Source organism: Cupressus sempervirens, chromosome 10 (genome assembly GCF_028749045.1).
Source record: "Cupressus sempervirens isolate cs-2001-9-10 chromosome 10, ASM2874904v1, whole genome shotgun sequence".
NCBI classification, from domain to species: domain Eukaryota; kingdom Viridiplantae; phylum Streptophyta; class Pinopsida; order Cupressales; family Cupressaceae; genus Cupressus; species Cupressus sempervirens.
The window spans coordinates 1,072,478-1,144,566 of record NC_143127.1 but is presented as its reverse complement, the minus strand read 5'-3'; the positions used below and the strand labels follow the sequence as shown (position 1 = coordinate 1,144,566).

Here is a 72,089-nt window from a genome sequence, read left to right as displayed (position 1 = left end):
TTTTTTAGTACGTAAATCAAATCATTTGCACATGAATCAAGATTTTTTATACACAAACCAACACAGTTTAGTATAGAACTGGTACACTTCTTGAGGTAATTTCTGGTGCTAGTGGCAATACTTTTTGATGCATTTGGCACAGATCCTGAGGTGGTAAAAAAATGTTTTACTCTTCCAATGCTTTTTTGACCTACATGTGGTTTTTTGGTTGTAACTTGCTCATCCAAACTTCATTTTTCAAAAATGATATATCATCAAAAAGTTGGTTCCAAGTCCATAGTGATGGTGCAGTTTATTTGGATTTTTTATATTGTTTGGTTGCCAATTTATGTATTCAAAGTCAGAGATTCTATTTTGCACTATTGGAGACATATCTTGAGGCATTCTATTTTTGAGATCCTGCTCCAGGCACATCCCATTCAATTTTTTTGCATTCTGGTGGATATCTTAGTTGTTTCAGGTCTGGAGGTTAATTTTGTTGCTTCAGATGATTTTTCATGGGTTGTACTATCTCTTGTATCATCCTTATGTCTCTTTTAATCTTTGTTGACATCCTTTTGTAGTATATTTGCAAATGCACTGAGATAAAGTGTCACTCTATTGCATTTTGGGATGTTGCACATCTGTGTGTTTTGTTGTACTTGCACTACATTATAAAGTGTCTTGGTGGGTTTCATGTTGGCCATATTCACCATCTTCCTTTGTGAAGTGAGTGTTCCTTCCACAACATTAGCCTCATGATGTGTCAATGACACTTGCCATTATAGGTGTTTGTACTTCTTTTTGCACTCTCGATGTTCCTCATTCTTGTTTTTGCAAATATTGCATTTAGTTTCAGTGTTCATGTCTTACCTCTCAACATTATGGGGGGTTATGTTGGTTCTATTGTTTTCTTGGTTCGATGGAGTGAGCTATGTATTAAGTATTTGATCCTGTATTCTAGGCGATTGTAGTGGATGGATACCTATGCATTTCGGTGAGATGGATCATTTACCATATAGACATTCTTTCATTCCTATTTTTGGAGGTCATGAAGATACCTTTCATTTTTAATTGATCATCTCTTTAGACTTAGTCTTCTCTACCTGGTCATGTTCTATACAGTGGAGGTTCTTCATATCAGCAGTTTGGTAGTGTTTGTAGCTTTATGCTTCAGTGGTGTTATTCATGATCATCTTTTATTCCTATCTTCTAGAAAATTCCCTAGTTTGGAGGCTTCTTTATTCCTTCACTAGTTCTTTCAGCATTATTTCCATATCTCTTTGGAGTAGGGTTTTTCCCATGTGGTTTTCTCTATTTCTCCTCTTTGTAGAGATTTGGTTGTGCTTGGGTACCTCATCAGGTCTTGTTGTCAGGACCTAATTCTTCTTTCAGTAGTAGTTTCTAGGTTTTTAGCTACTCCCTAAGTTTATCTTAAGGGGGAGTGTTAGAGTAATAAATTGTTTTTTTTATTAATTAAATCATATTGCTTTGATACTTAAGTCACTTATTATCTCTAGTTCACTTAAGCTAAACTTTGGGCATATAATAATTAATTATTGTCATGCAACCTAGGTTAGCTACTTGTTAGGGTTTTGATCTCCTTTTATAAGGATTGATCTCATTGTAATTTATTCATTCACTTTTGATAATATCAATTTCTCTTTTTGTTCATCAAGAATGTCTCATCTATGGATCTGAGAATTCCAGCCTCCATAGCTTTTGTTTCTCTCTTTTTGTGATAGGTGTTTGCATGTAGGTGATTCTTGGGAGCTGTGGAGTCAATTTTTCAACTTCAACTGGTCATACATAGTGTATTCGCAGTTGGTATGAAATAAGCTCCCCTTCAAAAGAGACTTTTTGTAGAAGTTGTTTCCTGAGTAGCACAAGTGGGTGCTTACTATATTCAGTTCAACATGTTTACATACATTTGGGTGGTCAGGACTCTACTATGTCTAAAGAAGCTTCCCTGTTATCTGTCTGACAGGTTGATACTACTAGACATAGCTAGGCAGTTGGCCTTGGCCTATGATAAAGAAGCATAATAAGACATGGGTATGGCCCATTATTATGAGAAATTTTGAGGTCAAACAAAAGTAGGATATTTCCACATATGAGTTGGAGAGGGATCAATATCCATTGGATGACTACCTAGTAGCTCACCCCTACTTTGATAACATCGGGATGGTGTGACACCTTGTGGTAAAGAAATCCATACCTGATTCCTTAATCAAAGATCACTAAATGAATTTCATAGATGACTATAATGTTCAGATTAGGAACTATTGTAGGATGAGTCTATAGCTGGTGGAGAAATCCCTCAGCTCAAACATCCCTTTGAAGATATCGAACAAGGATACTAAAGATGTATTGGACCCATTGTATAATAGGGATTGAATCTTTGAGAGGCTGATAATGAATTTCGAGATTAGCTGAGAAGAAAATGATGACATACAGCACAGGGCCAAGCATGTCATTCAGTTAACCTAAGATCGAGTGAAGAAGCCATTTCACTTGGAGCTAGTTCCAAATGTGCCAATGCTACAAGCAAAGGCTAGGCCCAAGAAAGGTAAAGGGACCAAAGTCACTATCCTGACATGCCAAGAAGAGTGATGCAAAGAATCATAGAAACCAACCAATAAATGGGATACGTGTTGATTAATACTTCACCCCTCAAAATATATTTTAACCCAAGTTCATCAATACTTCACCATTCACATGGTCTAACTTCTATTTGAGAGTATATTATACATAACTTGTATTCCTGACCATTTCTTGACAATAAATCAATTACAAGTTATGGTCTATGTACCGAGACCCAGTTTCACTTTTATAAACCAAAAACAAAATGTGTAACCTTGCCTAGGACATCCAAGAACTTTCTCAAGAGAAATCCAAATGATTCCAAACCAATTTCATAGTAACCTTCTATGAATCTAGTTTATGAATGTGTAATTCATTAATTCTTTCAATGCATAAATCATTATGTGAGCACAAAGCATTGCCTACAAATCCATTTAAAGTATTTAAAAACTAGTTTTAACTAAAAGATGTATAACTTCCACAAATTTGAACGAAAATGACTCAAAAAATGGGAATGAAAGGGGATTCACATATATTTCCAATGAATCTATTTAGAGTTCCTAATGATTCCAAATGAGTCCATAACAAATGCTTCAATCTGACTATAGGCAAAGGATTCTAAATCTGCAAATAACCACTTTCACCAAAATGCTCAAAACTTCATGGAATTACTCCAAACAAAAAAAAGAAGGAATATTATTCATCATACTATCCAAAAATATATATTATACATTGTTTCTATGTTTTACACGGCCATACAAGTCTTGGAAATTGTAATAATTTGCCTAAGGAAAAAATTCACCCAGGAACTAAGAACTCAAAAACAAGCATAATTGTAGACCAGAAAGAAAGAGTATGATCAGAATGATGATATATTCATTGAATATGCCATACTCACAGTACACTAGGAGTGCCTGTATATAAAGTCCTCTGAGATACATCTAGAATGCCTCGGAATCAACTACATGATAAGTCATACAACCAGGCACATGTCCAGCAAATATGGGTTATCCTTCATTAAGCACGGAAGTAAGTGTGGTGATGAGAGGATAAGCCTAGAAGGGTATGACATGCAAATCAATGTTGTAGACACCATGTGCTAAAATAGAGTTGCATACTTCTGTGTTGTCAACATGACAACTCAAAAAGGTGTGCAAACTCCTAAGTGTCTCACAAAATAAAATGATTAAATAATGCAAAATAATAAAATAATGCATTAACCTAAGTAAACTTAAGTAAGTGTAAATAGTAAATACGTATTTACACCAACAGAAACAACACAAAGACTAGAAAAACAATCATAGCAGCAATATATAAAATCTTCAAAATAGATCCAAAGTGTTTTCTTCTTCTTTGTCTTCTCATTAATGATTTGGAATGACCATTAAAATTATTTTATGGTGGTTTTGGTGGTTTATAACTTCCCAACCACCTATTGATTCAACTTGTTACATACTTTTAACTCTTTTTGCACTTTTTGCAAAGTTTTAAAATTGTAACTTTTAAGCAACTTTTACATTTTGATCTCACAATCTTTTGTTAACCTTACAAATATATCATAATGGAAGATTGACCTCCATTTACAATATTTTACCCTTCATTGAGTTTACAAACACATTTTGACCTTATTGACCACATTAAGAGCTCATTACACAATTTTAATAACTTATTACATATGGTTTGTCTAGCCTTTACATTTTTGACAAAATGGACTTGAATACATTAAAAATGAATCAAATTAATTTACATATCTCATATAAGATATATTATTTTCCTTGTTTTCTTATTGTTAAGGTGTTGCTGCACCATACTCCCAACCTTGAAAAGTTTCCAAGTCTCTTGGAACATGGAATCAATAACCTGCAAGAAAAGATTAGACCAAAAATCTTATCTTTACCTTCATTTGCCTTTGCCTCTTCATGACTTTATCACCATAATATTTTCCTTTAAGGACATAAGATTGTCCTCAAAATTATATTCTCAAATACTCCTTTCAATGGAGCATTAATGGTTGCAACTTAGTGGTGCCTTATCAGTCAAAGATCCACCTTTACCATGTTGCTTCAAACTCACCAAAAATGACTATCCATATGCCTCACCTAGGAGTCTCATCCTTCCTCTTTTCCCTAGTCTTTTGGCATCCATTTGGACCTTCCCATGGCCCTGATAGAACTTCCTCTATCAACAAAACAACACAACACCTTCCTTTTGCAACAAGATGGATGAGCACCTACAACCAAAACTCATCAACAAATCAAAGCCAAATCTTCAAAGTCTTGGTGTAGATTGCCTCCTTTGGTGCTCTACCCACACACTCAAAATCTTCAATCTCTTATACTAATCTGATGCAGAGCATCATAGAAATCAACCAATAAATTGGATACATGTTGATCCCTTCAACATCCATTAAATAATTCCATTAATTAGAGGCATCTCATGAGGTAAAACAAAATATATTTCTACCCAAGTTAATCAATACTTCACCATTCACATGGTTTGACTTCTATTTGAGAGTATATTATCCATAACATGTATTCATAACCGTTTCTTTCAAAACCCTTTCAAGGACTTGTTCAAAACTAATCTTACTAAAGCATATCCAAATATGATCCCAATAAAATAAAACAGTTACGAGTTATGGTCTCTGTACTAAGATCTATTTCCAAACTTGTAAACCTACCTAGGGTATCCAATAACTTTCTCAAGAGAAATTCAAATGATTCCAAACCAATTTCATAGTAACTCTCTATGAATATAGTTTCTGAATATGTAAGTCATTAATCATTTCAATTCATAAATCATTATGTGAGAACAAATCATTGTCTACAGCTCCATTTAAAGTATGTAAAAACTATTTTTCACTAAAATATGTATGACTTCCACAAATCTGAATGAAAATGACTCAAACCAAATGGAAATGAAATTGAATTCATATATATTTCCAATGTCTATTTAGAGGTCTTGATGATTCCAAATGAGTTTGTACCAAATGCTTCAATTTGACTGTAGGCATAGAATCCCAAATCTGCAAACAACCACTTTCACCAAAATGCTCATTAATTCTTCAAAACTTCATGGAATTACTCAAAAAAAAATGAGAAGGAATATTATTCATCCCACTATCCAAATATATGGATTATACATGGTTTATAGGTCGTACATGGTCGTACAAGTCCTGGAAACAAAACAAAGACTTAAAAACCAATCAAAACAACAATATAGAAAATCTCCAAAATAGATCCAGAGTGTTTTCATCTTCTCCTTCTTCTCATTAATGATTTGGAATGACCATTACAATGATTTTATTGTGGTTTTTTTATTTTATAACTTCCCAACCACCCATTGATCCAACCTATTACATACTTTTAAGCCTTTTTGCACTTTTTGCAAAGTTTTAAAATTGCAACTTTTACATTTTGAAAATTTTGATCTCACAATTTTGTGTTGACCTTACAAATATGTCATAATGGACTACTGACCACCATTTACAATATTTTACCCTTCCTTGGGTTTACAAACACATTTTGACCTTATTGACCACATTAAGACCTTGCACAATTTTGATAACTTATTACAAATGGCTTGTCTAGCCTTTACACCTTGACAAAATGGACTCAAATACATTAAAAATTACTCAAATAAATTTAAATATCTCATATAAGATATATTATCATCCTTTTGTTCTTGTTCTTAAGGTGCCCCTACACCAAGAAGTCCCCAGTATAACCAGAGATGGTCTACAAACATGAGCGGGAAGTGGCCTACTTTTGCAGTGACAAGGCTAAGGGGAAGAAAAGAAAGAAGGTGGTGCTAGAAGAAGAAGACCAGTAAGAGGAGGCTCTTAGTGAGGAAGCACTAGTTCAATAAGAAAATTCTTAGGCTCCACCAATGGAAACCCTAGCCCAAACAGAAGCCTCTCCCTTAGTGCCTAAAAGGGCTAGGATTGAGACAATTATAGTGGGGGAGAAAAGGGGGAAGCTAAAGAAGAAGAAGAGTACATCATCCCCTCAAATTTTGGAAACTATACAAGAGGTAGAAGAGGAAGAGCAAGGGGATGAGATTGAATATCTCCCACTCAATAAGAGGACTCAGTCGACTAGGGTGGCAAAAGAGGAAAGACGAAGGAGTGTAACTCAGACACCTCCTTCCATCCTAGAACAGCCAATCCGACTTGAGGAGTCCATAGATTAGGAAGGGTGGACAAAATCTATGAAAGGGGTGGCTTTGATGTCTTTAAAATCTCAAAGTTTGACTTTATTCCCACTAGGACGCCTCTGGAAGGTGAAGTAATAAGGGACACACCTGAGAGAGAATCCCTAGGTGCAGACTAGAATCAGTTGCTCCACTATAACCTCAAGGACTAGTAGGACTACCACCAGGGGAGCCACCTTCACCCCCTTCTCTACCAGAGAAAGAAGTCATCCCTATTCCCCCACCATTCAATCAGACAGTCAAGTGGTTAGTTGGGATGACTTTCAACAATTACATATTCATGGGGTTTCAAAGGAAGGACATAGTGTTGGAGAGCTGACACCACAAGTAGAAGGATCTGAAACCTCTCCTCTGAGGACTCTAATGACCACCCTGTTAGTTGATCTGTCTAGAACATAAAATATTAGAAAGGAGTGACATGGGTAAGAGGCAAGCTTCTGAGACAACCTCATCTTTAGGTCAATATATGTCTCCTATGACTAGTACATTTGGGGTCAAATTGCGATGGCAGTGTAATTTGTGGTGATTTTTTATGTTTTTTTTTCAATTATCCCCGATGCCATCATAATACCTACATCTGCGTCATAATTTCAATGCCCACGCGAGCATAAACAAAAATAAATAAATAAATGACATAAATCATTCCCCATTTGTTTTGATTGTGGATAGTTGTGCACGAAAGAGGGTGGAGAGATCTGAACATTATCGTGTCCTTATCATTGGTGCATTTCATTGTTGTAATCTCTGCAATTCATTGTTGTGCCCTTGCTCTATGTTTTCTTTGTTGTGTATCCCTACATTTTGTTGTCGTGCCCTTGCTCTATGATTTCTTTTTTGTTTATCCCTACATTTTGTTGTCGTGCCCTTGCTCTATGATTTGGTTGTCGTGCCCTTGTGATCTCTATATTTTGTTGTTGTGCCCTTGCTCTATGATTTCATTTTCATGCCCTTGCTCTACGATTTTGTTTCCATGTCATGCCCTTGTGATCTCCATGCCCTTGCTCTACAATTTTGGTGTCATGTCATTCCCTTGCTCTGCAATTTCATTGTCATGCTCTAGCTCTGTGATTTTCTTCAAGGGAGCTATGTAAATTTTGGTTTTTTTTCCTTCTAAACAAGTATCTCTTTGTATTTCCTTCTAAACATGTATATTTAGAGGTATTTTTTAAGGTGCTTATTACATCTTAGCACAACAGAAAAAATCATCTAGCTACATACATATTTCAGAATCCAAATAATAAAACAATAAAACTCACTCAACCCATGCTAAGTGACTTACCTCAAGATCCTCCGAAAAAATAATGGAGACCAAGAAAAATGGGAAGAGTTTGCAAGAAATTTTACAAAAATATATCATAGTAGATATTTTTAGAAAGAAACTAGCCATAACCCAGTTAAATGGGGTCTAGTTGTTGATAAGTTGGGTTGATTACAAATTCCTGTTGAACTGTCATCAGATTAGGTCAACACCCTCACTTGCAAACCTCTCGTGTCAAACACTTTATGTATTGTTTGAACACCATGTTCTTTCTTTTAGACTAATAGTTCTTCATGTACATTTTCTTGTAAAACATTAATTTTGTAGAACAATTGTAAACTCTTAGAAAGTGCATTGTTTTTTTCATGTATGTATATATAATAATGAATAATAATAATGTTTTCATGTATCTCAAAATAATAACTAACATTACCATTGGATCATATAGTAATGAAGTAATCAACCCAATTAATCAGCAACTAGACCAATTTGACTGGTGTTTGCAATGTCATATTACCTACTGTAACACTTTCCTGGATTCTATCCACTGGTTCCCATAATATTCTCTATATTGTCTAGCTATTGTTTATGTCGTGTAGTCTCTTTCTAAAGCCACTCCTTCTCCTTCTCTTTCTAAAGCCGCTCCTTCTCCTTTGCTCTCCTTCCTTAAATTTTGATTATCAAACTTTTGAATATCTACCTCTCGTTAAGTCAAGCACTTTCTGTACTATTTGAACACCATGTTCTTGTTTATGTGCTAACAGTTCTTAAGGTGCATTATCTTGTAAAACATTAATTTTGTTGAACAATTGTAAATTCTTAGAAAATGCATTGTTGTTTTCATGTATGTATGTATGTATATATGTATGTATGTATGTATATATATGAACAATCTCTTTCTAAAGCCACTCCTTCTCCTCCTCTTTCTAAAGTCGCTCCTTCTCCTTCGCTCTCCTTCCTTAAATTTTGATTATCAAACTTTTGAATATCTACCTCTTGTTAAGTCAAGCACTTTTTGTACTGTTTCAACACCATGTTCTTGCTTCTGAGCTAACAGTTCTTAAGGTGCATTATCTTTTAAAACATTAATTTTGTTGAGCAATTGTAAACTCTTAGAAAGTGCATTGTTGTTTTCATGTATGTATGTATATATGTATGTATGTGTATATATGTATGTATATATATGCATATATGCATGTATGTATATATACAAAGAAATCTTGTGGATTATGGATTATGGATTATAAATAAAAAAAGAAAAGAAAACATGACATTTATCATTCCTCATTTTTTTTGATTGATTGTGGAGATTTGCATGTGAAAGAGGGTGGAGAGCTCCGAACAAGGTTGGAGATTAGTGGAGATATAGGATTGTTGTCATTCCCTTCTGATCATTGCATTTTGGTGTCATGTTGTGCCCTTGTGATCTTCATGCCCTTGATCTACAATTTTCTTCAAGGGGGAAAGAGGTATCTATGTAAATTTTCTTATTTTTTTCTTCTAAACATGTATCTCTTGTTCATACATAATAGCTTTAGCTAGATTCAAGGATAATTGATTATGATGATTGTATGCATATGTGCATGTATGTACGTATATTAGTTCAATATGTGAACTACTTTACATGCATACATACACACTTGCATAGTACTTCTACTAATTAAATTAATCATTCATGTCTTGAATTCACACAAGCAATTATTCTTGCATTCAATCAAAATTATTCACACCAAACTAAGTATGCAGAAATCTGTACTTACAGATTATATTATCTCTTGGTGATTGAGTAAATATCAAATATATTTTTCCAAGGTGATAAAATTGCATATGCAAATGTATGCATGTATGTATGTATGTATCTCTGCATCTCGTTGTCATGCCCTAGTGATCTTTGTATATGTGTATATGTGTATATATACATACACACACATATGTGTGTGTCTATGTATATATGTATGTATATAAATAGAGAGATCTATGTATATATACATGCATACATTCTTACATAGACACACACATATGTGTATGTGTATGTATACACATACACATACATAAAGAGAAGCTTCTCTATATATACAAACATACATACATAGACACATTAATGAACTACTTGCAACTGACTCCTTGATTTTCTACAACTTGCCATATCATCCATTCACACAACTATCTTCCTCCTACCCCACCATAGCATGTAGCCCTTGTTTGAGGTTTATATCTTAGTCCCTCTTGGGTTTTGAATCTCATTGAACCTATTTCAAAATGGTTCCATTGGTTCAAGGAGGTTCATATGTTCAATAAGTTCAGTGTCCTAGGTAGTTTAATGGTTTCAATGTTCAAAAGGTTTTTGGCTTGGATCAAAGTACTGAGATTCAAAGACTCGGTAATTTAGATCGAATGGTTCATATCAATTTGTGCAATTGCTTTCAAATGTCTCCAAGAACATTTAGGTGTATTTTGGTTCATAATAGTTTATGGACCACAAATCAAAATCAAAGTTCACATTTCAAAGACCAAAAGTTCTTAACATGAAACTAGTGATTCAAAGTATCGGTTAATCAATTTGAATGTACAGTTCAATGGTTTTCAAGTTTGACAATTCCAAGTAGCCCATACCATTTCAGAAGACCAAGTCCAGTGATTTCTATCTAGCAATTTGATGATATATAAATTCAATACGAAGGAGGATATATTGGCATCAAAAGAGAATCATCTCATATCCATAAACAAAATCTAATCTTATGTAAGTCTCTCTCCTCTAAAGACCCAATACATGGGAGTCATTATCATCATGAGTAGACTCACTCTCCACAGATGAATTCAATCAAAATTATTCACACCAAACTAAGTATGCAGAAATATGTACTTACAGATTATATTATCTCTTGGTGATTGAGTAAAGTTCAAATATAGTTTTCCAAGGTGATAAAATTGCATATGCAGATGTATGTATGTATGTATATATGTATCTTTTCATCTCGTTGTCGTGCCCTAGTGATCTTTGTATATGTATTTATGTGTATATATACATACACACACATATGTGTGTGTCTATGTATGTATGTATGTATATAAATAGAGAGATCTATGTATATATACATGCATACATTCTTACATAGACACACACATATGTGTGTGTCTATGTATACACATACACATACATAAAGAGAAGCTTCTCTATATATACAGACATGCATACATAGACACACACATATGTGTGTGTGTGTATATATACACATACATATACATAAAGAGAAGCTTTTCAACTCACCTGCTGGGGGAAATATAAAGAGATACATGTTTAGAAGGAAAAGAAAAGAACATTTACATAGGTACCTCTTCTCCCCTTGAAGAAAATCGCTTGGGCCTAGATACACCATCGTCGCAAATTACCGTCACAATTTGACCCCAAATGTTGTAGTGAAAAAGGCACAAAGATCACAAGGGTACGGCACGAAAATGAAATTGCAGAGCAAGGGCACAGAGATCACAAGGGCATGACAATGAAATGCAGTGATTACAACAGCATGACAACAAAATCATAGATCTCCACTGATCTAAGGGCACGGCAACAAAATGCAGAGATCACGGCAATGAAATACACCATTGACAAGGGCACGAAAACATTCAGAGCTTTCCATCATCTTTCATGACGCAGCTCTCCACAATCAAAACAGATGGGGACTAATTTATGTCGTGTTTTCTTTTTCTTTTTTATATCTAAAATCAACTTCCAATTGTGTTGTAATTATGGCATAGGTGTTTGATCCTCGATAAATTTCATTTCATCATTTCAACATTCAAGTTTTCAAGTTTCCTCTTCATTATACAGTCCTTTCCACCCAAAAAACCACTTTGTTACTTCATTAAAATCAGGACTTGAACAAAGCCAATGATACATAACTATAAGAATTTTCCTTAGGGCAAGATTCACCCAAGATCGTAGAAATCGAACACAAGCACAACTATAGACCAAAAAAAGAGTGTGATCAATATGAAGAGGATATTCTCTGGAGCAAATAGAATATTCCATGTTGTAGAGCCAGGGTGTGACTGCCCGATTCTACAAAAAAAAATTCTCTGCTAGCTCGACTGGGCAAAAAAAAAATTTGAAAATACCCACAAATCAAAAAATAATGCAAAGAATTATAAAATTATAGATCTAAATTGAATGAAATTGCAAATCTAAAAAATCATACCCGAACTTGCAAATTGGGCCCTCTAGGTGCCAATTTGCAAAAAAAATTGCCTCACAATCGACTTTGGGCTAGGGTAGCCAAATTTATAGCCGATTTTCACTGAATTAGTGTTTCGGATGCAATGGCGAGGTCAGATCTAGCTCTAGATGCTCCCAATGACTGCGATACTCTGGATTCGAGCCAAGGTGCAGAAGCAACAAGATGGTCTCGAATGGCTTTGTGAAGAGAGATTCTCCAAGGGCTCTGATACCATGTAAGAATTTTCTTTAAGGAAAAATTCACCCAAGATCGAAGAACTCAAACACAAGCACAACTGTAGACCAAAAAGAGTATGATCAATAATCAAAGCATGTCCTCATACATCACTTTGTATTGTATATACAAACACACTAGGAGTGCCTATATATAAAGGCCTCTCAAGAAGTACTTAGAATGTCTCTAGAAAGAGCCAGGAGATAAGATAAGCATGACAACTAAGCACACGTCTTATCCATCATTCTAGATGAGTGGATAAGAATGACAAGGTGTATCTCAAGTAGAGATGTTGTAGACACCATGTGATTAATTAGTGTGCTAACTCTTGTGTTGTAGACACCATGTGCATAAAAGAGGCGCGAACTCCTGTGTTGTCAACATGACAACTCACAAGAGTACGCATACTCCTAGGTGACTAATTAATAAATAATAAAAATATGCATTAACCTAAGCAAAATTAAGTAAGTGTAAATAGTAAATACTTATTTACACCAACAATAACATGTTGCAACTTTGAAAAAATGTTGCCTCCAACATGGAAACCATATGATAAATGGGAATAGCACATGCCCAAGCCATAACCCAGTTAAATTGGTCAAGTTGTTGGTTAGCTAGGTTGATTACAAATTCCTATAGAATTGTCATCAAATTAGGTATGATAAAATGCACAATCAATTGTTCTCAGCTAGCAGGATCAAATACAATTTTCCAAAGTTATAAAATTGAATATGCAGATGCATCACTTGAATGCCATGCATGAAGCACATTCCCAACCTTGAAACACTCTTATAAGAAATGGAAAAGCAAATGAAAATGCAATACATGAAAAATTGCATAATTTTTAGTTTTTATATATACATAGAGATCTTTTTTAAGGTTCTTATTACATATTAGCCACAACAAAAAAATTGATCCAACTACATGCATATTCCAGAATCCAAATAATTAAACAATAAAACTCACTCAACTCGTGCTAAGTGACAACTCAAGATCTTGCACAAAAATAATGCACACCAAGAAAAATGGGTAGAGTTCGCAAGAAATTTTAGAAAAAAAATATCATAGTAGATATTTTTAGGAAGAAACAAGTAATAACCTAATTAAATTGGTCTAGTTTTTGATTGGCTAGGTTGATTACAAATTCTTGCAGAACTATCATCATATTAGGTACAATAAAATAAACAATCAGTTGTTCCCAACTAGCAGGATCAAATACAATTTTCCAAGGTGATAAAATTACATATGTAGATGTATGTATGTATATATGTATGTATGTATGTATATGTATGTATATGTATATGTATATGTATGTACATATATGTGTCTATGTATGTATGTATGTATGTATGTATGTATGTATGTATGTATATATATATATATATAGAGAGAGAGAGAGAGAGATCTTATGGATTGTGGAGATCAATGGAGATCTAGGATTTCGTTGTTGTGCCCTTATGATCTCTGCATCTCGTTGTTGTGCCCTTGTGATCTCTATATATGTATGTATGTATATACATATATACACATATGTATATATGTGTGTATATGTATGTATGTAGGTATATAAACAGAGAGACCTTGGCATAACAGAAAAAGAATAAAATTCACTCAATAGGTAGCATGGATATAGATGCAATGGTAACGCCTATTGGTAAGTAGATTCCTCTTTTTCTCTCTCATTTTTCAAATGTTTATTTCACTTGAATTATTATTTCTTAGGGGGGATTTTGTAATATTGCTCGCGAGCAATGAAGATGGACTTCCCCTGAGAGTGTGTGTGTGTGTGTGTGTGTGTGTGTGTGTGTGTGTGTGTGTGTGTGTGTGTGTGTACAGAGAGATCTTGGCACAACAGAAAAATTGATCCAGTTGCATACATATTCTAGAATCCAAATAATAAAACATTTTTAAGTAGACATTTGTGAGCACTAGGTGTGTGAAGGATCCATGCAAAAACATGTAGAAGCAAAAAAGGTCATGAACATTTTCGATGACATGTTTTCCAAGAGCATATACAAGTTTCTCAAGGTGAATTTTGTTTGTTATCATTCATTTCTTTAATAATTTTATTATAAGAATCCATCACATTTTGTATTAGGTGATGAAACTTATGGGTACAGTTATATGTTTATAAAATGGAAGTATGCTTACACTAAAACACATCCCACATTTAACTCAATTAGGGTTTTCTATAAGTTGCATGTGGACTCAAAAGGATTATCATTTGGTGTTGTGGGTTATAAACAGAAATCTCTTTATAACTGTGGAACTGATTTTGAGTTGGTGGGTACGTTGTATTTAATTTGTAGGTTCAAAAGAGCTTTTGGTAGTGTGGGTTGTAAAGGGATTTCATGTTTATGATCTGCTAATGGAGATGAGTTTCTTAATTGCAACTTTAATTGGTGCATATGTGTGTCGGTTATGAAAGGATTAGAAGTTCCTAATGATCTAACAATGGAGATGAGGTTCATACAAGTTGAAATGCTTCATATGTAAATTATAAATCTTTTGGTACAGTGAATTAGATAGAGATTTCATTTTATGATTTGATGGGTATGTTGTAAATTATCTTGTAGATTTTGTTTTTGTGGTCTCATTGTGGGTCTGACTTTCATATATGTTGGATTGCTCCTGGAAATCATCTGTAGACTTAAATATAGATATTTTGGTATTGTTTCTGCAGACTGCCTCTAGTAATAACTTTAATTATTACTAGTCATTGCCCACATTTTGCATCTTACAAGGGAATATTGCAAGTCATTGTAGTTAAATAGAGAGAAGATTATGTAAGACTTGCATCTAGTGTTGAGGAAGGTAAGTGGAGACCAAAATGCTTTTTCCTCCATCCTTTCCATGTGACAAAAACTTAAATCCAATTTCATTCATTGTTGTGATCTGCACATCCGATGGCTTTCCCCATCCAAAATCAACCTCGTACAATACAAATCTTGGAGAGCTTACTACATTAATTCTATATACGTACCCATCCATCATTGCAATCAACTTGTGTTCTACCATGAGATTCGCCCTTCTTCAACCGACCAGCAAGTGGATAGAAATGCACTAAAAGTAATGAGAAGCTTTTTTTCATGTGCTTTATAGTATTCAGTGAGAGGAATATATATGTCCACTAATGGCAGATGATTAAACTTTGTTATTTCAAGCACACTTTGTGTCCAACAATGAGACAAAGATGAGAAACAATATGTTATTCCTCTAAATGCAGATGTAATACATGACAAATTGCGCAATTTGTAGTCCTCCCGATATTTGGACTATAAATTCTCAAAGACACTTGCAAGTGACTCCAATGTCAGAGTACCTACCACAACACTTTCCTGGATATATTGCCACAGACTCTCTCTTGTGCCTTAAATTCTAATCAAAGTTTTGAATGCCTACCTCTACCATATCTAAAATCAACTTCACATTGTGTTGTAACTCTAGCATAGGTGTTTGATCCTCGATAACTTTCATCAGCATTCAAGTTTTCAAGTTTTCTCTTCATTATATGTTTGGTTTATCGTTGATTTCCTCCAGTTTGATCATAGTGCATCTCAACTAGCTGCTCCAATGATGCAATCACCCATCTATCTCCAGATTGTGCAAGCACTTGTTGTTTTACAGAATCTGCTGCCACTTTGGAAAAAAATTTGCCTCAAATACTGAAACCATATGATAAATGGGAATAACATATGCCCAAACCATAACCCAGTTAAATTGGTCTACTTGTTGATTAGCTGAGTTGATTACAAATTCTTGTAGAACTATCATCAAATTAGATACAATAAAATGAACAATCAGTTGTTCCCAACTAGCAGGATCAAATACAATTTTCCAAGGTGATAAAATTGCATATGCAGATGCATCACTTGAATGTCATGCATGAAGCGCATTTCCCAACTTATAATGAATTGTTGGATATAAAGGCTCCATACGTTGGCCCAACAATGGAAGCCAAGGATGTAACCATGCATGCATTGGCACGCTCTACCTACGAGGATCCCAAGTATCTATTATTGTTGTTAATTTGGGCATCACTATACGATCTAGAATGTTATGAAGTATTGAAGCCGGTAGTAACTTCTCCCATGTCTCCAGAAAATGTAGCATAGGTTCAGGGTCCCTTGGCTCCCTAGAATTGGTAGCAGCTATTCTCACTATTAGAAGAATAACTTCAATGAAGAGTTGAGTGTAAGGAGTGTAAGAAACAAGTTTTGCTTCTGCATAAATGCCATAATCATGAGGCTCATTCCCTTGCAGAAGTCATAACCTAGTTAAATATACGTATCTATACAAGTCATAACCCAATTAAATGGGTCTAATTGTTGATTAGCTGAGTTGATTACAAATTCCTGTAGAACTGTCATCAGATTAGGTACAATAAAACGAACAGTCAGTTGTTCCCAGCTAGCAAGATCAAATACAATTTTCGAAGGTGATAAAATTGCATATGCAGATGCATCACTTGAATGTCAGGCATGAAGCGCATTCCCCAATTTATAATGAATGGTTTCATATAACTAGCCCAACAATGGAAGCCAAGGATGTAACCATGCATGTATTGGCACACTCTCCCTGCAAGGGTCCCAAATATCTACTGTTGATGTTGCAATGGCAAAACAAATGCAGATGCAATACGTATATTACTATAGGCCATATAAAGGACTACGTAAAATAAAGAAAAAAGAAAAGAAGACACCACATTAATCATTCCCCATTTGTTTTCTGTAAATGACATAATCATGAGGCTCATTTCCTTGAAGAAGCCTCTACGACAATGACATTGCCTCTAAACCATGCAAAAGATGCAAATGTATGTACGTATGTATGTATGTATGTATGGACCCAAAAAAATGGGCAGAGTTTATATATATATATAGCCCATTAACTCTGCATTATTTTTGTGTAGGATTTTTGACCTAAGTCACTTAGCATGAGTTGAGTGAGTTTTATAGTTTAATTATTTGGATTCTAGAATATGTATACAGCTAGATCAATTTGTTTGTTGTGCTAAGCTATAATCACATTAAAAAATATATCTTTGTATACATACATACATGTGTATATATATGTATGTATGTATGTATGCATGTATGTATGTATGTTATATATGTATGTATGTATGTATCATGTGGAGATCTAGGATTTCGTTGTCATGCCCTTGTGATTGTTGCATTTTGTTGTAGTGCCCTTGTGATCCCTACATCTCGTTGTCGTGCCCTTATGATCTCTGCATCTCATTTATTTTATTGTACCTAATATGATGACAGTTCTACAGAAATTTGTAATCAACCCAGCTAATTAAAAACTAGACCCATTTAACTAAGTTGGGGTTTGTTTCTTTCTAAAAATATCTGCTATGATATGTTTTTGTAAAATTTCTTGCGAACTATGCCCATTTTTCTTGGTTTGCATTATATTTGTGGAGGATCTTGGAGTAAGTCACATAGCACCTTCAAAAAGATCTCTATGTATATACATACATACATACATGTATATGGGTAAAAGCACAAACATGTGTCACCCTTTCATAAAAGAAAAGGCTAAAAAAAAGTATAATTGTTCACCTTCAATGATATAAAATTGATATTATTATTTTGAATTTGAAAATGAAGTAAACTAACTAAATGTGTAGAAATGGATGAATTTTAAGATTATAATTTTTAATAATTATTTGGAATAAGAATTGATATATGTTCCTAATTTTTGTAGATAATTTTTTAGTTGTTGAAACACAGTAAAAATTAGGGCTCTAGTTCCCATCACAAAACTATATGGAAATGAATTTATTTCCCTTTCATCTCAGAATATGTTATAGATAACATATATAGCTAGAACAATCAAAAATAAAAATCAGCTTTAGACCTATATTTTCTCTTTTATAAGGATTCAAATTTCAACTCACCTCAAATCGATAGTTTTCATCTCCCACCACATTTTTGAAAACAAATTTATTCTAACTTAGGAGAAAAATTATACATTCTAGAAGAGGACTCTCTCCTCTAGAACTTCATGTAATTTTTAAATTTTTTTGATATGATTTAATATTTTTTTCTTTCTCAAACTCGACTTTTTTTTAGTATTAAAATACGTGCTTTTAAAAAAATTTAATTACAATATACTATATCTAATTAAAGCACTATAAACTATACATGAGATTATTCTTGACTCTTAGCTCTATAAAATGGTGTTTATATGTTATTAAAAAACCATCTTAAAAAATAGTAAGAGTTATTGAAATGCCACTTTTTTTAAATAATTTTATTTCTTTAGTAATTGGATATAAACTAGTATAAAACATGCATTTAATAAACATTTCCAATTGGAAAAGTGTAAGACCATATATAATTTATCTAAAATGAATTTATCTAGATCATAAGTTTGAACAAAATTGATTTTTAGATAGAAATACTCAAATTCAATTGTTTTGATATGTCAACATGAAAGGCAACACAGCTTTGTACTTTTACTCATATATGTATGTATATATTTATGTTGTGTTTGTGTGTGTGTGTGCCCTTGTGATCGCTACATTTTGTTGTCATGCCCTTGTGATCTCTGAATCTCGTTGTCGTGCCCTTGTGATCTATGTATGTATGTATGTATATATACATATGTATATATTCATACATGCACACACGTGTCTGTCTATGTATGTATGTATATAAACAAAGAGATGTTGGCACAACAACAAAAAATCAAACTCACTCAACACATAGCATGGCCACAGATGTGACGACAATGTCTTTTGGTAAGTATATTCCTCTTTTTCTCTCACATTTTTCATGTGTTTATTTCACTTGAACTATTATTTCTTAAGGGGCATTTTGTAATATTGGATTCATTTTATGCAAGAGGCAATGAAGACATTCATGAATGTACCTGATGTACATGAATCAATAAAGAATTGTGATAAATTGCTTGTGACCAATGAAGATGGACTTCCCCTGAGAGTAGCAGGAGGCGATGAGGACATTCCAAGTACTTTAAAGATTGATCCTTTTGTTAAAGATTTTAGATGGTCACGGGGAATTTAGATGTTGGGGCGGTGGGGCCAAATGAGCTTCCACATTCACATGGTTGGCCTTGCTTAGTAGAGAATATTAAACCATTCTCGAAACCAAGTGAAGCTCAACATTAACCTTATATGATTGCATGACAAATAATCTGTGCAAAGCTTTGCAAATAATTATTTTATTTTTTTATAATGCAGCAATCCGTCACAATTGTGATGACTTATCCAATGGGCAGTCGTCGCTCCAACAGAATTATTTTCCCCCCTACGACGGCAACCAACAATGGTTGGGCGTCACTCCAACAACGTTGTCATTGCACACTCGTCGCCGTTGTGATGCCCCTTAGGTCGGATGCCTGTCAAGCCTGCAGCAATGTCGTTGGACCTGCGATGGTCAGCTGAAACTGTAGGTCGTTGTAGTTGCGATAGTACATCGTCAAACCTCCGACGATGTGAAGAGGAACTCTTCACCTTACTTTTTTCAAAATTGGGATTGCTTTGTCACAATTGCAACGGGAGCCCACGCCATCACAATTTGCGACAGAAAAAGTCTGACGCTCCTCCGACGAGGGCCAATTTCGACATTGTCACAATTGGAGCCCAATTATAGTAGTGTATGGGCACTACTCTGACATGGCTAAAGTGAGAAGTGTTGACTCATCAGAGAAGATATGTGGAGTACACAAAGGCCGAGGGGTTGGAGGTATTAAAAAAGGCAATGCAAACACCAGCACCTATTCTAGATGATCCAAAGCATCTTGCCTTTGTCATGAGGAGTCAAAGAAATGATCTAATAACACATATAACTATTCCTCCTCCACGAGCACATTGAAGACATCTCCCCTAAGGACTACCAAATGCAAGAGATAGTACTCGAAAAGGCCACCCCTGACACATCCAAAGTTTTGACAATGACAGGCCTTAAACAGGTGTTTCAGCACATAGATAAAGATGAGGCCAAGATTTTGAAGTTGAGAAAGTAGAATGATTTGTTTCATGAATATGTAAAGGAGGTAGTCAGTTCATAGACCCTAACAATCCTGAGCTCACCCTAGCGCCTACCCTTGACAAACAAGCTTTGACCATAGGACAAGGGGATTCATTTTTGGAAGCATGCCAAAGGTGGCATCATAGTTTTGAGAATAGAGGTGTCAATATAATTGAATGTAATTTGAACCTTTTGCATAGCATTTAAAAGAACACTAACAAGTTGGTCACAATGGTAGACCAAGATTTTGGGTTGATGGATGAAGTAAGTACTTGGACCAATGACCTGGAAGCACAAAAACCATTAAGGGTCGAAGGTATTAGATCCTTGTAGGTGTATATATGGCAGATGAGAAAAATAAAATTGATGACTAGATCGAGAAGGTGTCGAAAGGAAAGGAAGTTATGATTGTATTAGATGAAGAGATCCAAGATATGAAGAATAAGGCTCAAGAGCAGTTTTTGGAGGCAGATAAGTACTATAGTGTCGCTAGCTTGGAGATTTTTTAAGACAACTCAAGAACACAGGTACACTTAGTTGAAGCAATGGTACAATAATTCAGAGCATTGTTCGAGACAGTGTCCTCTAAAGATGATTTTAGAAGAATATTCAAAACTAAGGAGCCATTAACTAAGTTGGACTCCAAGATGGAAGACTTTGCAGAAACCAAAATAAAGATTAGCAATTATCAAAAAATGGTGTGTGCTAAGTATGAGTCCTTAGACTTGCTAGGAACTAAAGAAATTACCACTATCATCCAAAAGTTCAAAGCGGCCCATTCATGAAGAATACCTCATCAATTATGACATTTACTTTGCATGCATGATCAACCATTACACCCATTACAATGTTCCCATTGTTGGGATATACAAAGGAGAAGGGTTCTTTGCTATAATGCATCTAAAGGGGTAAATGGCATCTATGTATTACACATCCTCTAATTGGATTATGAGATGGGGGTGATGGTCACCATGTAGACAAATGGTCTATCACTTGATGTGAAAGACCTAACTTCATGTTATGCTCATCAAAATATGGAGAAGGGGATTAACCACACTCAAAATTGATAAAATTTTAAGGGACAAATTGACCCTTGTGCCACCTCAAACTAGCACTTTGGTGAGCTAGTGTGATCAAGAAGACTAATTAAGTGAGAACTTAAAATTTAAATGGAATGCAAGAAAAAAAATCTAAAATAGCTTGATAAGAAAAAGAAAAAGGAAAAAATTGACTATACTAATAGATAACATATTTTAACTAATGAAAGCAAAAAAAGAAAATTGTCAAGACCTATGACCCTGTAAGAAAACTTGGCAATAAAGAATATAACCGTTTCCACATAACCCATAATAGATTTGAAATAAACACGGAATTAAAATCCACATGCAAGAGAATAGACAACATACCCACAAAATGTGACACAATATATACCCTGGGAAACCCTTATTGAGGGAAAAACCCAGCCTCCAAAAGCATCCATCACCATGTATTATTCAGCAAAAAATACCATTGCCATACAACCATGGAAGCTTTCATGGCCATAGCCACAACCGAGCAAACTATGTGAACAAGGATGAATCCACACATCCCATGCCATGCTTTCAACCTTCACAAATGCTTCCTTGGCTAACCTATCAAGCCTTGTCCCGCTTGACTCTTGCCTTTTGTCTTCTCCTTATCACTCTCTTTCCTACAACAACTACCTTTGTGGCTGTTTATATAGTAACAAGTCTTACAAAACCACTAAGTGGTATTACATAAACCATGTGCTAAAACCATGTGCTACCTAACCCACTGACCCCACATTTAATATTGGGCATTTAATTCTTTTCCCCAATATTAAATAATTACATAAAATATTTTCACAATGTTACAATACAACTCATCAAAAATATTCCATGGGAATCTTTACATGTTGCACGTCCATCTAGGTACAACATTACATAATAAAAATAATAATAAAATATAACAATATTATGCAATGTGTGCAACACCCATTATTTCAACAGACCCAACTTGAGTTCACTATCCTAGACACCAATGCAAGTCTAGGACCGCAACGTAGATACAAGATGACAACACAACATGAATACATCATGTATGTATAGGTTACCAAAAAATCAAGATATAAAAGTTTGAGACAAGAAAGTAATCTAACAAAAAGTAATGTGGATTAACAAGAAGAAACATGAAACATGACTAAGCTATGAGAATGACTATTATGAAGAAAATGAAAGAAGAAAGCTCACAAAAATAAGGTAAGAGAATCCAAATATTTCTCGCTCCTTCCTCCTTTAACTATGCATACAAATAAAAAGGGAAACTATTGGGACTATTTGGAGATCAACCAGTCAAGTCCATGTTTTGGTGCATCCACCTCCATAGCAACCGAATAGATAAACACATTTAGTGATAGATAATTGATAGATTATAAATGATAAATAAAAATAAATGAACTAACAAGGACACAATTAAGATACTAAGATAAACAATATGGAATGAGTTGTGTGAACTCATCTTCGAATCCATGAGGTTGAAGCTTGATGAGGTGAGGTCGAGATGGTAACAAAGGAGGTGGGGGCAATGACACACAAGTGTGCCAAATTGTTAAAAAAAAATGTTTGGATTCGAAAAGCCAAGAACATCAAGGAGAGAGACCAAAATATAAGAAGAGACTCCAATTGAAGGCCGAATAATTCTTGATGTTAGTGGGTAGTGGGACAAGGTGTTACACTTCAAGGATACAAGTAATAACCCAAAGACAACCTACACAACTATAGATTCACATGGAAAGTTTGCACCACAAGAACATATCCTTGGTGTGCACATGTCTTAAGCCAAACATGTCACCTAGTCAAGAACTCAAACAAGGAAGGTGAAAAAGTGGATGGAGAAATATTGATGCTTATGTGAACTTTTTTTACTAAGGTCAAGGCATTATGTAATGAGGAATCACACACTAATTAAGCCAACCAACAATAGTCATATTTAGACATTGAGACCAAGGAATAATTGGTGGGTGAAAAGAACCCAACATTGACATGTTTGAATCGAGGCTTAATTTGGTGGGTCAATGACATCATAATTCCATTTTCTAGTCAATACTTGAGCACCATTGATCTTCCAAAATTTAACATAAAGAAGGAATCACATACACTCAATTTGGATTATGTAATGAGGAATCACACACTAATTAAACCAACCAACCATAGTCATATTTAGACATTGAGACCAAGGAATAATTGGTGGGTGAAAAGAACCCAACATTGACATGTTTGAATCGAGGCTTAATTTGGTGGGTCAATGACATCATAATTCCATTTTCTAGTCAGTACTTGAGCACCACTGATCTTCCAAAATTTAACATAAAGAAGTTCATATTGCCTTACAACTATATGCCATCATATTTATCATATACTGGATAAGTATAGGCTAGGATAAGAGTTAGAACACAACACACCAAGGAAAGTGCAAAAAAGTGGTATAATTTAATAGGATTATAATTTACAACCTCAATCACTAAACCCCAAACCCTAAATCCCAAAAACCAAAGCCCTAACCCAAAACCTAAAACTCGAATCCCCAAACATTTAACTTAGACACGAAAACCCCAAACTCTAAACCACAAAACTCATAGCTTGAACCTGAAACCTAAACCCCATATCCTTAGCTTGAAACTGAAACCAAAACCCCAAATCCTTAATGCCAAAACATGATACATACCCCCAAGACCCTACACCTAAGAACCAAGGCCCAAACCATGAACCCAAAACCGTAAATCCCATATCCTAAACCTTAGATCCCAAAACCCAAAATTATAAAATCCTAAATACTAAAATCCCAAAACCCAAAGGTCAAATCAATAGCAGAAACAAGGTATGAATAGGGGATGAAAGGTCTTTCTGGCCTTATAACTAGATAGGAAATGTACTGAATGGATGGTGCAAACCTCCGAAAGGTCAAATCAATAGCATAAAGAAGTTTTTGTAAGGTTTTTGAAAGGCTCCCTTCGTACTAGATTGGTTTGAAAATAATCTGATACCTCCTTTGCGGCATCTTCATGTGCGAAAATGGTGTTCAATAATGTTGGGAACTTGGACGATAGTTTTGTGACTATATCTACAACTGGGGAGAAACATGAAGATTTCTTACTGATTTCAGCAATGTCCAATGTCCAACTATTGCTATATTTAAAATGCAATCAATTGATCAACAACTAAACCCTTTGTACAAGTACAGATTTGATCTGGTACAGGTCCAGTGGCATCCTTTATTTTAAAGAAAACACCATAAAATGGCTGCAGAATTAGAGAGAATATATAACTTGTGTTAAGAAAAAGTGGACTGTTGCAAATGTTCAAAGCTTTGGATATGCCTCACTAGAGAACCTTTGACTTGCTTGCCTCAGTCAATAGAGACTGTACAAGTATATTTTCCACAGGTTCATAATCACTGTAAAATAAATGTCCCGTATATAATTATGATTATCTAGAGTCAAATACACAAAATTTTAATTAAATCTGTTCAAAAACTATTTCTGCTATCGAGTAGATTTTCTTAATTATTATTGTACAATTTGTATATAGGATGTGTAATTTGTCAAACATTTAGTTATTTGCCTCATTTGAGTGTCAGAATATATTGTTAGTGTATAGGTCCTAATATCAGTCACACCAAGATAAATCAACTATCACATATTTTTCCATCACAAAGTGGATATATAAATTGCTCGTTGGTATAGGTTCTAATATCTGTGCCTAAATATTCAAGAACGCCAAGATTTCTGCCGATAGCCACAGATGATTTCATCTCTCTATCAGGTTATATGTCAGTGAAATAGAGATCCTTAACTAAGCAACCATTTGTCCACTAAGTGCCACATCATTTCATTTAGTCCCCATTTGTGTTATAATCTTCTCAGCTTCTACAGATTCATTCCAAGCACATGGCATCAACTTAAACAAGCATGATTTATGGACATAATAAATCAAAAGCAAAGTAGATTACTTAATCAGATTTGAACTTCAAAACAATATTTTCAAAATCTAGATTGTCTGCGATCCACCTTGTAACTAAAAACTTTAGTTCAAAAATGAAAATGAGATAAGCCACTAAAACCTGCCCGATCTTGTTAAGCTAACCATCCGAGCTGCTCCATCAGACTGAGTACCTCTGACACCAGCAGAGGATGCTGAGCCTGTTTGGTAAGGAGTTCTCCCAACACTACTATATGCATCTTGGTAGCGTGTGCTTTGATAACCCGAAGAATATGCAGCTCCACCCCTGCCTCCTTGACCAAATCGATCTTTTGAAAACATGCCTCCTGAAGCACCAGTACGTGCCTGGCCACCAGCATTACGTGCACCCGTATAGGTTGACCGAGCAGAATAACCACCCTGTCTGCCTTGTCCATTAGAAAAATCATTTTGCCACCGACCAGAAGCAGCACCAGCATAGTCTTGTGTGTCTCTCCTCCTCGTTCCCAGAGGTCCCTCTAATCCACCTCCTGTTCGAGCATCAAAAGCTCTCTCATTACTGTCAATGAGAACCGACAATTTCTCAGAAAACTGTATTGCCAAAGCTTGTAATCTGGTAGGCTCCACATTATGAGTAACAATGCACCTTGTCGGCTGGTCCCAGCTCGCATGAAGTTCTTCTGCAATCATCATCTTACTCACCATGCTATGTACTTGTGCTTCAGAAAGCTCAAACATGGTTGTAAGCTGATCTAAGCTGAGGGAACCATAGCATGAGGAATATGTGAATAGGTAGGTTCTCAGAGCTTCTTCACGAATTTTTAACTTCAACATATCTAGCACACTATCCCTTTCTCGAATAAGCTTCCAAGCATCAAGACTTACAATGACTTTGTATGCTTTTTCCCAATCACCCTTACTCAATGCTCGGGTTGCAGCCATAACATGATCACGGACATTCTCAGGAGGACCAGTGAATGTTTGCTTCTCATTTATTTCCAATATACGCCGGAATGGCTTACTTATCACCTTTCTTCTAACATCATGTGCATTTGCAGCCATATTTGGCACCTCCAGAAGCATCGCACAAATCAGATGAACAGCTTCAAGTAATTCAAGATTGATATGCATGTGGTAAGGCATTTGCCTCCGCCGCTCAAGTTTTTCCTAATAGATTTCAGGGGCAATAGATTAGAAAAACTCCATCCTGATGTCACAGTAGGAAAAAATTTACAACATTCAAAAATGCATTACAAAGATATTATTAGAAAATATTATTACATGCCGCATTATATGGTAATGGGTCAAAAAAAGGAAAGATTGACAAGAAAGAATTTTTAACAGAATTTAAGCATATCCATGTGCTGGAACATAAATTTTTAACAGAATTTAAGCATATCCATGTGCTGGAACATAAGGCACAATTATCTTCCAAAGGGTGTAATCAAAAAAAAACTGCATTTATCGTAAGCAAACTCATAATTCAGGAGCCCAGAAAAGAGTCATGATGTCAAATCATTATTATGGTTGACTGACAAGACATATTTTCCAATCATCTTTCTCCAGAGCAAAATCAGATGCACATTATTTTTCTTCATAATCTCAAGATAAAAGAGATGCAGATTTCTTTTAAAAAACCAATGACTTTCTCTAAAGCAAACTCATATGCATGTATACAAACACTGTAAGCACAATGATTATTCCAACCACTTGAGTTTGCAAGCAAAGTTTGTAGGAGTATGGCCTAAAGAACAATGAAAGTTTTTAAAGAATATCCAGCCCATTGTACTTTCTACTTCAATATTTAACATACTGTTGGAGATATCGCTGAAGTGTGTCATCCTTGTCACATACAAGATGCAATAGAAGTATATTGACAAGATAAATAGCAAATGTCTTATACAGGATCTGTTCTGGTTAACCTGGTCTTTCCTAATAGTGAGCCAATTACATATTGTTGAGTTTAGAGTACTAGTTAACCAATCACTAATTACGTGCAAGTAACTAGGTGTTTCAAAGGTAAGACAAGGCCGGCCAAAATTCTACTAATATGATCATTTCTAAGTTCAGTTTAACAAAATAGTGTTTAAATCATCAGATGGTTAATTACAGCTGCATATAGATTAGAGAATCTTGAATCAGCGAGTCAAGGACCGAGGACAAGTTGGTAAATAAGTCACACAGTGCAACAGTTCCTCAAGGATAGATGCAAAAGATAAGCAAGCACATCCTAACATACCTCACCAGTCAGAATCCTTTAGTGATCCATTTTACATCTTCTATCAGCCAAGATTTCCAATATTCTTCTAAAGCTTGTTCCTGTGTTTGATACTATCCATTAATGTAGAAATTGGAAAAGTATGCTAAACAACTTAGGATACCTAGACATTACTATAACCTAACCTCTTTTTCATTACATTATAAATATGTAAACTTATTGTGAAGGCACTGCTACCTGTGTGGTTAGTGCAGGGTGAAACTAGATGGAAAGAAATGAAGCCTGTTCAAGTGTACTCACAAACTACGCTCAACTCAATTGAGGGGTTTCATTTTACTTTCAAATAAATGCCACTTCATTGACTAGTATGGCAAAAAAGGTGTAAATTTGCCTTTACTAATATTGCAGACACAAGCTTTTAAAAGCTCGAGGAGGTACGGATTTATAGTTTTATGGTAATGTCACAGCTCACATCATACCTAGTGAATTGCCAGTTCCTCTTACACCTTCATGCTTTGTCAATCAACTTCTGAAATCCATACATTAACTTTCACATTCATAGCACAAAATCCAGATGATACCAACCAATTTGGCCTTTCACATGGTTACAATTGAGAAATCAACATTTAACTGTTGAAGTTTGTAGCTGCGATAGAGATCTTTATCTCTAGAAATATGGACGTTATTATCGGTATGGTGACTTTCAGCTGAAAAGGACAGTTATGATTAAATTGTAATATTAAATATAAAGACTTGACATTAGACATGCATTAAGGCATGGAAATACAAAGAGTTGTATTTGTAATAAAGAGTTATATTTAGGAAATTGAAGAGACTTTCGGTTAGTATGTGAAGAGTCTCTATTTAAGTTATATATATCACTTCAAGCAAAAGGCATTGTACACTTGAATTTTATTATCAATAAAATGATCTTTTGTTGTGTGTGGCTGGGTTTTCCCCTCCATTCTTGAAGGGTTTTCCCAGGATATTTCTTTGTGTCTCTTGCATCTTTTCTGGTCATTCATTATTGCTGTTTATCTGGTTTCTGGGTTAAAATCCAACAGTAACTACATAACCTATGCAATTTTCATCTTATAGATCAGTCCTGTTTTTAAAGAGAATAAGCATACAAATGTTACAGAGGAGAATCAGCTCCTTGGTGAGGACATGTACAGTATTTGAAGACTTGAACAGAACAAAGATCTGCCTGTAAACACCGCATACAAACTAGATATATCCAGGATACATCCAGCATTTTCATACCCCATCCCTGTTTCAGGGACGGGAACATTTATCAATATTATATATATACATGTTAACAATGAACATAATGAAATTTTGATAATTTGTGTAAAATTGCCAGCTCTAAACTTCTGCACTAAAGTTTTATAATGTATGTGAGGAACACGCCTTATCAATGTCATCATATAAATATTTCAATGTCCAAAATCAATCCTGTAAAAACAATCCCCTTCCTTAAAACTTGGTGTAATATAGGTTTAATCACCTTGAGCAATAATCAGACAAAACAATGATTTTCATTGAACATAATTTTTTTTGGTTGATATACATTTAATTGTAAATGAAATTAATTAATCAATCTTGTTCAAAAAAAAAACAAATGTTATGGGCACAGGTAAAATAGCCAAACATTATGTGGGAAGATTGCATCCCTGCAAACATTCAACACCAACAGTCATATAATTATAAAGAAGTTTCATTTTCAGAGAAGGCTACTTCCTACATTGGAGAAGATTCAGCAGAGAATTACTATAGGTCATTCTTAATTTGTGAGGCACATAGGACTCTTCAACTATTAGAAGAGAATAGGGAAGAATGCTGTTCAATATTCTGAGCTGAACCAACAACTGCCAACAAACTTAACAGGGATTCTTTCAGAATCCAAATTAAATCAAGCACAATTTACAACATCAAAGAAAGATGCTCTAAGCAATTTTGCAAGAGAATCTAATAAACAACTTTCACTTGAGACACTTTTTAAACTAGGAATGAATTAAATTATGCAAGGGCTCAAAATAGTCAACCTGCACAAAAAACCTTAAATTTAACTGTTGTTCCAGTTATCATTACACTAACCATACCACTCTAAATAGATTATAATTATGTGGCCATTCAGCTTGTAAGGGTAGTTTTAAACAGGTTCCCATTTTAAATGATGGCTTCTTGAAAGATTACCAAGTGTCAAAGAAGTGCTGATCTCAACGCATTAACTTCAAATGCTGGAGATTGTTGCATCTGCAATTGTCCACCAACCCTAAGCATTATTTTGGCAATAACCTTGCTCAGGCTATATTTTGGCTTCATATGCTTTAAGTCCCTTCCTTAAAATATAAAATATGCATCTGCAATTAAGCCACTCTGTAATTTCTGGCAATGACCTGGATCTTATTTGGAGCTGAAATCTCTATTAACTCCACATCCTCATTTTTACAAACACTTGTAACTTTTTATAGTCTTAAATTTTTCTACAGATCGTTGAATCTTAACCAACTTATACTGTATAGAAATCAAGTTTCAATCCATATAGTTGTGTTGTAGAATGCTACCAAGAAGTAAGATACACAATCATTCCACTCTGGTGGGATTAAAACTGTCCCCACAATAAAATTTTGGTTTTGCAATGCAATGGAAGATTGCATATTGTTGCAGCACTTTCTTGAGAATATAGAACTCAAATTCCCCTCAACATGAGCATCACCAATCGACCACATGATTCAATAAACCACATCAAGGACGCCAAGTTTGTTTCTCACCATGATCCCACTGTAGAACTTGGTATCACAGGAACATGGTTGTAATGGACCTTTATATTTTGCCTCATATTGATCTCAATATTCTTCTTTTATACATGAAATTATGTTCTTATACAGCATTTTTAAATCTGAGTGTTGTCTTCAAAACTCCTAATTTATTTCAGACAACCATCAATTCCACCTTATATATCTCAAATTTCTGATAGCAATCAATTGTAGATTGAAAGCTAAACTTACATGATTAGTAATGACAACTTTCCATTAAACATTTTTACTTGATCATCTCAATGAGCTTAGGTTTGCACACTTGCGTATCTTCGACTACAATTTCTTGATTGCCACTCCAACAAACAAGTATCTAAGACCATATAACACAAATATAAGAGACAATCAACTCCTTATGTCACGCCCCCACAGAAAATGTTAGATCACAGCATTTACAAATTAATATCTTGAAGATTGAAATTATAGTACTCATGCAATCAAATAATAAAATGCAGTGCTAGCAATTTTCATAACGTAGCAAAAAAAAAAATCAAACCCGAATCATTTTTTCCCCAATAGGAAGGGTTGTGACTCCTTCGATAAAAGAGAAAGTTGTCACTACCCCAATAATAAGATGAAAGAGGGAGATTATTTCCTTGGAATATAAATCATTATTCTCAGAAGGCAGTGATGAAGGTGGTGAGTCATTTCTTGTTAAGGGTTGTGACTCCAAGAAACGGATAGATAGGGCAAATCAGTTCATTGACAGTCAAATCATTTCATCGATCATCATATTCATCTTGGAATCAAGCAAACAAACAATTCACCAATCAAGCAATAAATCAATCAATCATTCAATCAGGGAATCAGTCTAGAATTTTTGGAATATCAAACCCCTCACAAGTTCATAAAGAGAGTTGGGGACATAACCCTTATTTCTCCTTATCAAGCTCAGATGAATACCTAAACCATGGTAAGCCTTGAAGGACTAAAACCTTCCAAGGGCAAACTAAGAGATTTATTGACAAAAACCTCTGATACAGCAGATTTGAAAGCACTTCCAAAGAATTTCAGGATATGATTTATTTTTAAAATTATGGCATGAATTATTAATCAAGGAAATCATAACAGCTTGGAGGAGAATTATACTGGAACATCAAGTAAAGTTCTATTTTTGAAATTATACATAGAAATATTCCATGATATCTTCCCTGCAATAATATTATATATATATTATTCCATTGCATCTCCCAGCGACTCATTCAAGAAAATTATTTCTTAATATATAAGTTTTATTACATTATCACAACAATTTGATATTAATACATAAGCTTAAATGAAATATTGGTATTGATTGATGCATTATTTCCAAGTTGCCAGCCATACACTTTTACAAGGGAATGACCATGTTTAGAGGGGGTGATTTCTGACACGGGAACCAGTTTTGTTTGGTTTTACTATATTTTATCAGCTCATATGGTTTCTTGTACCTGCCATTCATGTTCTAAAGAGAAAATATATAATATTCAAAAGCAAAAGATTTAAATTCCTCAAATACAAATTCTTAATATTGCACTAATAAGAGGGCCCGGATACATTCATTGGAGATCCCATGCCATAGTAGCCCATCTCCACGCTGCATAAGCAAAATTGATAAGCCCAAATATATAGAGGTAGGAGACTAGAAATAATTAATGCTTTTGAGGTACCATCGCCTTACCAAATACTTCATCTGTTGTACAGTTTCTATTTTGGAAAGCAATAATATGAAGTGGGTCCCAGCCACAGGATGTTAAAGGTTTAACAATGCAATAGAGCTTTGGGGCACCCTTTTTCACTTTAACTGTTGATGTAAATAAGTATTCACTATTTACACTTTACTTAAGTTTACTTAAGTATTTTATTATTTATTAGTTAGTCAACTAGGAGTATGCGTACTCTTGTGAGTTGTCATGTTGACAACACAGGAGTTAGCACTCTAATTAAGTACATGGTGTCTACAACATATCTGTATGAGATACACCTTGTCATACTTATCCTCTCATCTATAATGAAGGATAAGACGTGTGCTTAGTTGTCATGCTTATCTTATCTCCTAGCTCTTTCTAGAACCATTCTAGAGGCATCTTAGAGGCTTTTATATACAAGCACTCCTAGAGTGCATGCAATGACAATACATCAATTTTGGATATTGTTATTCTGATCATACCTTATTGGTTTATTCTTGTGCTTGTGCTTGAAATCCTTGATCCTAGGCGATTTTGCCCTAAGGCAAATTCTTACATGGTATCAGAGCTATACCAAATTCTTACACTTTTGAGGTACCATGGCCTTACCAAATACTTCATCTGTTGTACCGTTTCTATTTTGGAAAGCAATAATATGAAGTGGGTCCCAGCCATAGGATATTAAAGGTTTAACGATGCAATAGAGCTTTGGGGCACCCTTTTTCACTTTAACTTGATAAAGATTGCCTTATTAAGCTGCTTTTTATATTATATATAACAGAGTATATGATATGAGGGTCTTGTATGAAGGGAATAACTGGCATACAAATTAATTTGGTTTGTTGTGATTGGTATGATAAGTCGATGTGTTAAACAAAGGAGATGAAGGCTCCTTAAATAGATTTACAAAGACACTGTTTCAAACTAAAACAATCATGAAAAAAGACATAAAAGGAAACTTCCTAAAGCAACTAAGATGACCATTAAAGAAACATTACAATATTTTAATACCCTCCTTTAATGGTCATTGTTCCACCAATCCTACAGAAGACAAATCATAGGTTTTTGGTAACACATAGAACCCTGCTGCCTTCTTGTCAAAACACTCCGATGTGGAGACACTGATTCTACAGAATTTCCAGAAATATCCAGGATAATCAAAATCCATCCAACCTGATGTTTAGAAACAAAATCGTCCCTCCTTGTAGCCAGACATACAAAAAATAGCTTCCTAAATTGAAACAACAATTTGAGGAGAAAACCGTCAAACCCTCCACTGCTTCTGAAAAAACAGCAAGAGCCTTGCAAATGAGTACTACGACCCAAAAACTGACCTGCAAGAAACAACAATTTATGCAGGGAAAATGCCAAACACACAAGATTTTTTTGGGAAAAATAAAAAAAATACTGAGACTAGCAACACCAATCATGAACTTTTTTGGAAGATACCAAAAAACCCTAAAATGATTTTAAAAAGAATTTTTTTTTTAAATGACACGATTCGTAAGGAGAAAATTTGTTCAAAGACACAAAAAGAAACTGCCTAAAGAAACTAAGATGACCATTAAAGAAGCATTACAATATAGTGTCATTCTAGGCTCCTGTTAAAATTCTCTGACTTCCATACTACTTCTCATTACCAGCATATAATCATTGAATACAGTTTCAGATTCAAATCATTCAATAGAGTTTCCGATTCTAATTCATTCAATACAAAATCTTTTCAGAAATACTTAAAGTATTCATTAAAATCAGATATTGATACAGGGATATTCCAGTGCATTGCCCCTGTCAGACCATTACTGTTTATAAGTAGTTAAGGATTTATAAACAGTGTTCCACTAGATCTGCGTTTATGTTTGTAGCTGCAGGAGACATTTTCCGTACCTGTGATGCACATTTTCGACTTTGAGTTTATATCTCAACTGTGGCTGTTTTATTGTAGCTAGCATATTCGCTACCATGGGTGTTTCTTCTGTTGATGGTCATTGATTTAGATTCGTAAGGTAAATCAGCTTCTTCATATAGCTGACGCCACCCAGATTTATGGTAACCGTGTGCAAGGGTCTTCAAACTGTAATGAGATTACCATTTAAGTGATATTGACATTTCTATTGGCATCGGTTACTATTGTTCAATATGTATTTTGTCTTCAAACTGAGTTTCAAACGATATTGCTTCAGGCTTCACCTTAATGTCAATGGCTCTCATTTATGTTTTGTCTGACTTGTGTGTCACTATGGACTGGAATCATCTTATGTCTTTATTGCCGTCAGTTCACTGCTGTGAAACAGTAGAGACTCCTGGTGTTGCCTTATGAAAGCCTATTCAATCGGTGTTTTTTGCTGCAGCAAATATACTCCATGCGTTGAAGGGAATTATAATGAGAACACTAACAGTGATTAATTTAGCATTATCGTGTGAGACATCAGATATATGGAAGTTTGCAATCTCTATGACTGTAGAATGTTATATATCTTTTAGGGAGAGCATTGTGTATGGGATGGAATTATTATTACTCTGTATATGACCTCTTGTGTAAGCACGTCAATGTCTGTAGTATCTGTGAGATAATTTTTGTACATCTGATACTACTTCTTTCAGTGTCATGATACTCATACAAATCTGGAATATTGAATATAGGTGAAATATCCATAACCTCAGGTAACTCAACTTCATAAGCATTCCTACAATCAAACCTCTTCAGAATCTTACAAGGTCCAAACTTCATCTTCTTCGATTTGTTATAAGTTCCTACTGAAAATCTCCCCCTCTTCAAATGAACCATATCTTCTCCTACTGAAAAATCCATCTCCTAATTCTGCTAGCCTTATCCTTATACTTCTGATTCATGCTTTCAAGTGAAGTTGACTTCCTCATGTAATTTCTTCACGTAAGTCACAAACTTCTCTGTTTCAGCACTCCTCTTGTTTTCCAGCTTAAGATCTCTCAGCTCTGGAACAACTTTACGACTCGTACAAGTAACTGCTTCAAAAGGTGTTTTCCCTATACTACTATTCACCAAACTGTTATATGCAAATTCTGCTTGTGTGAAAACTAAATCCCAACTACAAGACTTCTCCAATCGAACTTCTCAGCAAATTACCCAAACTCCTGTTCACCACCTCTGTCTGTCCATCAGTTTACAGATGTTGCATACAAAGGATATACACAGTCCTCAACCACCACAAACATCTTGCATTTATCTACAATGAATAACTCTTTCTTAAAAGCCTGATAGAATATCTCGACATCTAACCAATGCAATTCCTTATAAACATATCCTCTGTAGTTTCTATGTAGGCTGAAACTTGATCAAATAGTACTGATTAGACAATGTGTGATGATATAATCTTACAAATACTGCAATAGAGGTTTCAATGACAACCAGTAACAAGTTTATATAATTCCAAAAAAAACAACAATACACCATCACTCATCAATACATCAAGAAATCAAGCAATCTATCAATCAGCAAAGATTAAGTCAACAAAGTAAACAAAATAGAAATCAAATTGTCACCAATTATCAATTCATCTTCAAAGCAGAAAATCGATCCAAACATCAATCATCCAAGAAAATCACCTCAGAAATTCATTTAGCACTTGTGCTTGCCTGATTAACATCCTCCTCTGAATTATATTCAGAAGTACTTTCTTGCACCTGAAGTCTTTCATCAATTCTTACATTTGCACTTTCAACAATCTTCTTTACTCTTAGTAGATCATCAAATCATTAGAGCATCAAATCAGCAATAGTCTAGCAAATACATCAAGTTATCAGTTTTAAATTCAAGATAGTATCTTGCAAATCATAACGGCTATGTAACTTAAATTGAGCCAATCCGTAAATTTTTAGCAACTTTCTATTATTAAAGTTGTTTAGTTGGCTTAGCAACTTTCTATTCAATTTTTAGCTTTCAATCTTTTCTGTTATGGAAAAGTGTTATCCTTTCGTATTCTAATCCATGTCTCAAATTTTTAGCTTTAGAGTTTCACTCTTTCCTGTTATGGAAAAAAGCCACCCTTTTGTATTCTAATCCATGTCTCAAATTTTTTGCTTTCAATCCTTTCTGTTATGAAAAAAAATTGTTGGCAATGTTTCAAGGGTTTTCTGTCTACAAAAATTCAATCGATGGTTTGTTAATTCCTTCCCATGACCTCCAAGCTTGTGTTTTTGTTTTTCGACCCATGTTGGTTCTATATTAGAATTTTTTGAAGCCACATATTTACATTTTTTGTCTTCTTTCTCTAAGCGCACAATTTCTTTGGTGTTTTACAGCCTTCTTCTGCCTGCATGGAGGGTTTTCACTACGGAAACTTTTTGTCTTAAAAACTCACGTCTCTATGCCCGTGTTTAGGTGGACTGTTTTCATCTCATAATGACATGTTTTACATCCTTTCTGTGTTATTTTTTATAATCGGACCCCCTCTCTTTTGCATTTGTTCTCAACTGCCTGGGTTTTCTGGTATGCATCCATCTTTATTTCTGCAACCTGCAATGGCTAGGGTTGACAACAATTTTTCACACCCTTATTCTGTGTTCATTTCGATTTGATCTCAGGCCAAAAGGGAAGTGAATTTTTCCCCATAAAAATTCTTTGGTGAATTTTTGTTTTTTTCCCTTGAAAAAAACTAGGTGGATTTCAATAATTTTGTCCCTTGAAAATAAAATTGGGTCTAGATTTTTTTCCTCAAAAATTAAGGATGTGCTCTTTTATGTCCCAGTCAAGGTTTCCACAGTTAGGGAGGGCTCTCTAGTTTTTAGAAAGCTTTTACCATTTTCCTTTAAAATGGTATTTTATTTTCTAATCCATGTCTCAGATTTTATGCCAACTATCTTTTTTGGTTTTATACTCGAAAATTGTTTCCAGATTATGTCATTCTCTAAGACGCGTGGGATTCCTTTGTCCTCAAAAATCATTTCTGGATTCTGTCATTCACAAAGATGCATCAGGTTCCTTTGTGGTTCTTTGTCATGTTTTCCCAAAAAACAATTATTTGTAATCTTGAGTTTCAAAATGCTAAGAATATGAGAATTGCTGCAAATGTAATAGCACTGCCTATCCGGTATGTGTGTTCCAAAGGCAGCAACCTCATGTATTTGTAATGAGCATAAGCGAGGAAGAAACATGTCCATTCATTAAACATGTCTATTCGTTTTTAGATAATTAATATAATAATTAATTTAAATTATATATATATATATATATATAAATAATTTCCATGAATTATTATTATATTAATTTCTCACATAATATATGTGTGTGTGTGTGTGTACTGTGTACGTATGTATCACATATAATAAATATATATACAAATGTATATATTTACAACAACATTGTCTCAATGTTTATTCGACTGAAGCTACCAAACATTAACACTCCCTCTTAGCTAGAGAGGATAAACACGGAGATATTATATCATTAGTAATATTCAAAGTAGAAAAACTGAAGGATATCTTTGATCAGAAGATCTCTGCCATTTTTATATCACATTTGATATCATGAGTATTGGCCTCCAAAATATCAACATATGATATTCACCAAATACTAATGGCCTACAAAATACACATGATATTCACCATGTACTGAATATGGTAATAGTTTGCAAAATATCAACACATGATATCCACCAAATACCTATCCTATATCTATACAAACAACTCATAGACCATCAGCTGAATGACATCTAACACTTAGTTGTCAATTTACAAGATATAATTTATTATGATCTGTTTCAACATTTGCATAGAATGCATATCATGATTTAAGTTATTGTAAGATCGTAACCTTCCAATAACCTCTGCAAATACAAGTGATAATCGTTTGGAAGTCGTCACTTCATCATGATGTACACAAGGGGTAGGCCGATTAAAATCATACAATCACACACATGGACTTTTGAACTCCCTAAGAATATCAATCATCTGAGCTCCTCATCCAAAGTTGCCTTTGAGTAAGTGTCAAACTCTCTTTGAATCTAATACCAATCTCCTTTTTCCTGCAAGAACATTCTCGAAGGAAAAGATCAAGGCAAATACTTCTTAAGAGCGGATTAACATTAATTAGGATGTTAGTAATTTAACTGATGCCTATCACTAACAACAACATAAATGATTGTGACATAACTCTTTATTTTCTATTTTCGATAATAAAAATAAGATAACATAATACTTAATGATTATATTCATCTACATAATCTTTAATTCCATTGTTATTTACATCTGTAAGTAGTTGTTTCAAAAATATGTGTACTTTATATACATATATAATCAATACATTATACATCAGATTATAAAGAATAATAAGGGAAGAATTACATTTTGTTGATGTCAATTTTGTACCATTACATAACATATAGCAATTGAATACTTGATATGGAATATCAAACACTCAATCATCTCTTGAAAAGTAAATACCCATGAAGAACATGAGATAAACTCCAAGGTTCCTTACACCTATGAATACTAACTCAATTATATTAATGTGATTTGTTGGTTAATCACGTAGGCGGGCTTACGTTGTTCTTTCAAGGATGTTGAACTTTCACTGTGATGGTGATGAAATCTAGCTTTGTAACGTATATGAGCACCAAATAATGTTGATGATGATGATGGAGGGTATATGCGTCACCAATGCTCAAATTTTCTAAATTTCTTCTTGAATGAACTCCAACTTCTAAAACTACTCGTTGCTTTACTTCTACACCTATGAATGGAAAGATTAGCAAATGGACGGAGATCAAATCTGATGAAAGCTTACCAGTGGCGCAAAATCCATAGATGCAATGATTCGAGGAAAAAACACTAGATTACCACGCAAGGCTTCCTAACAAGCCGCTAGGATGCTAGTGGCCTAGTTTATGGATCCCTATCATATCATCATGCAACTATCCATCTATTCTTACTCTTGCTTAACAACTTTCTTGAAAAGAAATCTGCTTTAACAACTTCAATGGAATTTAACTCTAACTATTGGAAATAGAAACCATGCAATAACACCAAGTGATCTTAATCACCATGCAAAACACAACAATGATAGAAGCAATTTTGGTATTATCTTAAGCAACAATTTTCTTCAACCTTTTACAAATGAGAGCAAATGGCCTTATATAGGGGCCAAAATTACAACCAATAGTAGAGATTAAGAGGTAAAATCAATGATCAAGATCAAATCCCAGAAACCCTAACTAGGGTTGCCATCCGATTGGCCAATGAGAAGACGCCACCTCATCAATGGACCAATGAAAAAAAGGAAAAGTGGCAACCAATGAGAAGGCACCAAAATGGTAGCCAATCTGAATCAGACATCTATCCTACCTGAGAAGAAAGGAGAATTTGCCACTTGGGCTTGCATCAAATGATCCTCTAATATAATTCTACCCTTTTCTTTCATCTTTTTAGCCAAGGCAATGAACTTGGCTAGCCTATCGTTGACTTCCTTCATGGGAGGGCAAGGCATGTGCTTCATCTTGAGCTCAGCTGCATTCATCATGTTGCTTGCTACTTGCAATGTCTTCTCATGATCTTTCTCATATTCTTTCGCATATCCGATAAAGGCATTGAGGGAGGCAAGGGTGCCCAAATGCTTCTTCCTGATGACAACCTTCCCCAACTCATCCAATCTTGATCCAAACTCTGTCTCATTGATGTTCTCCTCTTTGATATCTTCAAAATCAAGTGCAACCCCAACATCGCTCATCATGGTTGAAATGGAGATGTCAACGCCTGCACTATGTTGTGCAATCTCATTTTGTATCTCTTCAAGTATCCTCAATCTGATGGTCAAGGCAACATACCAATACTCCATCGTACTCATTCCTCTTTGTAAGACCCAAGATATTATAGAACTCGAACACAAGCAGTACTGTAGACCAAAAAGAGAGTATGATCAATATATTATAGCATGTCCTGATACATCACTATATGTTGTATAAAAACACACTAGGAGTGCCTGTATATAAAGGCCTCTCAGGAAGCACCTAGAATGTCTCTAGAAAGAGCCAAGAGATAAGATAAGCATGACAACTAAGCACATGTCTTATCCATCATTCTAAATGAGAAGATAAGAATGACAAGATGTATCTCAAGTGGAGATGTTGTAGACACCATGTGATTAATTAGTGTATTAACTCCTGTGTTGTAGACACCATGTGCATAAAAGAGGTGCGAACTCCCGTGTTGTCAACATGACAACTCACAAGAGTACGCATACTCCTAGATGACTAATAAATAAATAATAAAAATGTGCATTAACCTAAGTAAACTTAAATAAGTGTAAATAGTAAATACTTATTACACCAACACCCTCCCTTAAGTGCAACTTAGGGGAATGCCCTTAAGCTTACGAAAACTAGGATGAAAATGCTGAATGGGTCCTGGCTACTTGGCCATGTTAGGTACCCATGTACATAATGATATGCAATCTCTCATAAAGCGGAGAAAGAGGGAAAACCTCATGGGAAAAACCCTCCCCCAAAAAGAGAGATGAAAAGAGATGCACGGATGGATGGAGTAATCAAGAGCCCCCCATTACAACAGACATCCAATATATACAAATGAGAAGAATGAGAAGGCCAAAACCTCCTAAGAGGAAAAATTCCCCCCCATAAGAAAGAAGAGGAAGAGAGACAAGGTAGTCCCCCCCCCCCTTCCCAGGAAGAATGTTGATCAGTGAAAGACGCTTTGAGGTAGAAGCTGGTCCAAGAATGTTGAATGATGTTCCTCCCCTTTGGAAAAAACAAAGGCAAAGGTACAATCCTGAAGATGTATGATCGCCCTGAAACTTGCTCAAGTGGCTGTAGAACCTGTTCCAGAACTGTCTCCTCAAATGATAAAGAAACCTCCTCCAACTGCTATACATAAGGATCCACAATCACGCCAACCTGTGAAGATTGATCATGTAGAGAATGGACATGAGGATCAGAGTGAGCCCTCACAACAACTGTAGAAGGATCATCTTCATCAAAGAGAAGATGTAAATCATGAAGGATGTCTCCCAAGTCTACAGTGTGTGACTCCACGAACAAACCTACAATGTTTGCCAAGAAGTCATCAACTGAAGCTAGAGCTAGAAGACAATATGTACCCTGCTATGTTGGACCTTTCACTGTTGCAATATAAGCATGTGGACTAGACAAATGTCATGACCTCTCGCTGCAACTGTCGATAGAACCCCACATGTCTGAATCTGTTGAAGCACTATCACTGGTGTCACTATCAGTTTCCACAGCGTATGAAGTGTAGAGAGGATTAGAGGATAAGCTGGGTGAACTTTCCTCAAAGTGTACAACCTTCTCCACAAAGATTTCATGTGTCTCGGGATCCAATAGTCGATATGCCTTAACACTGTCTTCATATCAAATGAAAGTAAAAGGCCTAGGTGTTGGTGACTTGCATCCCCTAGATGTGATATGTTTGCCCATGTTGGATAACCGAAGACTCTGAAATGACTCACAACTGATTTTCTGCCGCAACATGCCTCAAAAGGAGTCTTCCCGTCTAAGGCAATATGAGGAGACCTGTTAAGTATGTGAGTGGCACTGCTAATAGCTTCAACTTCTAATGTAGGATCAAGAGACTTGGCATTAATCATGCAACTTGCCATGGTCTTAAGAGTCTTAATCCTCAATGCTGCAACATTTGTCTTGTGCGGACTTAATGCTAGTGGATTCTGAAGATCAATTCCCTCAAGTTTGCAAAAGTCTCTAAGTCTTTTGTCCACATATCTACTTTCATTGTCCATTCGTAGAATCTTGATGGCATTCCTTGATTTTTGTTCAACATCAATTTTGAAGGCTTGAAGCTTATGAACCACTTCACTTTTGTGATGAAGAAAGTAGACCCATGTGAATCGTGAAAAGTCATCAACAAAATGTTAGGTAGACCTTTGACCATGTGTTTGAAGCAAAGTTGTTGAAGGTAGCAGAAGGCAAGATGACCAAACCGCTCATGCCATATTGTAGTTTGTGAATTAGGGTGAGTCAACATGGCTTGAGAGGGAGACTTAGGCACAAAGTGGGAGAAGGAATAAAGCCTCTTGTCATGATTGACTTTCCCCACTACAACCAATGAATCATCTCTTAGACTGCACACCATCACTGAATCTGGAAGGAACTCAACTTTGTGACCATCTCCAAGGTGAGTGATTTGGTAAATTGAGAGGAGATTGGAGCTAAGGTTTGGAGCGTAGAGAACATCTTTGAATTCCCCATTTTCCATTTCCACATGTCCTTTTCCTTCAACTTTCATTTTAGTATCATCTCCCACGAAGATGTGCGGTACCTGTGACTGCTTCAATGAAGAAAAGTCTCCCTTTGAAGAACCCATATGATAAGAGGCACCTGAGTCAAGTATCCATTCCATAGAAGAACTTGAGTTTGCCATAAGTGCTTGCCCTTTTCCCTTTGAAGTGGGTGGAGTTGAATCCTTGGAAGTACCTAGCACTTGAATTTTGTTCTTCCTAAGTAGATTTTCTAACTCATCGATTCTTTTAATCTTGCAATGATGCTCGTCATGATTTGGCTTTTTGCAATATGCACAAAAAAGTTTGTCCTTTTCACTGTTTCCCTTCTTGTTGGAAGAACCACCTTGTTGTGAGGAGGATTGTTGTGTCTCAGACTGTGATTTTTGCTTCTTCTTCTTGTTGCTAGAACTTTTCCCTCCTTGACTTGATTGTTGCTCATCACTAGCTACTAAGGCTTTGGTCTTTGATGTCGTGAGAAGTCCTAAATCCATCGAGTGAGACTGCTCAACAATCAACATCTATGCAAAAGCATCAAAAGTAGGCTTCTGGTAAGCACTTCCCATGGTTAACCTATGAATATTATAACTCGAAACAAATAAAGCATACTCTAAAAGTAGTCTCTTCAAGATGTGATGAATCAACTTTTCATCTTTCATGGGATTTCCACAGTCTTTAAGTAGTACCCTATACTCATTGACTTTGTTGATATAATCCTAAATTGTGTCGAAGTTCTTTGGATCCAAGAGAAGTAGATCCTCCTCAATCTAAAATCCCTTTTCCTCATCCACCTTACCATACAGTGCTGCAAATTTGTCCCAAGCTGGTTTGGATTCCTTGATACTGGAAATGTGGAAGAAGAGATCTCTATGTACACAATTCTTGATAATTCCTAAAGCCTAATGGTCTTGTTTTTTCCAATCAATAAATTCTTTAGCATCAGTGGTTTTGGGAATTGTACCATCAACATAAAGACTATAACCTTTTTCCATTAATCTACTCCATGCAATATCTTTCCATGTAGAATAATTGCGTGAAGTTAGAGGTGGACATTTAGGTGAACCCATGATGCAGAAAATGAAAAAAGCACACAAGAGAGACACAAAACACAGTACACACACCCCCTTTTCACTCAATCAAAAGAACCCCCCAAAAAAGATGCTTTGGCACTTTATATGTAGTGCGTGTACAATAGGCCACTTGTCAAAATGTACAAAGTGGACTTCTGATTTTGCCTGTTACAACTACCTTTTGAGGCCTAAATCTAGAACTAAGCACTGTAGCTTTGATGTACAACAATTCTGAAAAAAAAATGAAACCAATACAATGCAAAAAAGGCCCTAGTTCTGAAAGTGAGATTTCTTTCCACACAACCCTAGAATCTGAATGCAGATTTGGAAAGTAGACAAAAAATAACGCACTTTCAAAAAAAAAGAACCTGTTTTCAAGTCCAAATGAGACCGTACAGAGCGTTTGAAGTTGCAAAATGCAAGATTGGCCAGGCACAGTCACCAAAAGATGCAATTTCTGAAAAATCCTTGAACCAAAACTAGAAAAGAACACCAACACTGAAAACTTCAAGAAATTCTACCCAAAATCAAAAAAAATTGCACTTGAATTGGAGTCCGAATAACCGAGTTATGACCTCTCAAAGTCAAGCTGCCAAATCAAAACTGCATCTAAAGAGAGGTCTAGAAGAAAAATTGCTAGCTTAAATTTGACGGTCAAACAACCATCATAGCAATTATAAAATGCCTGAAAATGACAGTCAAACAGTGGTCAAATTTTTTCCTGTCTCCGACTAACGTTAACCAAAAAAAGACTCCTCTGCTGACATGGCGATACGGATTGTTGACAAGGCGCTAGTACGGATAGTTGACATGTCCGCTGACTAGACTAGTACAGATGCTCTGGCAAAGTGCCGCGTGTATTGTGTTTGTTGACTGCGAAAGTCTGTGTGGCAGCAAAGTGGCTCTCCACGTGGCAAATTTGCTTGACTGAATGAAGCCGCGGCTTTAGTGCTGAGGCGCCACGTGGCATGGAGTGAGCAGGCTGAAACAGGGTCCCACGGAGGGCTGGGGGTAATCTGTCTGCCGGAAAAGACAGATTAGACACCGGAGATGGAGGAGTCGTTGCTGCCGACAGCTGTTTACGGCCGAATAACTTCAAACGACTGTCAGACTTTGATCTGCATGCCAAAGAATCAAAACGCCGATGCTGAGGGGGATTACGGGCCAGAAAAGTATATGGCGGGATGGAGACTGGGCCAAGAAATGGGTTATGCGGCCGCCGGAGTATGGTTTTTAATCCCGCATCGTGTGGGGAACCACCTTCGATGGTATTTAAAAACAAAGGGCCTCAGGCTCAAAGTAAAAGAGCCCACCGTAGTGTTGGCCGCTCGTGAGGTTAGGTTGAGCGGCCGCCAGGAAGTGTTGCTTGCTGCCGAGAAATGGATGATCTCGACCGGTGTAGAATACTCTGGTGCCTGTTGCAAGTAATTGTATTCATTGCGCTGATTGGTGAGCCAAACCAAATAAATTGGAATATGCCACAAAATATTACTTGTGCAGGGCCAAGGTGTGACTGCCCGGTACCTGTACAAAAAAAAATTTCTCTGCAAGGTTGCCTGGCCTAAAAAAAATTTGAAAATATTCCGAAAATGCAGAGAATATAAATTACAGATCCAAAAAACAATTAATTACATCTACAAGATGACCATACCTGAATTGCAAATTGGGGCCTCCGCGTGCCGATATGCAAAAAAAAAATTGCCTCATAATCGACTTTGGCCTAGGCTAGCCAAATTTATAGCCGATTTTCACCAAATCAACGTTTCAAACGCAATGGCAAGGTCAGATCTGGCTCTAGACACTCCCAATGACTACGATACTCTGGATTCGGGACGAGGTGCTGAAGCAAGAAAATGGTGTCGAATGGCTATGTGAAGAGAGATTCTCCAAGAGCTCTGATACCATGTAAGAATTTGCCTTAGGGCAAGATTCACCCAAGATCGTAAAACTCGAACACAAGCACAACTGTAGACCAAAAAGAGAGTATGATCAATATATTATAACATGTCCTAATACATCACTATATGTTGTATAAAAACACAGTAGGAGTGCGTATATATAAAGGCCTCTCAGGAAGCACCTAAAATGTCTCTAGAAAGAGCCAGGAGATGAGATAAGCATGACAACTAAGCACACGTCTTATCCATCATTCTGGATGAGAGGATAAGAATGACCATGTGATTAATTAGTGTGCTAACTCCTGTGTTGTCAACATGACAACTCACAAGAGTACGCATACTCCTAGGTGACTAATAAATAAATAATAAAAATGTGCATTAACCTAAGTAAACTTAAGTGTAAATAGTAAATACTTATCTACACCAACATTTTTTCATCCACCAACTTGGTTCTCTCCAAATATCTCTCCAGTAGCCCAATAAATGCCCGTAGCCTAGGAATGGCTAAGTCATTGACTGGAAGGAAATCCTTCCACTCCCCTTCAAATGTTCTAAATTTGTCTCTAATAGCCACCAATGACTTGAATGTCGAGATAAAGGAAGGCAAGAAATTTCGCCCATCTTGAATTATATCACTAATCCAATCTTTGATTTCATGCAGCTAAGTCGATATCCCTTATATGTCACTCTCGTTGTCTTGCAAAAGGGTTGCCTAATGCAACTGTTGGATAGGCTGACAATCTCTCCAATACTTGTTTTCGGCCTCCAACTTTACAATCCTCTTGTTTGCTTTCCTCAACCTTTCTCTAATTGAAACCGTGTCTTCCTGGATCTCCTCACATTCCATGTCATCCGTGATTCTTCCCAAGTTATGCTCTACTATCTCATACTCCTAGGTTGCAATCTCATCCACTACTTTGCTAATCTTTGGTATAGCAATCTAAACTTTTCGGTGACCATCATCATCTTTCCTGATTACCTTTGCCAGAGTTTCTGCAATTTGTTTTTGTTTCTCACCATCTTCCCTTTTCCACTAACCCTTGAATATCTTCAACTGTTTGGACAGTCACCACCTCGCCTCTTGGCATAAGCATTTGCCTTAACCATAGTGGTGTAGTGCATCTCCCCAAATCTAGATTTAGTTTGACTAGCAAAGCATCAACAACGGCCTCACGCGCCTGGCTTATTTCCTCAATATCAATTGGCCTATCCTCTTCACTAGTGATTGTCATATCATCTCCATGTTGGTTCTACGAGAGAGGAGAGTATTCGGTACTCTCGCTATAACCACTTGATTCTGAATCAGAGCTCACCTCTACTAAGACCCTTTGTCGACTTGTATTAACCTCTTGGCTCCTAGCCTCAATTATGCTCTCCCTTGACAATGCTACTTTTTGTCTCTTTGTTGGAGGCTCCTGATGTTCTTTACGTTTCTCAACCTCCAAATTTCTCTTCTTGCCCTTAACTACTCTTATTGCTGGCTACTTGCCCCACCTTTCTATCTGACTGACTCCGCTGGACCTTCCTCCGCTTTCATCTTCTCATAAGTAAAGCGTACCTTCCGACTTTGCAATTGCCTTAACTTCTCATTGTACCATGACTCAGTGTGTAGATCAACTATCCTTGTAACTAACTCTAAGGAAGGATCTTGAAGATCATCCCAATCCACTGGACCCAAATCAATTCCATCCACTATATCATAACCTTCACTTAGCACACTTTCATTATCTTCCAGTTGATCGGGAATATCAAGGCCTCTCCATCTGATTGCCCTCATCATGCCCACTAACAATTTTGAGAAAGCTAGCTTTTTCACATGAAAGTCATCTTGTGTATTGGCCCAAAAATCTTCTATAGTAGGAATATGTTTGGATGTGTTTTCATGAGATGCCTTGATAAGACCATTAGTATCGAATCCCTGTCTTGCTCTATACCATCCTAGATGATATCACTCTAACTCCTCCTCTAAAGCTACAAAGGCGACAGGATTGGGGCAAGTGTCATTGCCTATTCCAAATGAGAAGGTAATCCCTGTCTCACCTTTAAGTTTCATCATCTTGTCATAATGCTCAAGTTGCCTAGCCAACTCCATCAAAACTATCTTATCAAGTGGGAACCTTGGAAGTCTCTTCGGACAAACTATACTTCCTACTACTCTGATATATGTGAATTGCAAAAATTGGATAAACCAACTCCCATACTTCTTAACTTTTGCTTCCACTTCCGATGAGAGCCTCCTAGCAAGTGTCCTTTGTAATATTCTTATTGTCTTCATGGCAAAGGCATCATAAAACATCTTATATTCTTTGGTGTTGTGCAAATGAAGCTGTGGATAGCACTCATGCACCAAACATTGTCCCAGCCCATTGCAAATCACTTCTAAGGCCTTAAGTCCAGGATGTTCATATAGTCTCGCAATCAGATAAAACAGGGAGGACCCCATATAGAATTGTTTTTTAATTTGTATTGTCTTTAGTTGCAACTCTAAATTTTCACTTATAATTCTAGCCCAATCAAATTTTCTCTTTCCATTTTTCAATTTCATCAATAAAATAGTATATCCAATTCTCGAATTGCATACTTTGAGCCACGCCCATGATTCAACTGAGAAGCACAATAAGGTCACCATACTCTGATTTGAAGTTTGACCTAGTTAGCTTTGACGACTTGGTAACTCCCTTCTTGCCTTCGTGTAACCAATTCTGCTTTAGATGAATGAATTAGGCCTCCTGATTATCTTGAAAAAACTTGGTTATTTAATCCATCATTACCACTGTCATGCCTTTATGCTGGGGAATATTGAATACTTCTTCGACCACTTGTCCGCTGATTTTAGCGAACACTCTCTTCCCTTCATTGAAAACGATGGACTTGGTCACAATATCAAACCGGAATGCACACTCCATTACCAATTCTGAACAAGGCAAGGTAGGAGAGAAAGTCGCCACGTGTACAATTCCGCTCTTGCAAATCTTCTTTGCCATTGGGGATTGTCCTTCCTTCAATCTATCCTTCAATTGTACCATGTTCACTGTACCAATATTGGTGTCACATATTCACCTCACTTTCAAGAAGAAGGTGGTCTTAGGCATCATGTCCTCCTTGTCTTTTTTGGTATTTGTTCCCTTTGGGTTCTTGCTTGTACTAACATCCACCATCCTAAACACTTATTTTTGCCCCCTTCGTTCTAAATGATATGGACTACACTTATCAATCTCCAAACTTTTTTTTATCGATAGAATTTAACTTATTTTTGCCTCTCCAAATCCTACCTCTACACTTATCAATCTACAAACTTCAATCCTAGGGGTGGGGCTACCACTTATTTTTGCCTCTTCAATACCTTAGGATGAACTGCACTTATATCTCCCAACTTCAATCCAAGGGTGGTCTAGCTTATTTCTGCCTCTTCGAATGTCCTATCATGAAATCTACACTTATATCTCCCAACTTCAGCCTATCAATGGAAATGATGAAGTGGTGGATGAAAAGTGCACGAAGAAGATAAGGGAAACAAACCAAGCAAGAACAAGGAATAAAATCCGTCTTCAAAACCAATCTTCACCTCCAAAAATGAATGAGAATCTTACCTTAAATCTGCCTTCTACCAACAAAGGGCCTCTTCAAATTCAGATCTGATCTCAGAAATTTCAGTCCTCCAAAATATGATGCCCTAGCGAATGAATTGCTTGCAAAAATCTGCCCCTTTCATCAAATATCGACCTCCTTGCCAAAATCGTCCAACTTGAAGGAAAATTGCTGCCCTAGGGCAGAAAAGTCTGCTCCAAATCAGAATTTTGACCTTCTAAATTCACCTACAATTGCAAAAAAATCAGACCTCAAATCGCCTTGCCTCTCCACCAAACAAAATCGCCGTAGCTAGAGAAAAAATTCACTACCCTAAGAGGAAAATCAGACCCAAAAATCGCTACAAATCTTGCAAAAATCAGATCTCCTCCAAATTCGCCTTAGGGCAGAAATCACCCATCTCCTAGGAAGAAATCGCTGCTCAAAAAAGGAAAATCAGACTCTCAAAAATCGCTGCCAAGGAGAAATTTGCCCAGCTAGAGGAAAAATCGCTCAACCAAGCAAGAGAGGTGGAAATGAATGAGGAAATAAGAGGGGGGAAGCCCCTTCTTATATCCTCTTATTGACCTCCAAAGTGGTCCGACCTACCTGGAGGGAAACAAAATTCAAGTTAAACCCCCAAAAGATGGCCCAATTTTAAATGAAACACGAAAATAACTAAGCCCCATAGCGAAATTGCCCCTTTTAATTGCCAGTTTGATCCAGAATTGCAAAATAGAAATAAGGTATGCCTAGAAGACGTCAAAATTTTCATTTAACAACAATTGGCATTTAGAATATCATTAAAATCGAATCTAGCAAAGCCAAAATCAATTTTCAATTCCAAATTACCAATTTCCTTTAACATTTCTAAAATCCTCTAGGGAAAATTTCAACCAAATTAGTGAGATTTTCCAATTTAATCCAATTTCAATTTTGCAATACAATTTCAAATTTTATTTTTTCAACAAAATAAATCTTTTTCCTAGCAATCAAAATTCAAACTCCAATTTCAATTTCACTATCAAAAATTCCTTTTCACCAAAAACTTTTCAAGATTTCCAAAACAACTAAGTCCACAAATTCATTTTGAAAATGCTCAAGCTTATACAATTATTTCAAATTTTCAAAAATCCATCTAAGTCTAAAATTTGCAAGTTTATCCTACCAAATATCATTTTAACCATCAAAAAAAATGTTGTTGTTGAATTTTGTTTGGCCTAAGGACAAAATTACATGTTCAGAAAAATCAAGTTTCGCACCGGGTGAAAACAAATCAAAAATCCCTTTCATGGCCCAAAGGCATCCAAGGTGTAAAATTACCAATTCGAAACCTCTGAACAACTCCAATTTTTGCTAAGGCAACCGAAAAATTCCCAACACCCGCAAAAATTGCCAAGGCTTGCTCGGAAAAAGGGGGTCCCCAAAATTTTTGGGGCGATGGTGTGAAAGCCTCAAAACACATACCTTATTCAATGTACTTGACCTAATATGATTATGTGAATCAATGTACTTGACCTAATATAATTATGTGATTCTAACTTTAACTCACTTTCCATGTAATACATTGAGGAATATAGAGCCCTTAGTTTATGGTCCTTAGCAAGTGTCTTCCTCAATCTTTAAAATAAAAACTTTTCGTGGATAGGGGCTTTCATTAGTTTAGGCGGTTCTTTCCTTACTAAACACATTTGACCAATGTTACATAGTTGGAAATGCAATCATTATCAAGCTTATTCATTGAAGTCCATGTCTTGTTTGAATGCTTACGCTCCATTCTAGTTGGCAGTGAAGTATGCACTTGGTTGATACATACGTTTTTTGATTCATTGACATTTATTGACTCTCTTTATTGTTTTAGCCATCTTTCATATTCCATGTGTTTGGTCTCTATTCTCCATCACAGAGTCTAGCCCCACCCGCTATAACTTGAATGCAGGCACCTTGTCTTGCATGGATGTCTTTATTATTTTGCACGACATTAAGGTTTCCTATCGAACATGTTGATTATGTGGCTTGTGTGTCCTTGGAATTCACACATCTATTATGAAACAGTCACCTTTCTATATTTCTCTGTGAATCTTATCATTTTCCCATCACCTCTAACTCGGTCATCCTTGTAATTGTTCACACATTGATAGGCATGGTTAATTTTGATGAAAATTAGTTTATGCCAACTCCGAGTACATTTCCAACGAATGAATTAATGGTCAAGTCTGACTTTGCTTCCTATTTGATCCCCCTCACAACTCATGGTGAGTTATCCTTTCTTTGTGCACAAATGTTTACTGTCACAGATGATGAGCAAGTTGGCGATGTTCGAAACTTGCATTGATCTATTATACGCTCTTCCTCTGCCTGAATTTCAGTATATGTACTCATAATATGTTTTAAGGATGAATAAATAAATTATCATCTGCAAATGGATTACTTTGTATAGTGTCAGGAATTATTCAGATTGACATTACAACTCCCTGCCATAGGAACCTTCTTCAACTATTGTAATTCGTCAAAAATACATGTGGATCATGTAATGAACATTGTGATCAATATACACAATCAGTAGTTTTTGTATCAAGTATGTTGCCATGAATCAACATAACATGGTGAAAAAGCTGCACCGCTTGTTTCCATATGTGGCAGTGACTACAGGATTGTTTGATGACACACTATTGGACCTGATACAATACTTCTCAACAAATAGTCATTGCATGAACTCCTTGCAATGTTTGGATACAACATTACAATCTAATCCTTCCACGTTGGACGTAAGTGTTGGAGAACAACTTCTTGATGGGTAGAATTTGCTTATATAACTTATCTCCCACAATACAATTCTTAAAGCTATTCAGAAAATTATAATTTGTCACTATCATTTTCTTTTCTACATTTTGCAGCCTAGCTCTGATACCATTTTGATATTATGAGGATTGTTGCAAATGTAATAGCACTGCCTATTCGGTATGTGTGCTCCAAAGGCAGCAACCTCATGTATACATAATGAGCATAAGCCAAGAAGAGTGGGACATCTCTACTCGTTTATTAGATAATTAATATAATAACTTTTAACTATAGAAAATATATATAAGGTTTCCATAAAATTATTATTAAATTATATTCTCACATAATAATAATTTGATATATATAAATTTGTATCTCATATAAATATATATATACTATATCTCACATATTATATATATATATATATATATATATACATATAAATATATATATATATATATATATATATATATATATATATATATATATATATATATATCTGTGTATGTGTGTGTATATTTACAACAGTATTGTCGCAAGGTTTATTCGATTGAAGCTACCAAACATTAACACAAAATTGTAACTTTTTGTAGTTTTTTTCTAGGTTGTCATGTGCATATGCAAAGGTTTAAAGGGTTTTGTCAATTTCTCCTCAAATGTGTGGCATTTATTCTTGGTGTGCCTTTAGGTACAGGAAGGGGCAGCTCTGCTGTCCAACATCAGATTGGATGTTTTGTGATGATTTCTAGACAAAAGTTTTAAAGATTCTAGGCAGGTTAGTAGAAGACTCATCTCAGTGGCAGAGTCAATGTCAAGCTCTTGTCTCTTGTTGCAGAGCATTCTAAAGACGGGAGTACACCTTCTCTATTCTTTTCTGGACAGATTTTAGCTACCCTTGGTCATTGACATTCTGCAAATTCAGGGTCTTAACAGCAGCAGAATGTTCCGAAGAACTTATAAACAAAAGGTATGTACGGACTTATTCACGGTAGTTGATAGAATGACAATTAAGGGAGGGCATTAGACTATTTTTAGTGCCTTAGATTCTTGCCATTTTTAACCCGTTATTTAGAATATTAGTTTAATGGTCATTTGGACTCTATTTTTTAATTATCTTAATTTGTTCTATTTTTAGACATATTTTGGCTACCCTTGGTCATCGACGTTCTGCAAATTCAGGATCTTAACCACAGCAGAATGTTCCAAAGAATGTATAACCAAAAGATATGTATGGACTTATCCAGGGTAGTTGACCGAATGACTAATAAGGGAGGGTGTTAGACTATTTTTAGTACCTTAGATTCTTGCCATTTTTAGTTAATGGTCATTTGGACTCTATTTTTTAATTATCTTCATTTGTTCTATTTTTAGACACTGTCTTTATTTAGATGACTTTGCTTTTTTGTTGATGCTTTCTATAGTGTTCGTAAACTCTGTTTCAAGAAGAACCATGTTCTTCAAATTGTCCTTTGTTTCAAACTTATTTGGCAACTACTTGCGCTGTATTCAGTACTGAAATAAGACAGATGACGCTTTGCCTCTTCTTCCTAATTCACTTGAACAATCTTTATATGCATACTTTTTGTGTAACAATCAACATGAGAACGATTGGATGTCTTGCACTAAAGAAATCAGCTCTTGTGTCTCCACATGATAACCATCTTCACAATCATCAAGGACAAGGAATTCCAACTGAAAATCAGTCATTGCACTATAATTCATATCAGTAAACCTTCATGGATAGAATTATACATTTCATCTTTATGCATACAAATAAAAATAGAGGGATTTTGATAGCTATAAGAAAGCATCCTAGTTTCTGATTGGTTGAAGACCAGCAATGTTGTGCAGGGAGGAGAGTAATGCCACCAATTCTAAAATTGAATTTATTATTTAATAATAAATAGTGTTATTTCATAACAGAATTAAATATAATACTGATCAAAAATAAATAAATTAAAATATAATATAATTTAAATTCAATTAAGTTTAATGAATGGTCAAAAGGCATGAAATGAAGAGTTAATGAGCCCCTTAAACATGAGACATAAAACGGAGTGAGTTCATTTAAAATTGAGAAGGCCGTCCGTGGATCACATCACTAAATCAATTATCAATCCAGTGACACAATCAATGATTTCGGAAAATGTTGATTGTTATCAAAAAGTAGTGACGAAAGGTGGGGACTCATTTCTTCTCCCAGAAATACATCCCAATGTACCCTGTTATCCTCAAACGAAAAAGTTGGGAGAGCATGGATAGATTCCAAACCTTCCATGCAATAATTATTAGCATACTTTGAATTTGCATTGTTATATAATATATTCAGTAAAATTACTAAATATGCATGTTTACATGTAACATAAAATAAGACACAAAAAGAGTGCTAATTTAATTGTGTGTAATTCACTCCAGGATTTATGATGTAATGAGCTGAATGGATTTACTTGCGTAAAAAAGCCTACTAGCTCTGGGGTTTCCCAAGATAGACTTTAACCCAAAAGTTTATTTAAAAAGGCATGTCTCAATATTAGAAATATAATGTTGATCTCACCTGCAGTCAAGACACAAACTGAGGTTACAAATAAGCATTTGGGTGGAAGGCTGCAATTTAATGGTGAAGGTGAAGAAATGAGGGCCATGATTACAAGCTTCTATTTGGTGCCCAAAAATATTCATACAACAAAATATATAAATCTTAGATGAAATCTGTGCATCGATATTGTTATAAACAGTGAATTTATAAATGCGTTGAACATGTAGCATACAAAACATAGCATACATGACAAAGTGTGTACAAATGTATAAAGAAAGTAAAATAACTGATTAAAAAAAGGACATTAGATAACAAACAGATCAATAACTCAGCAACTATTACCTGGATTACTGAAATCGGCAAATCGCCATAAGTATCAAATTCATAAAATCAAACCTTTTGACAGCCCTACAAAGACATCAGTCCAAAAGAATGCAAACCTGCTCTGGAGTCTTTTCATGATATCGACTTTGTGAAACCCCTTGGGCCAGTAGTTCTTTCACCCTACCACCTGCATAGAGCTCAGACAGACACCCATGGGCTTCTGAGATTAAAGAAGCTCGAAAAGCACAAAGACCAAGTTGTGCCATTGCTCGGTTAAAAAGTATTTGTGTAGAAATATCCATGTGTTGCACACCATCCTGCAAGTGACTCATAAGCAACAAATCTCGAGCAGCTGAAAAATCATCTAATATTGCAAGGTGATAGATGTCACAAAGCATGGCCCTTGCTTTTGTCCGTTCATCACCATACTTGTAGATAAGAGAAACCAAAATGTCCATCAGAGTCCTGCTATGCTCTGGAAATGTTGGTCTGCGTGGCACAATCTCTTGAGTAACAATGAATGCTGGAGGTCCTCTAATATCTTCACTTGCCTTAGGTTCTGCATTAGCAGCTTTGCTCTCATAATCATCCTCCATGTCTCCGTTTTCACCTCCATTTAAATCAGCTTCAAATGCAGCCGCATCTGTCCTAGTTTGCATGTCAGCCAGTTTTCTCATGGCCTCATAGACCTCCTGAGGCTTATAGTATATAACTTCCACACGTTTTAAGGCAACCTTTGCAGCTGCCTTCATATCTTGCATCCGTTCAACATAATCCTGAACATTCTGAGCGAGTACCATAAACAGTGGCTCATCTTGCAGGCGCTCAACATACTCCTTTGTGTGAGGATCAATGCACTGTAAACTTTTGAAGAGTTCATTATCAATCCGCTCAAGAAATGCAAGAATATTACCCCAAACTCGAATAGTTCCCTCATGATCTGCCCCTTTCTGAGTTTCCTTTTCACCTGGCTCTACAGAATCGTCAATGAGAATGTTTGGGTACTGTGCTAGAATATCAAGCATTACAAGAATATTCTGGACGCATTTTTTCCACACGGGAATTGGCATATGGGTACTGAGACTGGGGTTCACATCAAACTGTGCAGAAACAACATTCACCAATACCTCTAATTTTTGTGCAGGGGTCTTAGCTACCCTTGTTAAATATGTGAGTTGTTCAACTTGCTCGACCCTACCTGTTAGAAAAAAACAAAAGAAGTGCCCATTTTTAGACATGCAAATCTAGACATCTTCTTAAATAACAGCAGAAATTTCTGATTCCCATCACATTTTATAAAGGTTTGTACAAAAGAAAGTTAAGTTGTTCTCAAAAGACGACTTTATTCATACTAATTGAGGCAAATTTCAGTCCTACGTACAATTATTTATACATACCTGTTCCTTTCCTTCCACGAGCGGCAATTATTTCTTTGAGCTTCTTGTCCACCATTTCCCATGTAATCTCACTTGGATCTCGCATAAACTGTTTGTCCATCAACTTATCCCTCTTACTCTTCTTCTGCTCCCAAGCACCCCCTTCATCTTGACCTTCCTCTTCATCGTCATCTTCATCGGACTCTGTATTATATGAAGCGGCTAATTTGGCAGGGTCTTCCTCGACGTCCACTTCAGAATCTTCATCCTCATCATCATCTTCATTAGATTTGTCCACGTCATCTTCGGACACAGGACTGGCTCTATATCTTTCAATGTCAACTTCATAGAGTTTATTATTTTTCTTGAGCTTTTGCTTCATTGAATTAAGGGCTTTGGCATTGCTACTGCTCATCTTTTTCTTAGCCTCCTTGTTGGCCAGGGCCTGCGCGAGAAAATCCTCTAACATAACAAGAGCCTTGATGTAAAGCCTTGGGACCTGGACAGACTCTGTGACTCGGATCACCTTCTCCAGTTGCTTGTTAAGCTTATCAAAGCTCTCCTGTAGGCTGACCCAGTCATTAATCTTCATGGCATTCTTTATCTGATCAACAGTAAGACTCATCTCCTCAAATCTCTTGTCTTTTGCAGACCTAACAACCCTCCGCTGATCATCAGACTCATCGCTGTCACTTGCAGCTTTTGACAGATACTTTGATCTAGCTGCAGTATCACCGCCATCTCTATCCCCTGCCTCAACTTCATTCTCTTCTTCTTCAATGTCGCTCTCTTCCTCTTCAGATTCACTATCGCCCTAAAGGCACAAAAAAAATACAAATTTGCACATGAGATGCTATAATGAGTTTCAGACCTTTAGGCCCAGAATACAATTCTCATAACCGCAGAAACATACTATGTTGTACTTCGATAGTTACTAGAGATACTTTTACCAATTACTTTTTTTAACCAGCAAATTAAATTAGCCAGGGTTTTAGATTTACAGACAAAATGGAAACCATCCTCTAGACAAGTGCATATATGTTATTAAGTTCTGAGCCTCCATTTGCCCCAATAGACGTTAAATTTACACACTGAATCGACAGTGCACTTAAGCTTTTCTTAAGGTCAAACCTGGCTTCCCCTTCGAAACAAATCGACCGATGCCATGAACGAAAAAAAGGGAAAAACACCAGAACAAACAAAACAATGCCTTACCTGGGTCCAGAAACGAGAGGCCATTGTCAACTTGCTTTCACAACCTGCGAGCTACCTGTGGAAGAACCTGTTGCCGGGTTTGCGAATACGTCTGCGAAGAACTATGAAAAGCCGAAGGCAAACGCTTGGCAAAAATACTGAAGCAAAAGGATTTTTTTTCAGGGCAGAGTTGTTTTGCATCGCAATATGTACTTCACTTTTTATTATGCAACATGGTATAAAATATTTCATTCTAACTTAATTCAAAGAGACATTGAAGTTCAAATAGGGAAAACATTGGGTATATTGGGGATAGTAATGCTTCATTCAAATCAATTGACCAATTAGTTCATAGAATTTAAATGATTAAACAAATTTCAAATGTTTATATTTTTTTAATTTTTTATTATTTTATAAATCATATTTTTCATTGATCATATTATTTTCTGTAAGAAGAAAATTCAATTTTGTACAAAAATACAAATATTTTGTAACAACTCTATCATGCAATTAATGTGTTAATTACAATTTTATATTTTCCACATATGTCACAAGTTGACTATATATATATATATATATATATCATTTTATCTTCCAATCCAGTAAGTTGGACAAAAAAGAATGTCTAATCGAAATTAATTATCACAATTTTTTTTCTTACCAAGTTCAAATATAGAGTTAAATATTTGTTATTTCTTATTTTAAATATATTTCTTATTAGTTTTACATTGATGTTTATTTTTGACAATTGTAAAATGTTATTTCTTTAAGTTTACACTATGCTTTACTACCTACTATTTTACAATTTTGCTCTAATTTTTTTAATACCATGTTACAAATTGTAAAACTAATACTACCCATCAAACTTACTATATATTTTGGTAGTTTGAATTAAGTAATGGACAATTTTTTTTCAAAAATTAAACATTTCAACTTATAACTGAATTGGTAGAAATGAGTAGTTCATTCATATAATACAATTTTTATTGTTATTTATATATTTCTTAAAATAATATAATTATTAATATTTTTTAAATTCCCTTCAACTCTCTTTATAATTCTACCTTTACTTGTCCTTATAATAACATATCATTCTCTCTTTGAGTTCTCTCTACATATCCTTTCTTTCTATCTAGAAAGCTCTATTTTCTTTCTTTTCCAATTATTGACAGGAACTTTAATGCATTGCGTCTCTTGTTTTTTTTCATATATATTTATATAATTAGAAAGATAAGGGTTTTTTTGTTAAATATCTTTATGCATGATAAGTATAAATATAGAAGTAATAGGTAAAGAAATAAATCATAATTATAACCATAATGTTAAATAAAATCATAATCCAAACTGTAAATACAACCATGACCCTTATCATGATAGATAACTAAATTATTATCCTAACCTTAATCTTAATAAAACCCTTAACTTTAACCATATATCTATACATTTTTCTAAATCTAATATTAATTGTAACCTTAACCCTGACCTTAATCAAAATCTTAATATCATGCATGATGCATTATTCACTTATTCTATTATAGTAGCAAGATTTTACAACCCTTTAGCAAGCACTTCTACATTTTATTGTTATTATTCATTTGGATCCATTTGCCCTTATTCAACTTCAATATTAGGTTTTACATTAATTTAAACTTGTAAACTACCAACATGAACAAAAAATTCTTCATTAGCTCACCATGTCAACTTTATTATTCTCTATTGTTGGCAAATGTGTTCAATTAGAGTTCAGGTGTTGTCACCGATGTAAATATATCTCATTGGCATGGTCTCTTGGATTGACAATCAATTTTTGTTAATTGTTCATGAAAAATGTCTAAGTTTGGAGCAAAAACACAAGATACATTTGGACAATCTTGATGACCGACGACAATAGAATTATTAAATATGGCTACTACTTTGGGAATGTGATATATAATGTATATATACTCTTGGCATGGCCTCTTATGTTTATGTAATGATTAGCATATGTTTTAGCAATGTGGAATATAAGTGGTTCAAAATAACAGTGGTACAAGATAGTTTATGTAATCAAATATTTTAGCCTAGCAAATTGAATTATTTGGACAATTCAATTGCTTGGCAATGGATTGACAACATCCAAGTTGTTAACTCTTGGATAACATGGTTCTATTTTGGATATTGGAATTTGTTCAAACATTATTTCTGAAGAATTTTGTAAGCCAATAAGATAAATCAATTTCAAGGGTATAAATTAAAGACTTGTTTTGTATGCAAGCATACATGATGTAACGTATGATATATATGATGTAGGATGTGCGAGCCTTGACATTGAATCAGATCAAATTCTATCTTCATCAGGGACTAATCAAAAATTTTGATGTCAAGTATACCTCTTTGTTATCGTGATACTTCCTTTATATTTGGACAATGAGTCCAAAAGGTGGATTTAACCTTAACTCCTAAGCAAGTGTTCTCACTTTTATTTTCAACTCCTAACAAAGTTGTAGGCCTCTAACAAGGTCTAGTAGTTTAACATGGACCAATGTACTAAATGTCATGTAATGACTCCTCACAAGGTCAGATGTCCTAATAAAGAATTTTCATATTAGTGTGTCATCTTGTGGGTATCATGCCCATCGGGGATTTTTCGTGGCCTTCTCTTTCGATGCATAATTTACTTTTATGCATTGTTCTTGTGGTTGTTTATGTTTAAGTTGTAAATTTTTTAATTGGCATGAAAGCATTGCAATATTGATTCACCCCTCCCCCTACCTAGTGTTTCCTGATCCTAACAATTGTTGGAATTCTTTAGAATAACTAAGAGGGGGTGTGAATCGGTTATCCAAGGTCTAGATGTACAATTAAAACCTTTCACAGCTTAGTGAACCCATAAAACATATATCTGTAGACACTTAAAAACCTTTAGAAAATAAAGTATTTTTATTTTCTGAAAAAGTCCTGATGACATCATCATTTATTAATTAATTAATTATTTAATTAATTAATTAATTTTTATGCCATTAAATCCCTTTATCTTAATTAAAAATATTTAATTAAGGAATCCCTCCCAAAAATGTTTAAATCTTATTTAAACATTTTTTCCTTATTTATTAATTATTTAATTAATAAATTGACCAAAAATCCTAAAATAAATTTTAAAAAAAAATTTTGCCCAAAACTTGGCCAATTTCCTTATGACCAATAACCTCTTCCAAAATCTTCTAATCCTTCTTTAATTTCGATTAAAGGCTAATCCCATCATTTCCTACCCCTAATCCCAACTCACAATATTTAATTAAGATTAAATATTAATCCTCATGTTTATTAAAAAAGTTTTAAAAAATATCTCCTCAACCCAAACCCTTGAAATAAATAAAACTTTATTTATTTCCTAAAAATCTAATTTATCCTCATCCTAAGAAGTTCTAGACTCTTCTAGAAAGTCTTCATCCTCATCCTAGGAAATTCTAGACTATTCTAGAAAGTCTTTATCCTCATCCAAAGTCTAGACTCTTCTAGAAGATGTCTTTAAACCTAATCCTAATCCGCTCCTAACCTTGTCACATTCCCTAAAAATGGGTTAAGACTTACTAACCCAAGCCAAAGTTAACAAATATCTCCTCCTTCACCCACCCTCATTAAATGCCATCCACTTGCCTATCCCTAAACTAATCCTAAACCATCCTAATCCATCCTCTAATCATTTGCACAAGCCTAAACAAGCTTAAAACCTTCCTAATCAAGTCCAAGTCGAAATTGCTCTCATCACCCTCAAAATATCTCAACCATAAAACTTTATGAAGTCCGCTAGGTCATAAATGACTCTTACAAGCCCTTTTATTGCTCTTACAAGTCATTATGAGGGTCTTTATGAAGATTTTATCCCTTGAGCCTCCTTTGTTGACTCATCCTTCCCCTTTCCTCCATCCTCTCACCACGTGACATGTGTCACTACTTGATTGGCTATAAGGAAGCACAATCCATGTGCTCTCTTCTCATGCAATCTGAGCCCTCCATGAGCTTTTTCCCATCCTTGCATCTTAGCCCTCAATCCCTCAAGCCTCTTGCCTATAAATTGGATCCTTCCCCTTTGCAAAATAACACAATCCATGAAGTAAAGTTATAATGCTATTTTGAGAGCCAAATCCATTCTAAAGCCATCTATCCACACCAAAAATCCACAATCATCTATTGAAGCCTTTGGAAGCATCTTGAGCATACATCCTATCCATTTAGATAAAGCTACTCAACAAGATAGCTTCTTATTGAGAGAGTCCATTAATGGCTCATATTCTCAATTGAGAGCTCATCTTAGTCTATCTTGAAGTTTATGAATTTTGTTTAGTTTGTAGAAGCTTTATTTAAATTTGGTTTCTATTAGCATACTAACATTGCTCATATACAATATCATCATGCATGCATCCATAAGATTGTGCAATCACTTAAAACTTGTAGGTTATTGTCAAATCAATTTGTAGAAATGTAAACATGAAACATAACAGATTCAATAACACATTTGACAAAAAAAATTATGTGGAAATCCAATTTGGGAAAAAACACCAGTAACATGCTACTCTTTCTCACTCTTCTGAAGTGATGCCCTATGAAAGGCCAACCCGGTTAAAGGTTACAATGCACACTGTTAAATGTGACCTGGTTAAAGAATCTCAATCACCCTGTTAGGAGTGAGCCTTGTTGGACAACTTTAAACCATTCACTTGGAATGTCACCCAGTTAAAGGATTTACAAATGACTGTTAGGTCAACCTTAATCCAGAGGATTTACCCTAGACTGATACAATTATTAAAGAGTGACAGCAAGGGTTGATCTGATAACAACTTACAACTCCATTTGTTGATTATAGATCTTTGTTTTAGTCATCCATTCTACTTAGCTTTCACACACGTCAGCTTTGATAACGTGTTCACCCTTCAAGCATTCATACCCTTTACAGACTCTTCACTTGGGTCAATGAATGAAGCAATACCCTAGACTCCTTATCTTCCTTAGGTTCTCTCACATGACAACCTTTGCTTCTGACCAGCCATCCCTGTAAATAGAGAATTATGATATTTTATTATTCATCCTCCATCGTCCAATTTAGGGTTAGGATAGATTAGGTAGGATTCAATGAATCTACCCCTTATTTTATTTATCCTCTTCTAGAAACTTCTCCTTCAATCCTCTTTGAATTCACCTCAAAATGGTTTACCATGGATTATGTGCCACCAGCTCATTAATCTTATCTTCCACATGGTTCACACAATCTAAGAAAACAAACTTGTCAGCTCAGATCTATTGAATTCATGATCTTTCAAATAATGTTGACACTTAGCATTAACTAGCTTCTGATGCTTAACACATGCTGTGTTGCTTGGCATCTATTGTAAAATCACTTGACACGAATTAAAGTTTACTAATGCTTGGCATCAACTAAACTTTACTCGACATCAACTATTTTACTCGGCATACACTAAAATAGACTTTTACTCGGCTCCAACTAATTTTCTACTTGGCTTTCACTAACTTTGCTCGACACCTATTGTCCACTTGGTCAAACTTTGTTTAACTTGTTCTTATGAACTTGCTTAGTATAACCAATCTTTGTAACCTTAAGTAAATTATCAATGCACTATGATATCACTGACTTAGCTGGTTCTTGTACTCCTTTTCATATTATAACTCAACCTTTCCTCTAGGTGCTATTGTTACATCATTTGTTCAAATCCTCTTCATCAATAAAATAAGTGATAGTACTTAAATCATATAAATAGTTGTCTTACCAACAATTAGCAAGTTTGACATCAGTGACAAAATAATGATTGAAACACATTTATCATACTTGTGTCAATCTGTTTTCAACAATCTCCCTCTTTGGCATTGATGGAAAACCAAATTAACTCGATTAAAATAGTGAGACCAACAAAATACCAAAAAGAAAATAATTCATTGTATTAAAATCTCTCTCTCTATCAACAACTTTCATCTTCTGAATAGGTTACAAAACTTTGTTCTATTGTGATCAACAAATAATCAACTCATCCTTATGACTCCCTTTGAATTACTTCTTATATCTCCCTCTTCATTATCTTCCTCTTGTTAGGTAGATGTAATCAATAGATACACTTTTTCTTTTAGCAGTAAGAATTTCTCCCTCATACTATGTGTTGGGATTTCTCCCTCTTTGTTTAGTTCCTTTGTGTTGCCAACAACGTCTTTCTTCAATATCTCTCAGGTTTCTATTCAGTTTCCTTATATATATCTCTTATGTATATCTCCCTCTTTAATAACAATGCCAAAGACTTGTCATCTTATTATACAAATATGAACTTCTTCGATTTTTCCCTCTGTCACGTTGCTTGTGATTGATTTGTAGTTTTAGCGCTTTGATTACTTTAGGCAACTCCTAAAGTAAGATCCACTACATCAATTTATAACATATGTCAATCAACTTATTTGATGCAGGGCACTCCTCTTGTTGCTTAGATAGCCTTTGATAGGGATATCACCCCTAATTTACCTCTTAGATACTCATGAGCATCCTTGGGTAATGCATTTGTGAAGATATCAATAGTTTTCTCTTTTGTGTTAACATATTCCCTCTTCACCTCTTTATCTTGAACTAATTCTCTTAAGTAATGATACTAGATTGAAATGTGCTTAGTCTTTGTGTGCATCACAGGATTCTTTGATATACTTATAGCACTTGTGTTATCACAATAAAGTATCACCGATTCAGTAATTTCTTCCTTCATACCTTTGAGTAGCTATTTGATTCATACAATGTTTGTACAATTTACAGTAGCAACAACATATTCAACTTTAGCAGTAGATTGTGAAATGCAGTTTTGTTTCTTGCTAGTCCATGTAACCAACCTCTTGCCTAAGAAAAATGCTCCTCCACTGATACTCTTTTTGCCATCAATATTTTTAGCCCAATCAACATCAGTATAGGCTCTTAATTCAAATTTCTCATTATTCTTGTCGTATAGACCATATTCCTCTGTTCCTTTCAAATATCTCATTATTCTTTTTACAACCATCAAATGATTATCCTTGGGATTATTAAAGAATCTTGCAACTATCCCTACAAATAATGCAATATCAAGTATGCTATGTACTACATATTGTAATTTCCCAATCATAGACCTATATAATGTTTGATTCACCTCAGTTGAATCATCATTCTTTGACAGTTTATGTCCTGTCACCATAGGTGTACTTATGTCTCGTCACTATAGGTGTACTTACTGGTTTAGAATCCTCCAATCTAATTTTTGTAGTATCTCCTTGACATACTTTGATTGAGTGACGTATATACCATATTTCATCTGGTGTACTTGCAAACCCACAAAGAATTTGATCTCTCCAAACATAGACATCTCAAATTCTTGCTTCATTTCATTTGCAAAAGTCTTATATAAAGTATCTTGACCTCCAAATATGATATCATCAACAAAAATTTCAAATAACAAAATACCTTTGCCTTTCATTATCTTCAAGTTCAGATTGTTGTTATCATCAGTCCTTTCAAATCTAATCTTCACAAGATAATTATGAAGTATCTCATACCATGCTCTTAGTGCTTGCTTCAAACCATATAAAGCTTTGTGTAATCTACATACCATGTTTTTATTGTTAACATCAAAAAATCCTTTTGGCTATTCTATGTAAACTTCTTCCTCTAATATACCATTCAAAAATGCAAATTTAACATCCATTTGATAAACTTTTAAACCTTTGTATGCAAAATAAGCAAGTAGAGTTCTTACTCCTTCCAATCTAGCAACAAGGGCAAATATTTCTCCATAGTCAATTTCTTCTTCTTGTGCATATTCTTTCCAGACTAATTGTGTCTTGTTTCTTGTGACTTCACCATTTTCATCTAACTTGTTTCTATATGCCCACTTGGTGTCAATCACATTTTTGTCTTCTGGTCTAGGAACTAGAGTCCATGTTTTGTTTTTCTCAATTTGTTCAATCTCTTCTTCCATGGCTTTGTTCCAATTCACATCTTCTAAGACATCTTTCACTATTTTGAGTTCCTTCATGATCAGCAAACATGTATCATTTCTCAACTTGTTCCTTGTCATTGGTGTAGCATCTTTATCTCCAATGATTTGTGCAGCAGGATGATGTCTCTTGACATATTTAGACAATCTTGGTTCATCTCTGGTTTCTTCATCTAGTCTTTCAACTTCTGAATGACAATGTACATTTCTGTTAGGTCTTTTAGCATTTCTTTCATGTACACTAATCTCATAATCAAAACGTGCCTCAACTTTATTCTGTGACTTAGCACTTGAATATAGCTTGGTTCCTGAATGCAACTTGACATTCATAATATGTGACTCGGTAGTCACTGAAACTTATTGTTGGTTTGTAACTTGATTTACAACATCTTCTTTGATAGACATACATTCATAAAAGTATACAAATGATTTGTATTCTTCTGATTCCTTCATAGGTTCAACCTCGTACACTTCTATATATTCATCAAATTTCACATTTGCACTTTCCACAACTTTGTTAGTGTTAGCATTTAAACACTTGTAAGCTTTACTTCTTATGGAATGACCTAGAAATATACCTTCTTTACTTTTTGCATCTAGTCTACCATTCCTGAAATCTTTGAGAATATAACATTTTCTTCCAAATACACTAAAATATTTTACATTGGGTGAGTATCCATACCATAGTTCAAAAGGTGTTAAATGAGTACCTTTCTTGACTTGTACATGGTTTAAGGTATAGATAACTGTACTTGTAGCTTCTATATAGTATTTCAAAGCAACATTTTTCTCCATCATGAGTGTCCTAGCACAGTGCATTACGGACCTATTCCTCCTTTTAACAATTCCATTTTGTGGAGGGGTTCTAGGAGAAGATGTTTGTCTTTTGATTATTTTGTCATTATAGAACATCTCAAACTCATTTGATGTAAATTCTCCTCCTCTATCAGATCTCCAACATTTCAGACTTGTTCCCTTCTCAACTCTTGCTAACTACCACTTAAACATTTGGAAAGCATCAGTTTTTCATTTTAGAAACATAACTTTCATCATTCTAGAATAACCATCAACAAGCAGCATAATGTACTTATCTCCTTTGTAGCTTTGCACTTTAATTGGTCCACACAAGTTAGTATGAAAATTCTCTAGTATTCCTTTACAGGTATGAGTTTTACTCTTAAAACTTGACTTTTTCATTTTGCCCAGTTGACATTGTTTGCACATTATATTGTCAGGCTTCTTCAACTTAGGCAAACCTCTAACTTTTCTCATGTTACTGATATTAACCAAATTATCAAAATTAACATGACATAACCTCTTATGCCATAGTCACACATCATCAAATTCTACAACTAAACAAATAGCATACTCTATATCAAGGTAAAATAGATTACTCCTAGTTTGATCACCCTTTTCAATCAGTTTTCCATTAGTATCACATATCTTAGCAATCTTGTTTTCGAACTCAACCTTACATCTTGAATTATTTAGTTGTGACACACTCGATAGATTATAGTTAAGTCTTTCAACACAGTAAGCATTGTCACATAAAATCTTTTCCATGAGCTTGATAGAACATTTTCCTTTTATCAAACATGGTGCATCATTACCAAATCTTACATTATTTCCATCATAACAATTAAAGGTAAGGAACTTACTTTTATCTCCAGTCATGTGATGTGAACACCCACTGCCAATGATCCATCTATCATTCCTATTCACATAAGAAACAAGTTTAGTTACCTCATCTTTATCAGATTTGTCCTTCATTGCAACATACACCACTTCATCATCATGTTCATCAGATTCATCTCTTATTTCCTCTTCAGCAACATAGCAAGACTTCTTGCCTTTGTCTTTGTAATCTTTGATGTCTTCATCTCTTCAATTTTTTACTTGTCACCACCTCTAGTTCTTCTCTGAACATCTAGTAGCAATATGACCAACCTCATTGCAATTGAAACAAATGATAGGTAATTTACCTTTAAAATTGCCTTTAACTCTATGAAATCTCCTTGCCAGTAGTGCTTCAAGTTGATCTACATCCTCCTCATTTGTATCACTATCACTAGACACATATTTTGTCTTCCTCTTCTTATTCTTCTTCTCATTAGGTTCCTTCAATGACATCTTAGCTTTGAAAGTAAATTCAATATTTTTAGGTTTGTAATTATCAAAATTAGATAGCTCAAAAGCAGTGAGCCTACCTGCTAGACCCTCAAGAGTTAGATCATTCCCTCGTACACATCTTAATTCTTGTATTGCAAAAACTCTAATAACATAGATGGGTAACAGTCTTGTCAAAACTTTTCTTAGTATGGTATCATCATATATTTTACTAGTAGCTCCTCTTATTGCATTAGCAACATCTTTTATCCTAAAGCAATATTGAGCAATATTCTCACCTTCTTGCATTCTCATATCATTGAACTTACCTCTAAGACTTTTAGCTTTGGCTCTTAGAACATTCTTGTCTCCTCCATAGATGGTGTATAGAACATCCCACATTTTCTTTGCACTTTAAAGACTTTTGATATCATCAAACTCAGCATAGCTTAAGGCAGAGTCAATCTCCAACATTGCTTGGTTGTGTTCTTTCTTCTTTTTCAGATCTGCAATAGTTAGGGCTCCAACAGGATCAACATGCTCAATAGTAATGGTAGATTGTGCGTGATCTCCAAGTCCTCCAAGGTATACCTTCATCAGAATTTTCAATGCAGGAAAGTTATCTCTATTAAGCTTGGGTACTTCTCTTTTTGACATCTTGATCTTTGTGCTTCTAGTACCTTCAAAATATTCCTCTTAAGCAAATGGCTTTGATACCAATTGTTGAAATTCTTTAGAATAACTAGGGGGATGAATTAGTTATCCAAGGTCCAAATGTAAAATTAAAACTTTTCATAGCTTAATGAACCCATAAAACATTTATCATCATGCATGCATCCATAAGATTATGCAATCACTTATAAATTGTAGGTTATTGTCAAATCAATTTGCAAAAATGTAAACATGAAACATAATAGATTCAATAACACATTTGACACAATGATTTACGTGAAAACCCAATTTGGGAAAAATCACCAGTAACATGTTACTCTTTCTCACTCTTCTAAACTAATGCTCTGTGAAAGGCCAACCTCATTAAAGGTTACAATGCACATTGTTAAATGTGACCTAGTTAAAGGATTTCAATCACCCTATTAGGAGTGAGCCTTGTTAGAGGACTTTAGATCATTCACTTGGAATGTCACCCAGTTAAAGGATTTACAAATGAATGTTAGGTCAACCTTAATCCCAAGCATTTACCCTAGATTGATACAATTATTAGAGAGTAACAGTAAGGCTTGATCTGATAACAACTTCCAACTCCATTTGCAAATTATAGATCTCTGTTTTAGTCCTCCATTCTGCTTGAATTTCACACACTTCAACTTTGATAGCTTATTCACCCTTCAAGCATTCATACCCTTAATCCTTCTTGCTTAACTTGCCAATGCAGACTCTTCACTTAGGTCACTGAATGAAGCAATACCCTAGATTCCTTGTCTTCCTTAGGATCTCACACATGACAACCTTTGCTTCTGACCAACCATCCCTATAAATAGAGAATTAAGATATTTTGTCATTCATCCTCCATCGTCCAATTTAGGGTCAGGATAGATTAGGTAGGATTCAATGAATCTACCCCTTATTTCATTTATCCCCTTCTAGAAACCTCTCCTTCAATCCTATTTGAATTTGCCTCAAAATGGTATACCATGGATTCTATGCAACCAGCTCATAAACCTTATCTTCCACATGGTTCACACAATCTAAGAAAACAAACTTGTTGACTTAGATCTATCAAATTCACGATCTTTCAAATAATGCTGACACTCAACATTAATTAGCTTTAGATGCTTGGCACATATTGCATTGCTCAACATCCATTGTAAAATCACTCGGCATGAACTAAAGTTTACTGATGCTCGACATCAACTAAACTTTACTCAACATACACTAAAATAGACTTTTACTCAGCTCCAACTGATTTTCTACTCGGCTTGCACTAACTTTGCTCGACACCTACTATCCACTTAGTCAAGCTTGGCAGACAAACTTTGTTTAACTTGTTCTTATGAACTTGCTTAGTGTAAACAATCTTTACAACCTTGAGTAAATTATTAATGCACTATGATATCACTAACTTAGCTGGTTCCTGTACTCCTTTTCATATCATAACTCAACCTTTCCTCTAGGTTCTATTGTTACATCATTTGATCAAATCTTCTTCATCAATCAAATAAGTGATAGTACTTAAATAATATAAGCAGTTGTCTTACTAGTAAATAGTAGGTTTGACATCAATGACAAAATAATGATTGAAACACATTTATTATACTCATGTCAATCTGTTTTCAACAACAATTGGTATGAGAACATAGTTCTTTAGAAGAAGTTTTACAACTTGAGGAGGATCTTGATAGATGCAAGCATCTTATGGACTAATTTTAATATGTAGCACTTGAAGATCTAGACAAAGAAAATGGAGATAAGGAAATGTTGAAAATGAAGCTTAGAGAAACACAAGATTACATTAGAAAGCTCAAGGATCATATTGATATTTCAAGAGGAGAGTAGATCAATGAGCCTAAGTTAAAAGAGGATAAACCAGATCTAGTTGAGACACTTCATAATGAGAAAGAAGCACTTAGACATGATTTTGAGATTACTACTCTTCAAATGGCTAGAGAAATTATGGGAAAGAGGAAAGATAAAAGTTTGAAACATATCTAAATAAGAAAATAGATGGGTGTCATGATTTGAATACCAGATTGGAAAAGTGAAATTAGAACTTGAAGATTCAAGATCCAACTATCAAGAACTTGAAAAATATACCAACATTGTCAATGGTGAACTTGTGGAACTGAAGATACATCTCGAGAAGCTTTACTCAAGTAGTGATAAACTTGACGAGGAATTGTAACAACAAAGACCTAAGGGAAATATGATTGGAATTGGTTACTATGTTGGTGAAATTTCTAAGGTAATAGAGGAAAGACCAATGCAAGATCATATTTAGACATATATTCATATTGAAGAACCTAAAGAGTAGATTAAAAAAAAGATTGAAGGAAGATGTTGTTATTGGAAATAACAACAGGGAAAGCAAACCCAAAGTGAAGGGTTGTGGTGAATCAATACTTCAAAACTCTAACCATTAAAACATTCACCACACATCCATCTCACAATTTGCATGTAAACTGAAATACCAAACTAAACATGTTCATCCATAGCATGAAACAAATAAACATATATATGACACAAGATAATTGGTTACCCAAAAACCCTCCAATGAGAAGGTAAAATTGGGGTGGGGATGACACCCACAAATCTTCACTACTGTAGTTGTAAAGTGTAAGGTTATAATTCTTTGATCATAAACTATGATCTACCCTGTGAAAGGTCTGCCCTGTTAAAGGCTTACAAAGATTGTTAAGTCTTACACTGTTAAAGGATTTCAACACCCTGCTAAAAGTGTAGTTGGTTAAAGGACGTCAACTTACAATGAGTAAGCACCCTGCTAATAGATTTACAAAAGCCTACTAGGACTACTCGGTTAAGAGATTTTTACTGATTCACTTGTTAGAATGTTTTAGCTTTGATCTTTCAGTTAACACCTCTCTTTTAGATATCATATCACCTCTTTCCTAATGTATACTTGATCCTCTCTAATCATATGTATCACTTATGTCCTTTCTCTACTTTCCTCTATTCTCTTTAACTGATTTTTCAATTCAATCATTTGTCACAACTCCTTAGTCACCGTGAATGCTTTGTTTGCACATGCAAACTTCTCTCCTCACTCATGAACTATTTAGGGTTTTCCCTCCTTAAGAAGACTCAGGTGACCTAAGTTTAGGTAGGAATCAATGACTGTGATTCACCCATTTTGTCGCTTAGAACATCCCTCAATCTATTTGGTTACATATACTGCATAATGTTTCTCAATATAGATTCATTCTTATCATTTAGAATCACAAAACAATCCTTAAGTTGGCCCAAAAATGGTTTACATAGGAGTTTGTGCCATTACAAACAACTATGTCCAAAACTGTTTACTCAACACTTGAAGCCTCTGATGCTTGACATCCACTATATCTTCAATGTTGTAACTCGTCCTCTAAATGACTCGGCATACATTACCTTACTCAACACTAAATATCTACTCATCTCATGCTATATACCTTGCTCGACATGCATTATCTGACAACTTATTCTTGGCATAAACTACTCGCTTGACATGCGCTAAGTACTATTAAGTAATGAATTTAAGTGTATTATCACTCATATGTCAAAACCAAAATGAGATCAACAGTTGTGTTTACCACAAGTATGGACACAGAAAGTAAGATCTTGCAAAGGTAATATTGATTCTAAGTCTTTTATTGGTTAATGTTTCAATTGTTGGATGTATGGTCATAAGTCACTTGAATGTAAATTTGAGTTTAATGAGAGGACATAAGAGAGACCTAATGATAAAAGACCTAGTGGAAGTAACAATATTATATCTACTAGAATAACATGTAACAAATACAATAATTTTGGATATATTGCTACAGAGTGTAGAATGTAAGTAAATCATAATGGACTAAGGATGCAAATCCAATTATAACATGTTTGAAGTACACACACACACACACACACACACACATGTACATACTTATATATGTATGTGTATGTATGTATACATATGTACATGTGTGTGTGTGTGTGTGTGTGTGATACTTATATATGTATGTGCATGTATGTATACATATGTACATGTGTGTGTGTGTGTGTGTGTGTGTGTGTGTGTGTGTGTGTGTGTGTGTGTGTGTGTGTGTGTGTGTGTACATATGTATGTATTAAATATATGTTATATTTAATGGATTTTTAGGCAATGGAATAATGCTTAATGTTA

The 72,089-nt window shown here is 35.1% G+C and overlaps 1 protein-coding gene across 1 annotated transcript; it reads right to left on the bottom strand.

The window, feature by feature from the left end:
* Window positions 1-25,469: 25,469 nt before the first annotated feature.
* LOC149532251 (eukaryotic translation initiation factor 3 subunit C-like) lies at window positions 25,470-57,347 on the bottom strand. The gene is made up of 4 exons (XM_089807013.1): window positions 57,177-57,347; window positions 55,983-56,775; window positions 54,702-55,783; window positions 25,470-26,629 (listed from the first exon to the last, which is right to left on the bottom strand). Exons 1-4 carry the CDS (start codon window positions 57,198-57,200, stop codon window positions 25,598-25,600), a joined length of 2,931 nt encoding a protein of 976 aa, XP_089663139.1. The 5' UTR covers window positions 57,201-57,347; the 3' UTR covers window positions 25,470-25,597.
* Between the last annotated feature and the right edge of the window lie 14,742 nt (window positions 57,348-72,089).

Coding starts and splice junctions, on each gene's coding strand:
- LOC149532251 (XM_089807013.1), bottom strand. CDS start 57,200: ATGGCCTCTCGTTTCTGGACCCAG. Junction 55,784..55,982: donor TCGTGGAAGGAAAGGAACAG/GTATGTATAAAT, acceptor TTTTTCTAACAG/GTAGGGTCGAGCAAGTTGAA. Junction 26,630..54,701: donor ATGAAAAGACTCCAGAGCAG/GTTTGCATTCTT, acceptor GAAATCTATTAG/GAAAAACTTGAGCGGCGGAG.